The sequence below is a fragment of the Maylandia zebra genome, linkage group LG15 (assembly GCF_041146795.1).
Source record: "Maylandia zebra isolate NMK-2024a linkage group LG15, Mzebra_GT3a, whole genome shotgun sequence".
Taxonomy (NCBI): Eukaryota; Metazoa; Chordata; class Actinopteri; order Cichliformes; family Cichlidae; genus Maylandia; species Maylandia zebra.
Genome location: NC_135181.1, coordinates 17,835,624 through 17,906,089, shown reverse-complemented (window position 1 = coordinate 17,906,089; position 70,466 = coordinate 17,835,624). Strand labels below are relative to the sequence as shown.

Here is a 70,466-nt window from a genome sequence, read left to right as displayed (position 1 = left end):
AACAACAAGATTAATACAAGCACACACACACACACTGGGACACACAAGCTGTGTGCAGACTACTCGGCACCATGGGTAATTTTACGGTTTTACACGGATGAATATATTCAGTCTTTTCTGCCTCTCATTTGCTGTAGGTGAAAAATGGATTGCAGAATGGAGAAAATGACAACATATTTCCTATACACTGGAATTTAAACACACACTCACAAACACACACACACACACACACACACACACACACACACACACACACACACACACACACACACACACACACACACACACACAGTTGTTGTGTGGCTCAGCACCTAAAATGACCCGTATAAGATAAGCAGGGGAATTTAACTACATCTGAAAAGTGATAGAAGTGGAAAGGTGTTGTGTGCTATGTGTATTTATACTGCATAATGCAGTTATTATCTGAACTTTATGCTCATAGTCTTCAGATAATAAACAGGGCATGTAAACGGTACTATCGTCCAAGCAGCGAAACACAAAACAACATGACCCCCACCTGTCTCTGTAGCCCGACTAAGTATTTCATTCGTTTGCATGCTCTCCTCATGTTTGCGTGGATCTGGTACTCTGGGTAATTCGGCTTCCTCCCACAGCCCAAAGACATAGGAACTAGGAAGTGAAGTTTCCAAATTACCCAGCAAGCATTTCTACATTGAGCAACAGCCAGTTGACCGTCTGTTCCCGACATTTAGTCTTGGCTAAAAAAAGAGTTATTAACTGAAAGTCATGCCAGCATTAAAAATGCAGCCTCGATGTCTGCTGGATGTCCTCAGTGGAAAGTTTCTGTTCGAAAATTCAATCAAAATGAAACGAACAAAGCATTCTAGCTTCTGAGAAGAGTAACAAACTCATGAGAAACACTCTGGCTTTAGGTGCATTTCTTAGCTCGACAGTGTGAAGACACAGTTAGCACAATAAATATTACCACGCAGTAAATGAGACACAATACCATCAGATACACTGTGGATATTTGCAATTTGAACACAGGTGTTGTTTATATCTATCAAACAGACATCTAGGTTATGAATATCTATATTCAATTTCTTTATCACAATAATCTAATTGATATTTTTTTGCTTTTGTTAGAAATTCTCTGACATGTCCATCTATAGTTCAGTGTTATACCACAGCCAGTTTTGATCTGAGAAATAGTAACACTGTTTCCATCTGTTATATGTGGATTTATGGATCCAGGTTCACACTCACTCCAGATGTATTGTCTGGGACTGTAGCCCTCGTCTGTTTGTGAAATTACTTAGAAAACAACAGTGACCTTCCTGCTCAGCACCAAACAGCAGACACAAGTAGCGACTAGCTGGTGAATAATTGGACCAGTTAGTAGCAAAAGAGTCACCAAAAAAAAAAAAAAAAGACATATGGAAATTTCTAAAATTCTTTTAGGAATAAAAACCAAATAAAGGCACTTTGAAAACTAGCTGAAAAATTGTGATAATAATTCTTACCTTCATAATCACCCATTAAGAGACCTAGCCTCCTTGTAGCAGATTCGTGGAAGCACAAGATTAATGGAATTTATGGCAACATAATGGTGATGATGTATGTATGTATGGAATGACATATGTAAGACCATATGTGTTTTAAAAAGTAAAGTCATTTTTAAATTTATTATATTTTAATAATATTCAGTTATATTATTATGGTTGCTGGGTGAATGAATGGATTCCAACGGTAAAAAAAAAAAGGAGGGGGAAAGAAAAAATAGAGGGGTACCCAAAGGAAGGTGGAGAAAAGGGGGTAGCAGGTTAAGAGGGCAGGCCTGTTATGGTCTGTTTTAAGATGGGAGGGGTGATGCGATTCCTCTATTTGGAAATGGAGGTGGATGTTGTACTTGGAAAATAAAAGAGGAGGTTCTGATAGAGGCTGGATGTTTGGGGTGGTTGAATCATACGTGCAGTGAAAAGGCTGCACAATGGTATTATTATTTTTGTAACCAACAGTGACTTGGACATTGCTTTGCATGAGATGCGTTACTGATAAAATCCCCCAGTACGAACTTAAAATGACACATTACATCTACATCCAGGAAAAAAGAAGAGAAAAACACGATGATGTAAAATCAGGAAGCACCGAGAGGAAAACTGCACTCAAAATAAAGATGAAATAAATGAAACAAGTAATTTAAAAAAGGTCGAGGGAAGAGGATTTTCTTTCCATTTTAAGTCTTCTGTATTTCATCTGCTTGAGCTGACGCCCTTCATCACAGAATGAAACCTTTCTTCCCTGTCTGCTGCTTGTTCAGGTGAAAGTTCTCACTATTCCTGGCACCCAGGATTAAAGGCTTTCCACTGGAGAGCAGCCATTATCGTGGACCAGACACTGACCTCTGGCTGTTACTGCTGAGGAGTTTCACAAGTGAACACTCAACTCTTTGATTTAGTTTATATGAATGTTTAGATGTGCAATATGACTCTCAGTTTTACTATCAAATCAAAGGTGGAAAATTAATTAGACCATGAGTTGCCTCCATATTTTTTGTGTCTGTGGTTTTGAATTGATACTTATGGAAGGATTTGAACTGTAACCTGTTGTTCATATTTGTTAACTGCGTGCATGAATACAGGGGAGAGCTTAACTAGCAGTTCATAAATAAATGACTACTACTCTTTTTTCTCAGGACTCGCGTAACTAACAGTAGGTCAGTCACCCTGAGGACAAAATCCAATGGAATAACACCACCAGATGAAAAGGTCTTCACAAACCTTCTTTCTATGATCTTGAACCGTCCATGAAGTTACACAGATGAATCCTTTCCGTCAGCTTAAGTATCAAAAGTGATTTCTGAGTGGACTTTACAGAAAAAGGGGGATTCCCAACAAAGAGGAAAGCGCAATTGCATAACCCCGGTTCAACACCTTTTTTCTAACATGCAACAGAGAAGGTGAGAAGTTTTAGTATAACAGCAGTTGGTGGTGCATGTTAACACTATGAGAATCATTCACATTAAGTTCCTTTAAAAAATAAAACTTTTACCAAAACTGCAAAAAAGTACATAGTTAAAAAAAGAAAATAGCCTTTAATAGGTGGGATAATACAATCCTTTCCCAGCAGTAAAATACTGGAAACGAGGGAGGAGCTGGCTGAATTTTGGGGCCAGTAAAAGCTAAACCATGCACACATCTACACTGACATGAATTATGGGAACTATGGGAGTTTGGCAGGAGATTGCTCAATAAATATGAAATTAAATATCGGTGACAGAGCTGGACCTGCTCTCTGCAGGGGAAATCTGTTTTAATTTGCTTCTGCCAGACCAGTCAGGCTCTCACAGTGTGACTGCCAACACTTACTGTGGCTGATTGAGACGAACCTTTCACCTCCTGCTAATTATACCCTTCCTCGCCAGTATTTTACTCCTCTACACTCCATCTCTTCCACACATGCAAGGACATCGCCATCAAATTGAGAAGTTTGGTAGATCTCCTATTATTCTGATGTGATTTACATGCTAAAATTGAATTATTATTGAAGGAAAATCCCAAAATTAAAGAATGGTTTATACAGCAGACACACCTTTTGGGCACAGATCAGTCTAAATGCATGTGATTTTATCATTTATTACCTAAAGTGGTAAATAGTTCCCTCAACAGGAAGGTTAACCAAATCTCAGGAAGCTAAATGTGAGTCAGAGACTATGTATGTGTATAGGATAATATGGAACACACTGTTAATGCTGTGAGACAGCCTTAAAGGGACATGTGATGACATATGATGTGATGCGTGTCGTTTTATGTCATGTTCCTGTAAAAATGAAACGAGTCTTTGAAAAGCCTTCCACCACCTTTACCCCAGTAGTTTCTCAGTATTTCTTGTAATTGCATCTAATTTACTTTATGCTGTCGTACAAGTTCTACTGAAATCTGAACATCTTGGAACTTTGAGGTGAATTATTTGTGTATAGCTAAGGCAGCAAAAGACGGTGATGGGTTATTTGACCTGAATTTGACCCATGATGACAGCCTTCCATGCTTTCTTCATAGCCAGAGGAGAAAAGCCAGGCATCAGAAACACCTCAATAATATAGTGTTGTCTTTTAAAAACTAGAGCCAACCAAAATGTGGAACAATATATCAATATGTGGCACAAGGGCCGAGGGAAAGAAATGCTGCCCTAGAAGGTGGTTGAAACCACACCAATTTAAAAGGAGGGTTGATATTACTTGCAACGCAAAGTAATATCTAGCAGCCTGTCAGAAAAAACCGAGATACAGAAAAACAGGAAGTGATAAATCCAAATTTGAGCATTTTTGGTTCAAGTCACTGCAAGTATGTACAAAGGAGGTCAGGTGAAAGGTACAACAGTGTTTATGGCCATCTGTAAAACACGGTGGAGGCTCTGTAATGGTTTACAGCCACATTTCAGTCAGTTGTGGATCTTGTTAAAACTGATGAAATTATGAATGCAGAAAAATACATGAAGATTTTCATGCACCAAGCAATGCCATCTGGAAAGCATCTGATTGACTTCACTTTCAAAGAAATGTGGGGTGTGTTATTTCTGTGTTACCTTACAGCCAGTCCAGGTTGAATCTTGCGACTGCGTTAAGCAGTTTGTTTGTTTTTTCCAAATAACTGATAATACTTGTTTCATGTACAGGGCACAAGTGGTACAAAAAATGGATATATAAGTATACATATCAGTTTGGGTAAGAGGTTTGTTAGCAAACATTAATAAACTGTACTGATCCACTGCACAGACACACAATGTTTAAGCATAAACCTTTGGATGTTTTTGAAAAGCATAGCAGACACAACTTGGTTAGCTAACTGTGTGTGTGTGTTTTAACTCACCCACTAGAGGTATGAAGGGTGAAACTATCCAAAAAAGAACAATTAGTAATGTTGTAAAAAAATAGCATTTTAACGTGACTCTGGTGGGCGGCCACTACAGGAACTGAAGTTTGAGTTTGCGTAGTGTATACTTTGAAAAATTAAATCATAATAAAGAGTAAAATAAGGCTCTTTGTCACCATATCTCCACAAGCCTTGTATGTAAATTAAATATTTACACACCAAGTATTTCTTTTTGAGACTGTTTGACACCGTAACATTATTTATTACACCATATTTGCTGCCACCACCATATTTGACAGTGGGCATGGTGTGTTCAGAGTGATGTGCAGTGTTAAGTTTTCCGCCACACATAGCGTTTTGCATTTTGGCCAAAAAGTTCCATTTTAGTCTCATCTGACCAGAGCACCTTCTTCCACATGTTTGCTGTGTCCCCCACATGGCTTGTGGCAAACTGCAAACGGGACATTTGCAGGGAATCACCATGTCACCATGGGCCTCTTGGCTGCATTTCTGATCAGCACTCTCCTTGTTCAGCCTGTGAGTTTAGGTGGATGGCCTTGTCTCGGTAGGTTTACAGTTGAGCCATACTTCTTCCATTTCTGAAAGATCACTTGAACAGTGCTCCGTGGGATGTTCAAGGCTTGGGAAACCTTTTTGTAGCCTAAGCCTGCTTTAAATTTCTCATTAACTTTATCCCTGACCTGTCTGGTGTCTAAATCCAATCGAGAATCTGTGGCAAGAAGGAATTCCAACAAAAATTGATTCATGTTTGTGGCTGTAATGTGAAAAAATGTGGAAAAGTTCAAGGGGGCCGAATACTTTTGCAAGCCACTGTATTCTCTATGGAGCATAAGTGAGCCTAGAGACAGCTCCCTCCTCAGTCACAGACTACAAAGCAGACTGCAGACTTGGCCTTTAATGACCACTACAACAGGAATGCCCCACTCTTATTTTATGACATATTTTACAAGAATATCACAACAAAGGCTTTTTCTTTGTGCAGACTAATTTATTCAGCACAGCAAGAAAGCAGAACAGCAGAACATAAACACTGTCTTGTTATTTGGAAGAATTGAGAAACACATAATTAAAAAAACCCAAACAGATTAACTGAAGTAACAATCTTTCCTTTCTCTGTAAAGTTTACAGAAAGACTACCTGCTCCATCTAGTGTTGAAAGAACAAATTTTAAAAAAAATGGCTGGAGTGAAGTCTCAAATTTTACTCACTGAATTTCTCCCTTGCAGTTTAATTTTATTTATTTTTATTATTAATAACTAGAAAAGCAACATCTATTTTTATTATTTTGATAAATATTAACATATGCAGAAAATACATTAGATTCCATTCCATATGAACAAGGTGTAACAATATATCAATGAAAATATATTTACAAAGTTCTACTTCAATACCTGCAGAGCCTTACACAGTGCTAATTCTAAATAGTACCGTGTTATCATAAAACCAGTCCCAGCATAGTTGTTCTTCCAGTAAGTGCTTACTCAGCAATAGTCTGAGCTGAGTCACCCACCAGCTGGATGCTCAGAGGGGACAGCGCTGTAATCATACTTCTACTACACCTATGAGCATGTAGTACAATTGATACTTAAGGTGTGTTAAAAATTAACTGTTAAAAGTTAATTTTACTGTCAATGCTAAATATTTATTTTTGGTGATGAGCTTTTTGTACAAGTTTTTTAATTGAATGCTGAGTTCATTTTGTAGTGTGCAGATAACACATTCTTTAACAAAATTCTCTTCAAACCATTTCATCTTAATTACAATACTGTAACAGTGTAACAACATAAAAATGCTGCTCAATAGCATCGGAGCACGGCCTTCATCGGAGCAATTCTCATTCTTCTTGTCGTAAAAGATATTCCGCCTGAAAAAACAATTAAAAAAAATTCAACTGCCGTATCAGCTCACTGATGTTCAACAAAGGTAATTCTGTTGGAAAGGGTTTTTTTTAAATACCAAAAAGTCAACAGGGTCCTCCGGTTTAATCTCGCTGCACTTTACCATGGCCTCAGTGAGCGAGGGCATCACATACTTCATCAGGTAGTTTCGCAGGGGAAGAGCTTGAACTTCCAGCTGCTCACTCTCTTGTCTCTTCACCTCTGATAAATTTTTCTGCTAATGATTAAATCATTTAACCTGCAGTTAGTATTTAAGAGTCATTTGCTCCTCTGCATCTTCTGGTATGAAACACTCACAGTGTTACTTACCCAGTCCTCATACTGAGCAGCCATCTCAGCCAGTACAGCCTCATTCCTGAGTTTCCTCTCAGCAGCCTCTGCGGACCGTTTCTGCCTCCTCTCTTCCTCTTTTTTCTGGTCCTGCTCCTCCTGCTCCTCTGGACTCAAGCCATAATTCTTAGGAGGGCCCACCACCCGTGTGATCATCTTCATGATGTCTGTGTATTCTGGATCATCTGTCCTGACCTCTGGAGAAGAAGAAATCACACAAACAGAGCCACTGTAAACAGGAAAGACCTTTTTTTCGTGGGTAACTGACTGCTAATAATGGTTGCAGTTTACTTTCTACCTTTCTGTACATGTATAGGGTTACACATTGAATCTACATAATATTATACATCTGGCCCCTGACGCTGAAAAGAGCAAAAGACTAATAGAAACAGACAATATGGAGACAGTCGGACACTCTCACATCCACCAAACATGTTCTGAAATGTTTGACAGCTTCACTGTTCTGTTCATGGTTTATCATTTATGGGCTCTTCAGTACTCTTTGCCACTTGTTTGTGATCAGTTTATCAGAGTGCAGTGTTGTGGTGGCTTTGCAGACAGTACCGATATGTAATGGGTGAATCTCAATCTGATCAAAGTAGTCACACACTGTTTCCTCAGCTCCACTGAGCTGTCTGTGTTTTGTCAGGCGAGGTACAAATTCATCCTGGGTGTAGCGCATTTTTTCTGCCACGTTTTCTGGAAGTCCTTGTACTCTTCTTGTCAGGAAGTCATCTGATGCATCAAGGGCAAAAACATACTCTGCAACACATGTTGGAAACAGAAGTAAGTCCATTCTGATAAGTCAGCAAAGGCTTAGACAAAGACATAACAAAGACATAAACAACCTGGAGCGATGGCCTGTTTGTAGGCTGGTGCTTTGGACATCAATGCCAAATCCTCTTTCCCAGCATCCTCATCCACATTCACATCTGAGCAACAGAAACAAGCGCTATACTTTATGAGACAAAGACTTTAAAAGATTATACAGTGACTCAAATAATTGATGAAACCTACCAGAGAAAATCATCTTCGCTTGCTCATAAGTCTTAGGGAAACCATCAAGAACAAAGCCTTGGTTCTTACATGGCTTTGAGTTTAGTTTTTCTTCCACAATTTCAAAAAGGAGACGGTCAACCAGTCGACCTGATGGAACAAAACACTAGTTTGAATAAACCACAGAAATCTGAACACAGACACACAGAATCTGAGAGTTTGGGTAAATTGAAGCCTTTCGAAACAGAGACCCCGACAAATTGTGATTTACAATGCTGTCCATCCTTCCACAAAAGCGTGTTGTTTTAGAGACTTTTCAAGTAAGTTTCAAGTAAAAGAAAAAAAAACCTAGACTGAAAAAGACTTCAAAGAAAGATTTTTAAATAAATCAAACGTGTTTTGCAGTTTTCAGCCTCACAAGATTATATTATTTAGGGTTATAATTCTGTTACCAACCTTGATTTTCTTTCATGCTTTTGTGAATATTCCCCAGTTGTGTCTGTGCAGCAGTCATTATCTCTTGACTGATATTTTCAGGGTTAGGTCCATTTACTATCTCCTTCTGCAGCATACAAAAGAAACATAAGAGATTTTCTTTATTTTTAAATGTCACTGGTACCACATAACAAGTCTCAAAGTACACCTGCATTAGTACATCGACTGCCTTCACAGAAAGACTTCCACAGGAGGGCAGCACATTTTTCTGTAGCTACAGGACAGCAGTGAGAGGAAAATCAACTGTCTGGTATGTATGTGCAGTTCTGCTTCCACTGACCAGTTGTGCAATCTTCTCTTCGAGGACCTCTTTGAGCTTGATTTGATGCAACCGGTAATGATGGCAGAGCTTTCCTGCAAGGGTGGTTTTCCCCACAGCTGGAGGTCCAAGCAGCAAGATTCGAATGGGCTAAACAAGAACAATTTTTTAAAAAGTCGATGATTCAGAAAAGTTTTTGTTTTTCAGAAATGATCAGCTGTCATGAAAGAACAAGCGAGAGATACAGAAACAAACACTGGATGCATTGTAGCTCAATTTTCAGTTTTCCTGCCACCAAGTGGGACACCTACATTTTGTAGGATACATACATTTTTACCTACATTTTCATACTCATTTTCTGTCTATGATTTACACACACAGTCGTATTTAACACTTGTGATTACGGCAGTGGAATGAAGAGCTAACGTTGTTGTCACACATTCCAGATAACAGTTGGGACAACTTTCGGTCTTCAATAGGTTTTTCAAAATCTCTTCAAATTGAACACATGGACTGGCATGAATCCCAAGATGAATCGATGAGCTCTTCATAATTAGTTGCTTAATTGATTATTCAGAGCAATGCAGTGTCCTCATCTGCAGCTGCAGTGCCTACCATCTGATAAATTTTTTGCAGAATGACCAGATGGTATTTTTTTAAAATTCTCCACAAATCAGAACGTATGAATTACAATATAATACTATAGTAATATAATGATGTGTAATATACAAATATACTGGGAAAAAAGTGAGAAAAGTATTTTCTTTTCTATTTCAGGTTTTCTCAAAATTTATGATGACTTAAGCAAATGATGTAGCACATCCTAAAAGATGCACTAATTTGCATAAATGGATTGATGAAATTTAATTTGACAGACTTGGAACACTCACAAGCAGCTGCCAGGCGTCTTTGTATTCCTGCACAATGTTATCCATGTTTTCAACCATCCCAGCTTCGGACGTCCAGCTTAGGTTGAAAAAGTCATTTATGATAAAGGTCTCCAGGCGGAGGTTGATGCCGAGGCACTCCAGTTCCTCTAGCTGAAATAAAAAGGTGTTAAATTACCAACAGTGTGTTTGATAATAAATATTTTTCAGCAAACATCTAAATAGCACAGATGTTTACTACAAGCCAAACAAACAGCAGATAGTTTATTTGATCCATATTTACAGAAACTGGAGTTGTAACAGCAAACAGCTCGGAAAGAAAATACATTTTAAATCTCTCAACAACAGAAATTGAACGCAAACTTTTGAGTCTTTTCCTTGTGTCACAAGCTGTTATTGCAACACTTTCAGGGACTAAAGAAAACATTTACATTTGCAAGTGACAGTAATAGCAGTACTAAGCTTGGGTGAGTAGTCTGCTTAAAATACTTATATGTAGAGCTCTAGATCTTTGCATTATAGGCAGAAAAAAAATCGAAATCATCTTAAAATGAAATAAAATAAATCACATAGTTTACAGTACCTTAAACGCCTTCATGACAATCGCTTCCTGTGGTGGTAATTTCTGAATTTCTTCTGGTCCAAGCGCATGACTTATCATCTAAAGACATAAAGGTAAGAAAGAGATTGTTTTGTGTGTTTTTTCTCCTTCTTTGCCAAACGTGACTTCTGACAAAGGATCTCAGTTGGATTTTCATCACCTCAAAAGAGTATTCTTCCTATAAATACACTCACTGGACACTTTATGGGGCGCTCCTTACTAGTTATTAGATACCGTTTTACCTTCAAAGCTGCCTTAATTCTTCATGGCATAGATTCATCAAGGTGCTGGAAAAATTCCTCAGAAATTTTGACATGACATCATCACACAGTAGCTGGATCTCAAAATCCACCACCACATCTCAAAGGTGCTCTATTGGATTCTGATCGGGTGAATGGCAAGGCCATTTGAGTACACTGAAATGATGTCATCTGTCTGTCATCTTCAAGAAAAGTGTGAGATGATTTGAGCTTTGTGGCATGGTGTGTTATTTGCTGTTGCTATATATATTTTGGTGAGCCCATGTGAGTAGTTTTCCCTATAATGATGCTCGGTTTGAACTGCAGCAAGTCGGTTTGACCATGTCTACATGGCTATGTGCACTCAGTCGCTGCCATGTGAATGCTAACATTCACATTAACAAGCAACTGAATTACTATAACTAATAAGGTGGCCAGTGAGTGTAGTTTTCAATCTACTGTTTTTCTTCATAATGAAAAGTCTAGCTGTTCTAGTTGAAATTAGAATCACAAAATCACCTGTACAATATCCTCTAAAGTGTTCCTGGAATTATCAATGGCAACAATGTACTTTGGTCTTGGTCTGAGTTGAATGATGTTCTGGATCACTCTGCAAGACAAATATATATTTAGTCCAGGTCTGTGCCATTTATCTCCAAGTATATATAGCATATGTGCAGAAGTACAGTTAAATAAACTCACCCTCCAAGGTCAGATACATGAATCGTGGGAATGTAATTTGTGCCATGTCCAAATATGGGAACTTTTGGAAACTCCATCAGCCAAGAAACCTTTTAGAAATATCAAATACATATTATTCAAGCAGTATAGACAAAGACATGCAGTGTAAAAATGTGTTAATGTGTTAATATTACCTTGAAAAAGTAATGAAAGAGGTCCTCCCCCTTTCCATACTGAAGGCCACTAGCTACAACATAACCGGCAAGTTTGGACTTTTTCTGTAAGATTGAAAAATCAGAGCACTTTTAGTTAGTTTTAGATATATTTATTTTCCTGGGATCCTTATGAAATCTTGGGATGAATTGCTCCTGTTGTTGTGAAACATATTTTGGAGGATTCTGTGATTTTCAGCATCATAATCTTACCCCTTTAGCCAGGTTTAGCACAAGTTTTTCCAAACTGTGGTGTTTTCTGAATGCAGGGTGAGGCCTTCTTCTTATGAACTGTTCCTCTGATACCAGAACATCAGTTTCATCCTGAAGAGTAAGATTACACTCTCAGTCATGGAAATCTGACAAGTTCACACACTGTTTAGCTTTTCTCCAGACTCACTGGGTTTTGAGGTTTAGTCATGGCCCACGTCATTACAGTGGAGACTAAGATGAACAATTTCTGAGACGTGAAGCTCAGCATCTCATTATGAAGGGCTGTTTGTAAAAGAAGAACGGGCAGGGATGACAAACAACATTAGCATGTTATTGGAACAATGCAGTCTCTTTTAAATGTTGTCTCATGAAGATAGATAGCGATACATTTAAAATGAGCACATGAGGTACAATCTTGCAAACAGTGCCCTTTAAAGGTACCCGGCCTTTAAAAATCTTTGTCTATGATTTAAAAAATCGAATCCTTCACTGGTCTTGTAGAAGTCTTACAGTCATACCTGTAAGAACCCACGTTGCTTCTTCAACCTGTTGCTGTGTGGCACTTTCTGAGATGTTGTACACCACCACATCACACTCCAGCAGGTGCTGGAGGAGCTCATCACTGCTTGGTGACTGCAAAAGGAAATTGTATACCCTATTAAACGTTCAATTGTTCTTGCTGTGTCCATAAATATATTTAAATTAAAGTTGCTTAGTCTAAAAATAATTGGTTTTAAAAATACGGCATTTAAAATTATTTGTCCTTATCAGAATCTTAACGTATGATGTTCTATAAACACACTGCCCGGAGCAAAAAAATGTCACATACTCATATTATTCATAGGACCACCGTTAGCTTTGATGACGACACGCATTTGCAGGAGTATCGATTGGATAACTTTATGCAATGCCATGACATTTTTTTATACAGAGTTGCACTTATTTTTCACTAAATCTCAGTGGGGTTAAGGTCTGGACTCTGTGGTGGCCAATCCATGTGTGAAATTAATGTCTCCCAGAGCCACTCCTTTATGCCTTAAGCCCAATGAACCCTGGCGTGTATCTTGCATGTATACCTGTTTCATCAGGGAAGAAAAGCACCCATTGATGGAAAAACCTCCTCATTCAGTATATTCACATACTCAGCTGACCCAAATGTTTTGGCATATAATGTTGCTAATGGTGTTGGGTGCCATCTCCAACAACGATGAGGCGGCCTACATGGATGAAGTGAAGAATCTGGCATCGTGGTGCCAGGACAACCACCTCCAGCTGAACGTCAGCAAGACCAAGGAGCTGGTGGTGGACTTCAGAAGGGGTCAGCACAGAGACTACAAGCCCATTATCATCAATGGAGCTCCAGTGGAGAGGGTGCAGTCCTTCAAGTATCTTGGTGTCCACATCTCCTCAGACCTGACATGGGCTGCCCACATTCAGGTCCAGACCAAAAAGGCTAGGCAGCGCCTGTATCACCTACGACAACTGAAGAAGTTCAGGGTCTCTCCAAAGATCCTCAGGATTTTCTATACAGGCGCTGTGGAGAGCATCCTCACACAGAACATGACATCGTGGTTCGGGAACAGCTGTGTGAAGGACCAAAAAGCTCTCCAGAGAGTGATCCGTACAGCAGAACGCTGCTGCAGGATTGCTCTCCCCCCGCTTCAGGACACCTACACCAGGAGATGCCAGACTAGAGCAGCGCAGATACTGAAGGACCCGTCCCATCCTGGCAACAAACTGTTCCAACTTCTGCAATCTGGTAGAAGGTTCCGCATCTTCCGGGCAAGGACAGAGAGACTCAAGAGGAGCTTCTATCCCCAAGCCATCCGTGCCCTAAACACACACACCCGCCCGCTCACATCATCTATAACTGACTGAGACAGGACTCTCTTCCAGACACTAAACCAAGGCACAATGTACATTTCAATTCCTTTAATTTTAAATATGTTTATATTGTCTATCCTGTAAAATAGTCAGATGTCTATTCATATTAATGTACAGAATTCACGTGCTTGCTGCTACTACTGCACATTCACCCAGTGTATATACTATATGTATGTATATATATATATATATATATATAATGTTCTTCCTCTACCCCCCCCCCCCCCCCCCCCAATTTTTGCACACGTCGAGGAGCGTGTCAGGCTACATTTCACTGTGTGTTATACTTGTATAACTATGCATGTGACAAATAATAAAGAACCTAGTACCTAGAACCTAGTACCTAACCTAACCTAACCAACTGGAGCAACCCCAGATCATGACAATGTCCCACAGTCTTTCGCATTTAGCACCTCGCTCACCTCATATTTCTCCCGTAGAAAATCCCACTTTTCACCTTTAGAGGAAGGAGACACCGTACCGACGACATGGAAAGCAGGTTCACCTTCATGGGAGGCTAATGCCTCTGCTTCTTCCTCATCCTCAGAGGTCACCACGCATGAGGCTAAAAACTGTTCAGACAAGTCAATAATATTAAAATGGACTAATGTGACTGGTTAGGCAGGAACAATAAAAACTCTCTTTTCCCTATATTTACCTTTGCGATGTGCTTGGAGGAATATCTGTCAACATCGTTGATAAAAATTCGCTTAGTTTGTTGCTTGTTGTCCCCCATTTTAAAAACTAACGCCTTGAGTGATTTAAAAAGCTATATTTATTACCAGACTGTAAGTTTTACAACAGGAAATGAGAAATACGAGAAAGACAGAGAAACTTCCACCTTGCACCTAGTCTTCTTAAATGTTGCTAGGGACTCGCTACTGTTGCTATGGCTGAGCCAATGAAGCTCGCTAGCTAGCTCTCGAGCGCTTCCATGGCAAGGTGTATGGAGGGCCAGGAGTGACAAAATTAATTAATTAAATACGCCATTAAATAATTAATTAAATGTGTCAATGGTTAATTAATTAATTAAATAAAATTTGAAATAATTTATTAAGTGTTTTAAATGAAATGAATAGGCATTTAATTAATTATTGACACGATGAATTAACTATTTAATGGTGTTTCTAATTAAATCATTTTGTCACTCATGGCTCTCCAAAGTGAGTAGCCCCCATTTTAAAACAACTTTTAAACATTATTAACATGTTTCATTTCCCCCTCATTTAACCCCTTCCTCTCTTCTGCCCTCTTTCCCCATTTAACATTATCTGCTTCTACTATGCCCTCTCATTGCCTCCTTGCTTTCGTTTGCTGCTTTCTTTCCACCCACTATTAGATCTCTGCCTTCCTCTTTCCTCTTCTTTCCCTCTCTTCCTTTCCAGCCCAATTCTTCACCTTTTAGATAGAAGCATGAAGAAAAAGGGTGAGGCTGTACCTCTCTGGACTGCTAACAGGGTTGGGCTGTGAGTTTTTTTTCCCATTAAAGTGACAGTTAGCTACATGCAGAACAATTAGCTGGAATATTTCAAAGAGAGAATAAGATCCATCAGCGTGAACTATCGCATGTCCGGCATGAACTGCCCGAAACCGGAAGTGACGTCATTTTGCGGAAATGTAGTTTTTTACCATCGTGGCCATATGAGCCTATATTTGTGTTTTTAAAAGTTATGTTTGACTTTATGACTTTCTGTGTCGTTTCTGGGATGCTGAGGACTCATATTGCACTGCTGGAAATATTTTATTTTGATGCATATGCTGTTATTTTGCAAATTTGCACTATAATATATTTTTTCGTTTTTCCTGCAGTATATGAAAATTGGTGTATCTCAAAAATAAAACTATGAAGACACTTAAAATAAATTTCCTTTGGTGGGAAACTAGTTTGTGCAACTTTTTTGTATTTACAGTTTTGAGGGATAAGCCTCTTAAATTTCTCTAACTAGAAATATATGTTAAAAAAACAAAAACGATTTTCAATTTTTTTGTAGTTTATTGCACTTTTTTGCAATTTATGTAATTACTATGCACTTAATGCAGACATATTATTAAAATTTGGGCTATAATGGTTGTATTGATGTATAGCAACTTGAAATGCTCCAAAAAATGGCTCCACAGCATGTAAAAATATACTATAAGCTCTGGCGGACTTGGTTCTATGGTAGGTCTTAAAGGGTTAAAGAGACAGCGCTGTGCAAATGCATATTTGGTAAGTTTGACCTTTTATTGTTGTTTTATGAGCCTAAAGTGAACAATAAAGCGATCAATTGATGTGCTGGGTGCGTTTAACATTTCCTTTGTCCAGTCTTTGCTAGATTTCTTTGTCTTTCTTAATAACAAGATTTTTATGTCCTGTTACTCTGGAGATGGAGTCGTAGGTCTTCGGCTTCTTTTGTCCTCTTGTTGTACAGTTTGTACATCCCGAGGAACCCATGTTTTCTTTTTTTGAAAGGATACACGGCACACCATGCTAAGACATATCAAATGTTCTGCTAATAGCTCTTTCAAAATCAAAGTGATGTGGCAGTTTGCTGATTTCCGCCTGGTGACTAGGGATGGGTATCGAAAACCGGTTCTCAACAAGAACCGGTTCCCACTGTTTCAATTCCTTGGAATTGTTTGCCATTTTTGCAAACGATTCCCTTATCGATTCCAGTCGCCCCGAATGACGTCACCACGTTGCGGAGCGTCATTTACTCGGCAGGAAACACGGCGCCAGCGGCTCAAATGCTCAAAAGTTTGGTCATACTTTACGAGAACGGATGACAACAGGGCAACTTGCAATACTTGCAAAGTAGATATTTCATTTAAGGGAGGAAACACTACGAATATGCAAAAGCATTTGCTCACAAAACACACGATAACCTTAAATGAATGTCGTGTTTTTAATTCCGCTCCGGACTCATGAATCTCAACCCAGCAGCAGCGGTAACGTTTGCACGTCCTCTCCCGTTAATGTGGCAGGTAAATAATCAACAACAGTGCATATTATGTTAGCTGCCTTATTACAAAACCTGCCATTACTGTGCATTTAGGTGACCGTGATGAGACAGACAGAGTCTGGCTGGCTCAGATGCTGGCAGTTCTCGCTGCAGTCTACCGGTAGCGTCTCCTTTCAGGCCAGGATAGACGAATGTCACCGAGCAGTGACTGAGTTTGTGGTCAAAGGCTTGCACCCATTTGCCACAGCAGATGCCCCCGATTTCACTTTGGTAAGTGAATGTGTTTAATTGTAGGCAGGGACATTTCTGGATATTCTTGTGTAATTGCTACAGAATAATTTATGTTACACTTTGTTATTGCTACAGAAGAATATTTATTTTATTATTTTACATTTACATTTTTTTTCCTGGGGACCCTGTGACACCCCATTGAAGAGCCGTAGGCTGTGGATCTCTTAAGATCTCACTGTTGGGTTTGTAAGGCCATGTTACTCCTAAATTTCTATCTTGTTCAAAGAGAAGATATAAAACAAAGTTCTAAGCTAATCGACTTTAGTGTTCTCCTTTTTTAAAAATAAGAATCGATAAGAGAATCGATAAAGAATCGAATCGTTAAACAGAATCGAAAATGGAATCGGAATCGTTAAAATCTTATCAATACCCATCCCTACTGGTGACTTTCATGTTTATCAGCCCAGTAGTTTACAGACTTTCTCCCAGCTGAAGACAATTAACAAGAGGTTATTCATGTGCTCTAATTCCCCTTTTCCCTTTTTGTTATTTGTATTTGTTTTTTGTGTTTATTTTTGTCCTAGATGGCCTGACGCAGCAGGTAGGGGTGAACTCTATGTCTGAGTTTGTCTTTGCTCAAGCTGTCCAGAAATGGCTCAGATGCGCTCCATATCGTATGGGTGGTGCAGGGCGCCCAACATCCATCCCCATCCCGGAGTAAATAACAAAAAGTGATGTGAAACAAAGAAATGTAAAAAGGAAACTTTGTCGTTTAATAAAGTATTTTGCAAATGATACATGTCTATTGGCCTTTTTTTGTTGTTTGTTTTGTTGTTTGTTTTGTTGTTGTTTCTGATGCTTTATATTTTCGGGATATTACTATTGACATGATACATTGTAACATAATTTTTAACATATAAAGGGTGTCCAATTTGTACAATTATCTGGTGGTTTAAGTATTGATGGAAACTTGCAGTAGTTTAGTATTGATTAAAATAGCTATAGATTGTATATATTTGTAACTGTAGGTTTCCAGTCATGATTTTACTGTTGTTTCAATAGAAACCAACTGTGCGAAAGAGGTGGAAAATCAACGTCATAGTTCAACAGTGTTTAAATATCAGAATCTAACATTGTTTCAATATTAACAGTGTGTCATAATTATATGTTAAATCAATGTCAGCGTTCAACATTGGTTTCATATCAAAACCTGACGTTTCAGTATTAATAAGGGTGCAAGAGTGACGTTAGGTCAACATCAGATTTCAACGTTGATTCAATAGAATCACCTGATATTGACTAAACATTGTTTCAGTGTCTCCTTGCTCTCTGGGAACACACATTTAAAAAACTGTTTTTACATAATCTCAGACCTACTCAGGTTTAGAAGATATAAAAAACTATTTGAAAGCAATCTAACCTAAATTCAGCAGATTTTTTATAGCTTAACCTTACGGTCCTCAAATGCTGAAGAAATGAACTTTTACTCAAATTGCTAATGTGTAGCACTACATTTTTAGAAAATGTAGAGCAGTCTTTTTTTTTTTCTGAAAGGTATATTGTAAATGGTCAAATGATAAACAAACCCCTGTGTACCTAACAGGCTGTGCAGAAGCAGTTGTTGCTAACAGCTGCTTAAGTGTGTGCATGTGGACGTGGGGGGCTGCAAAGGAGGCAGCTGTCAAGACAGACATACTGTGTGCTTCCTACATTCCCTTATAAGGACGAATGTCCCTCAAAACCATGACCCATTTAAGACCATTCTCTTTTTTCCTGATTAAGACCTGGCGATAAAGATAGGACTGCCAAAAAGTGCTTCTTTGACTTGAAGGGAGCTGTTGACAAAACACAGAAGCAGTTTCACCCAAAGGCTGGTGTGATCTTTCTGCTTCATATGTTTTTGCTCAGAACAACAAGCCAGATTATGGTGAGCACACACTAACGCCATATTGAAACAGGTATATTTGAGCATTTCTGTTGTAACACTTTTACACTTTACTGCAGTAATTCTAGTTATTTTTTTATTCTTCACAAATAAAACACACAGTCTATAAAGTCTCAAATAAATAGCTCCAAAATAAATGCAGAGCCATATATAAAACTGCTTTATTTAACTCAGTTGCAGTTAAATATGATTTTTAACTACCACATATATCTATTTAATATGTAGAAAGTCCATCTTTGCCAACAACATGAGTGCACGTAAAAGCAGGAATTCATGTTTTCTTGTCCAACTATATGATCTGAATGCTTTTTTCAATTCTAAGTCCTTTTGCAGATCATCAGAGGGCAAATGACTCCTGAAGCACTGCGGTCATGCACTATGATTGCTGCTGCTATAAAAATGTAAATATAGAAAATAGAAGAACACAGTGTTCAGATATGACCTGACATAATCTATGCACAGTCTATCCAACATCAACACAGGGCGGTCGTGCCTGATTTTCTTGTTGGAGTCCCCATAGACACTGAGATCACCAGTGATATATCAAGCTCTTTACAAGACCCCAGATCCTTTTCAAATCTGTCTTGATTACAAAAATGATTCTGCTCATGGTAGGTGAGAAAAGATTCCTTCCAACGTTACGCAGCAAATTTGATAAACTGGACAATTTAAGAAAGTTGCGATATCCAGTGAAAAAACAAATTTTTGGACGTTGAATTGTATAAACAGACCGTGAGAGTCAAAAAAATGTGAGTAGAAAAAAACAACAAGTAGGTTAGTAGTGCCTTTGCCTTGCACATGGCTACAAATGGAATATTTCAAAGTCTTGATGTTGCGGGGGGTATTTACATTCTTTCTGCACTCGCTGTTGCCTGTTCTGGCTTCAACATGGGGGTAGTGTGAGTTGACGAATAAGGAGTGTGAGCTACGCTGTGTGTGTGGCGACGTGCAGACTCTGGCACCTGCTGCTCTGTATTTCCCTAAAAGGACACTCTGGAGCCAATCAGAACAGAGAACGGATACTCGTCACTCTTGCATTTGCCATCCCAGGAGTCTGTTGTCTGGTGGAGGTTTTGGAACTGCCTTTAGCTCCCTCCATTTACCCCCTTACATGATTGCCTCTCAGCTATCTGGAATTTTATGGCCCCCACTCTTTACAAACGACGTTGGCAAACTCTCCCAGGCAGGTCCACCGTAGACGACTCCTTAACCAGACTGCTCAGGCAAGATCTCGTATTACTGTCACACCATCTAATCATCCACATCCCCAGGACCCTGTTTGAGCTTAGTCATATTAACACATCCCTCGGGATCTGAATGGCAGCTCCACAAACTATGAATGGGAGAAATGTGTTGCTATGCATAAATCTCCATTACAAACTATTTACTGATGGTTTTGCAGCTGATTGTTTTTCCCTGATGGGAGTACGACAAGCTCAGCTTTTATATTTATAAAGAATCCACAAAAATAATTTGACAGCTAAAATACAACTAAATTCACTATTTTCATGTACAAATAATATTGGTTTTAATAATACTCCCATGCATATAACATTAAAATCCTTAATCATATAGAAGATCCACATTCACTGTCATTTATCACATTTAACCTTCATGTACCTTTTAAATACTTCATAATGTAATCATCTATCTTTAATAAATTTTCCACTTGCTGCTTTCCCCCCCCCCCTTACTTCTATCTATGGCATTCAATGTCCAGGACAGCATCTCTATAGATTGGTGGTATTTCCTGACACAGGATCCACTTTAATGGACTATTTTGCTGAGCAACACTTAATTTGGGCTTGTGTGAACCCTTGAGCCCGCCCACCGTCCCCCAGCTCCAGGACGCAGAGGCATATTTAAGGAACCCCTTGCACCCTTGCCCCTTTGTCCCAGTGGAAACTCCAGTCTTGTGGTTACAACTTGGTGAGTCCTTTTGCTGGATCATTGCTGTGTTTCAGATGCTGCTTTTTGGAGGATAGGTGTCAGTGAGGATGACCAGATAGTGCTGCTGTATATTACAGCCAGTACATGGATATACTGTATTCATTACAGCTAGAAGTTGTTTCTTGCCTAAGCAGATGTTTTATTGTTTTGTTGAAGAGTGGTAAAAGGATAAGTTGTGTGTGCTGAATAGTTTAAGGGCTGCTGCGGTATATAAGGGCAAGTCAGTTGCCATCAAGACTTAGGGTGGAGGATATATGTGATGCTTGACTCGGAGAAACAGGCAAACAACACTAGCTCAGGTTAGACTCAACATAAGGAAAATTATCAGTTCATTATTTTTTCTTAAAAAGGCTTCCTCACTGATGCTTTACTGTTTTTACTGTTTTTAGCACAAGTTAAAGAGCATTCTGAAAAAGGTCATTTCCCACATTTCTAGGTTATATTTAAATGTCGGGCTGTGTAGTATGGAAAGCAACAGATAAAGATTTTTTACAGATTTTTATGTAACTGTTATGTTACTTGAACTAAACTGATAATTAGACTAATTTACTGAACATAATAATTGGTAAAATATACCTTTATATTCAAGTTTTATGTTTCTCAAAATCAAGTTTTTGTAACTTGGTCATATTCACAGTTACAGACAGCAGTCTCTAAGGTTTACAGGGTTGTGGCCTACTATAGGACATATTAGACAGAATAGGACAGCGGTAAGACTCTTCAAAGAGGGGATGCTGGCACTTGGGATGCAGGCTCAGGCCTGAGAGCCTGGAAGACTCCAAGCACATGGTCTCCATCCAAACAGAGGAGACTACTATGTGGCGACAGCTGAGAGGAGAGCCAGGCCTCCACTGCCACTTGTCAAAAGTCACACTGCCTCAGCTGTTAACTGGCTCTGGCTTAACGATGAGATACTAAGAAGGGGTTGTGGGGGCAGAGGGGGCTTTACAAGAGTCCAGAGGCTGAAAATAGACCCATGAGTGTGTGGTGGTGGTCCTGTTTTGGCTTTTCAAGCAGCTATAAGGCTCAGAGAGATTAGACTACTCAAAAGTGTCTTCATACTGAACATAGCGCTACATTATTTCATAGAATTGCACAACTTTGTTTCTTCATGTGAACTTCTGCTTCTTTAAATGGAAATAATATGCATTTAAACATTTCTGTAAATATACCATAAAATTCTGATTAATTTCTATTTTTTGTGTTATATAGAAAGCCAGCCCGGTACAGACCAAACATGTGTGACGACGACGAGACCACTGCCTTGGTGTGCGACAACGGTTCTGGCCTGGTCAAGGCTGGGTTTGCCGGTGATGATGCTCCCCGTGCTGTCTTCCCATCCATTGTTGGACGTCCTCGTCACCAGGTTGGAATACGGGAAAGGCCCCAAGTTTCTGGGAGATTACATATTTGTTGCCCTGTCACAAGATGTCTGTTTTTAAGTCTTGAGCTTGAGTTTGTTTGTTTTATTCATTCTCAGGGTGTGATGGTAGGTATGGGTCAGAAGGACAGCTACGTGGGAGACGAGGCCCAGAGCAAGAGGGGTATCCTGACTCTGAAGTACCCAATCGAGCATGGCATCATCACCAACTGGGACGACATGGAGAAGGTGCGAAAGATATAAAGATGTGGGAAAACTGAAATGTTATTTTTGTCAACAAATAACATCATTCTTTCCTGGATTCACAGATCTGGCACCACACCTTCTACAACGAGCTCCGTGTGGCCCCAGAGGAGCATCCCACCCTGCTGACAGAGGCTCCCCTCAATCCCAAAGCCAACAGAGAAAAGATGACCCAGATCATGTTTGAGACCTTCAACGTCCCAGCCATGTATGTGGCCATTCAGGCTGTGCTGTCCCTCTATGCCTCCGGCCGTACCACTGGTGAGCCCTCTTCTGTGCAATGTCGCATGTAAGTTAAACCATATCAATCTGTGCATATTTTCTTCTAACAAACTACTGCCTTCACTGGACAGGTATTGTGCTGGACTCCGGTGATGGTGTGACCCACAATGTGCCCATCTATGAAGGTTATGCTCTGCCCCACGCCATCATGCGTCTGGATCTGGCTGGTCGAGACCTGACTGACTACCTGATGAAGATCCTGACTGAGCGTGGTTACTCCTTTGTCACCACTGGTAAGAAAATTACCAACTTTAACCAAAAACAATCCCACAGAATTTTAATGAAAAATGTAAAGTGTAAACAGTGATCTATTTCAACATTTTTAGCCTTTTAATCACATGAGCTTACCTACAGTTTCCAAATTCCTGAACAGGCAATATGCATATACTGTGACCGTGCTTTGTCAAACGGAATTCTGAACGTTCTAGATATAAACAGACTTTTCCTGGTTGACTGAACTGTGATATTTCCTCCATTTAGCTGAGCGTGAGATTGTGCGTGACATCAAGGAGAAACTGTGTTACGTGGCTCTGGACTTTGAGAATGAGATGGCCACAGCCGCATCGTCCTCCTCCCTGGAGAAGAGCTATGAACTCCCTGACGGTCAGGTCATCACCATCGGAAACGAGCGTTTCCGTTGCCCGGAGACCTTGTTCCAGCCTTCTTTTATTGGTCAGTCGATCCACCGCACATTCACAGAAAGGCACAAAATATATTTTGGTTTCATACCAATACCAGCAATAGTAGTATCTACTTAGGTGTATTGTTCTCATGGGACCTAATGTCCCATAAGAACAATAAAGCCATATATAGGCTGTGTATAAATATAATTCATAATACACTATACTGGAGTTCTGAGTTCAGTATAGCCTCCCCTAATAGCCCTTTATATCTATAACGCTATTAATTCATAGACACTTACGAATCTTACTAAAATGATGTGTAAATGATAACTAGTAGCATTTTATCTCCTGAGTTTCTTCTTGTTTTATTGTCTACATCTTAAATGTATTGCAACGACCACCACTGTTAGCTGCATGAATACTTACCTCTTTACAACTTTTCCCCAGGTATGGAGTCTGCTGGCATTCATGAGACGGCCTACAACAGCATCATGAAGTGTGACATTGATATCCGTAAGGACCTGTATGCCAACAACGTGCTCTCTGGTGGTACCACCATGTACCCTGGTATTGCTGATCGTATGCAGAAAGAAATCACTGCCCTGGCTCCCAGCACAATGAAGATCAAAGTGAGTCCAAGGAGTGCAAAGTTATTAAAATGTATTTTGTCAAAGAAGAAATAAGCAAGCCTTTTGTTCAAATTTTGGCATGGTGTAAAATGTTCTAATATGTACTTCATTCCTGATTTTCCTATCCACTCCTTCCAGATCATTGCTCCCCCTGAGAGGAAATACTCCGTCTGGATCGGTGGCTCCATCCTGGCCTCTCTGTCCACCTTCCAGCAGATGTGGATCAGCAAGCAGGAGTACGATGAGGCTGGCCCCTCCATCGTCCACAGGAAGTGCTTCTAAATCTTCAGACATCACCAAAAATCTCAAAACCAACCACACCAGCTTTGCTTCTATTTCTGTATTTCTACTGTTCCTTTTGCTGTATATACATGTACTGTTGTAATAAATATAGTTCCTTTTATCAGTAATCCAGAGAGTTGGAGTCATGCTTTTTCCCCAAAGAACATCAAATATAATTCTGAAAAACAAATACAATACTTCAGATGAATAAATAGTGTGTTTGAAAAAGATGGCAACACAAATATACAGTATACTCTAAAAAAAGTGCACTTTTAGCAAAAGAGTGGTTACATAAACCATTTTAATGAAGACTAAATAAACTTTTAATTATTTTAACAAACTGCCCTTTTCAAGGCATTTTCAGTTTTCTATAGCTCAAAAGTTAAACTGCTTAAATAAACAATGATGGTCAACTACTATAGTTAAAGGGTTGAAAACTTCAGCAACACTATTCTGTGACTGCTTTCTTTCCTTATAGACCCTGCAGTTAATAAAATGATAAACTGATGCATTTATTATTATCAATTAGTATCTAAATAACGCCAGTCTTACACACATTATAGCAAGCTGGTTTTGATCAGTCTGTGGTTTACACAGAGTTTTATACATTTTGGTATGCAAGATAGAATAGTTGAAACACTGCTTTACCTTTATTGCTATCAGAAAAAACAAAAATAAATTAAAGCTGCAAGCAGCGTTATGAGGGCCCTCGAACCCCGGCACGTCGAGCCACGCCCAACACCTACAACCAGCACGTCTGATCTGATGTCACATTGATGGAATTCATGCATTTAACCACCAGCTAACAATTCATCTCATTCAATCACGATTATAGTCGTCCCACTAGGTGGCGCTCTAGCCATTACTGACAATTGGCATAACAAACATTTCCAAGCTCGAGTCTCATCATGCCTGCGACCGGAGAGATTGGACATTGTGTTTTTGAGTGACAGCAGATTACTGCTTTTTGGCGAGTGATTGAAACTCCACGTGCCGCCATGACCACCCCGTTTCCCTGAACGTAAAAAGCTTCGCAATTTAACATCACAAAGGTCTTTAGATTCCACACAGAAGATATCGCGTCAATCTGACGAAATCCCTTGGAGGAGTTCCGAACATTCCGGAACCTTGGCGCATTCTGAACATTCTGATTCTGGAATTCCGAACATTCCGATTCCGGAATTCCGAACATTCCGGAACTATGGCGCATTCCGTAATTCCGGAACCTTAGCGCATTCCGGAATTCCGAACATTCCGGAAATATGGCGCATTCCGAACATTCTGATTCCGGAATTCCGAACATTCCGATTCCGGAATTCCAAACATTCCGAAACTAAGGCATATTCCGGAATTCCGACCATTCCGGAACCTTGGTGCATTCCGGAATTCCGAACATTCCGGAACCTTGGCGCATTCCGGAATTCCAAACATTCCGGAACCTTGGCGCATTCCGAACATTCCGAACATTCAGATTCCGGAATTCCTAACATTCCGGAACTATGGCGCATTCCGAACATTCTGATTCCGGAATTCCGAACATTCCGATTCCGGAATTCCGAACATTCCGGAACTATGGCGCATTCTGAACATTCGGGAACCTTGGCGAATTCCGGAATTCCAAACATTCCGGAACGTTGTCGCATTCCAAACATTCCGAACATTCCGATTCCGAACATTCCGGAACTATGGCGCATTCTGGAATTCCGGAACGTTGTCGCATTCCGAACATTCCGAACATTCCGATTCTGGAATTCCGAACATTCCGGAACTATGCCGCATTCCGAACATTCCGATTCCGGAATTCCTAACAATCCGGAAGATGGGAAGAGTGAATCTACAATAGGCAAGCAGCTTGGTGTGAAAAAATCAACTGTGGGAGCAATCATCAGAAAATGGAAGACATACAAGACCACTGATAATCTCCCTCGATCTGGGGCTCCACGCAAGATCTCATCCCGTGGGGTCAAAATGATCATGAGAACAGTGAGCAAAGATCCCAGAACCACACGGGGGGACCTGGTGAATGACCTGCAGAGAGCTGGGACCAAAGTAACAAAGGTCACCATCAGTAACACACTACAACGGCAGGGAATCAAATCCCGCAGTGCCAGACGTGTTCCGCTGCTGAAGCCAGTGCATGTCCAGGCCCGTCTGAAGTTTGCCAGAGAGCACATGGATGATACAGCAGAGGATTGGGAGAATGTCATGTGGTCAGATGAAACCAAAGTAGAACTTTTTGGTATAAACTCAACTCGTCGTGTTTGGAGGAAGACGAATACTGAGTTGCATCCCAAGAACACCATACCTACTGTGAAGCATGGGGGTGGAAACATCATGCTATGGGGCTGTTTTTCTGCCAAGGGGACAGGACGACTGATCCGTGTTAAGGACAGAATGAATGGGGCCATGTATCGTGAGATTTTGAGCCAAAACCTCCTTCCATCAGTGAGAACTTTGAAGATGAAACGAGGCTGGGTCTTCCAACATGACAATGATCCAAAACACACCGCCCGGGCAACAAAGGAGTGGCTCCGTAAGAAGCATTTGAAAGTCCTGGAGTGGCCTAGCCAGTCTCCAGACCTCAACCCCATAGAAAATCTGTGGCGGGAGTTGAAAGTCCGTGTTGCTCGGCGACAGCCCCAAAACATCACTGCTCTCGAGAAGATCTGCATGGAGGAATGGGCCAAAATACCAGCTACTGTGTGTGCAAACCTGGTAAAGACCTATAGTAAACGTTTGACCTCTGTTATTGCCAACAAAGGTTATGTTACAAAGTATTGAGTTGTATTTTTGTTATTGACCAAATACTTATTTTCCACCCTGATTTACGAATAAATTCTTTACAAATCCTACCATGTGGATTCATGGATTTTTTTTTCACATTCTGTCTCTCACGGTTGAAGTGTACCTCTGGTGCAAATTACTGACCTCTGTCATCATTTTAAGTGGGGGAACTTGCACAATCGGTGGCTGACTAAATACTTTTTTGCCCCACTGTATCTCCCCCCACCACTTCCCCTGCAAGTGGCAGACACCCTCAGACATCGGTGCATTGGTTCTTTGTGTCCGGGGATGGGCGTCCAGGTACACACCAGCTCACTCCTTGGTGGCTGCTTATCGGGGCCTGGAGCCTGGGGCTCGCTCGGGCCACTTCGCGCCTTGAGGCGACTTTTGTTGTGATTTGGCGCTATATAAATAAAATTGAATTGAATTGAATTGAATTGAATTGAATTGAGGGTGGGGTGCCCTCTGCCTCTCAGCCCTTGGATCGGTCCCTCTGGCGCAGCTGGCTGCCGGCGGAGCGCACGGGCACGTCACTGCAACCCCCCCTGGCTTCTGCTCCGCGGCTGCTGAGTGACCCCTCATCTGGGGCTCTCCTCAGCTCTTTCTGGGATAGTGGCGTGGCTGCCCCTCTGTTGGTCTTCCTTGGTCTCTTGTGTTCTGGGGGCCTCTGGATGTTTGGAGTTTTGATCTCCTCCATACCTGCTTCATGCCCTGGTGGACGGGGCTGTGGCTCCCCACACCCTCTAGCAGATCATTACATGAAGGAACCTTTTAAAAACAAGCGGGTCCATGCTCACAGGTGTACACACGGGTGCTCACACACACAAACTACACCCTCTGTCAGTGCGCCCCAGGGCAGCTGTGGCTACAATGTAGCTTGCCATCGCCAGTGTGTGAATGTGTGTGTGAATGGGTGAATGACCGAATGTAGTGTGAAGCGCTTTGGGGTCCTTAGGGACTAGAAAAGCGCTATACAAATGCAGGCCATTTACCATTTACCATTTTTGGCTCCTACCTCAAAGCGCACTGTGCGCTGTCGATATTACGTGCACAATAATGTTTAACATTTAGTATTTACAGTTATATTCCCATATATCATCGTGATGTTGTTTATTATGTTGCTCTCGTTTTCTTCTGCTTGTTTTCTTTTTTCTTTCTCAACAGGTGATCCAGGTGATTGATATATGTATTTTTTTTGTCTGCTTATTTAGTTGGTTTTTGTTTTTTTGCCCTTTATCCCCATCCCTCTTCTCCGCTGTTTTTCTCCCCCCTCTTCCTTTCTCCCTTTTATTTTCCTCATTCAAGTCTGTTCCGTATCTAGCAAGTGAAAATAAAAAATAAATAAAATAAACAATAAAAGGTGAATAAAAAATAGACCATTATGGCAAGGCTGGGATGGTCAATTTGGTAAAGTAAATCCGTTGGGCATCTTTCTTCGCCTTTAGACAATAATTCTGATGGCAAAAGAACCAAACGGGACAGGCAGAAAAAAATAAAAATAAAAATAAAAATAAAAAAGAAGATGAGTGGCTGACTGAATGGGTGAAAGCACTGGAACCTGAACTCATGACAAAGTTAATGGCTAAACAGCGGACTGACAGCACACACTCACTACAGATAAATGGAAGCCACCTTAGTTGGGATTGTGTATTTGAACTAGGAGGGGTACGAAAACAGAAATCGGTTGAATGCAGTCTGCTATGTACTGACATCTAGTGTTGAGATTTTGCACACTGTTACTTTAATCTTGATTAATATTCACAATAAAAATATTAATCAAACATTTTGAAGACTGTATGTGTTTCACAGTGTCTAACTGTTCTGGTACATTTAAACCTAACAATTACTACATGATGGAAACACGTCATGTTATCTCTTTTAATAAAGTTTGTGTATGTATACACAGGTCATGCTGATATTGAACAAAAAATACAAAGATCAGATGTTAATCAGATTTATTTGCTCTCTTTCCTTCTTAAACATGTTTTTAATGTTAGTTATGATTCAGAATTGGTGACTGAAGACTCCACATGCCGCCATGACGACCCCGTTTCCCTGAATGTAAAAAGCTTTGCAATTTAACATCACAAAGGTCTTTAGATGCCACGCACTGCAGATCGGTCCAATCTGATGAACTCCCTTGGAGGAGTTCATCAAAGTACAGTGCCTGAAAAGAGGGGAAAATGTCGTTAAAATTACACATTAATTTTAAAATGGCTGACTTCCTGTTGGATTTGGCATATTGCTCCAAGAGACTTTTTTGTACATCTTAATATCTTCCATAAGCTTAACAGGTTTCAGACTCATAGATAAAACACAGAGCAGGGGCTGATGCTTTGAAATTTCAAGACTTTTTAAACTTTCCAAGCCCCTCAAAAGCCACTTCATCTTTCATGGTGAACCGCGTTGCCACCAGGGTGCGCCGTTTAGTTTAAAGTCACAATTTTCGCACTGAAGCATCATGAGGGACTGATGGTGATATTCACCGCTTTTGAGGTGGCCACGATGAACCAGTGGAAATCAGTACAACAAAGTGAAAGACATGACATTTCCTGTTGCCACTCGGTGGCGTTCTGCGTATTCCTGACAATAGGCACATCAATCTGTTCAGGTCGGCCCTGACATCACGCCTGTAAAGTCTGGTACTGATCAGACTGGATTTCATTGAGTTATACTAATTTGTTTCTTCATGGCGAGACATCAAAGTTCGCCATGCTTTCGGGGTCACACCCTTCTGCGAAAACTCACAGTTTTCACTGTAACCCAAGACCAACTCCTTAAGGCTTTCCTGGAGAAATTTGAGGCTGCAGATGTCACCCATCACTATACTGTACCCCAAAGTGTAAAACATGACATTTCCTGTTCCCACTAGGTGGCGCTGTCCTTGATGTCAAATATGGCAGTTGAAATATGTTCAGGGCTGGAGCCTTATCATATGTGTGCTCTTTGGCCCAGATTGGACAATGTATGACAGAATGAGAGGCAATACGATTTTCATGGCGAGTCATCGAAATTCGCCGTGGCTCTGCAATTTAACATGGCCCAGGTGTGTAGTTGACACTGACCAAAGATGAAGCTTATACGACCAAATCCCAAGGAGGAATTTGAAAAAGTTTGAGGCATGGAAATGGCAAAATTAGTTGTCAGTAAAAATGCATTTAATCAGTTCTAGATTTGGGAGCTGGCACTCAAGTATGTTCAAACAAGTGCATTCACACTAGCATTTATTAGTATCACTGCGATCAATACTGAAAGATCTCAAACAGTATTTGGCTACAACTTTACAGTCTTCTGCACTTCTACAAATGTTTGTCGTACATGTGGGGAAATACTGCTGAAACACTGCTGATATAAAGATGTTGTGAAACTGAAACACCCACTTCCGGAAAAAAAGAATTACTGTAAAAGTGTTTCAATAGCAATCTAAAGTGACTCACGTTTTACACCACTCCTGAATGCATCACTTTCCCTTCAGCGCTCACTTCCTGTGTGGCAGGTGATACGGATTAGAATAATAAAGCCCACCTCCTTTACTCATTACTGAGTTTGCAGAGATTGTGGTACCACGGTGAAAGGCCGTTAATGTGCTTAGGTTTTTCTTTGCTTCCGGTCAAATCATGAAGCTTACAGACAGCAATGTCATTCGGTTCCACCTTCAAGTCCTTTATGGGATCTCTATCAAGAGTCTTGAGAAGAAAAGGGAGAGACTGATGATCAGCGGTTCAAAGATCTTTGGTGTTCCTCTGGAAAATTTGCCCAGGTGTTACATTCCTGAATTTGGGCTTGTACCTTGGTGAGTGGGAAAGGGAAATCATTAAATGTAACTTGGGAGGAACACTTCTAAAACTTTGCTTAATAATTTGTGTCCCAGCTTTTTGGTGGACGCTTGTTCTTTCCTTCTGGAGCGTGGTGGGACTGTGGGCCTTTTCAGAAAACCAGGCTGTCTTGCTCGTATTAAGACTCTCAGGGTAAGAGTCTCAATGTTTGTTTGTTTTAAGTCTTAGTTCCACAATATTTTCTGGAGCAATAGTGCCATCTAGTGGTTTAAGTCACTTTACTGACCTGTCACCTACACTTCTACATTTGCAGTAGTTGCCACATGTTTGTAGGGTACAAATACAGGCAAATAAAATAGTTTTACGAATCCTTCAAAAAGGATGTTTGTTGAAACTGAATGGGTGTTTCTAATGTTAATTATATCTATTAAACAGTTTAATCTGGTTATAGCTAGACAAACTACTACAACAACACTACATGCAGATATGCTTTTTTTTTTTTTTTTTGCTCTTGTTGTGTCTGGTTTAGGCCAAACTGAATCGAGGAGAGAGTTGTCTGTCCACTGCCCTCCCCTATGATGTGGCCACTCTGATCAAACAGTTTTGCAGGGAGCTGCCAGAGCCGCTGTTTCCCTCGGAGCTTCATGCAGCTATGCTCAAAGCTCAGTCTCTGCCCAACCTACAGGACAGGATGGCAGCCCTCCAGCTGCTGTCCTGTCTCCTTCCTGCAAGAAACGCCTCCTGTCTGCATTACATGTTTGACTACTTGGCAAAAGTTTCCCAGCGGTATGAAAGGATTTTTTTTTTTTTTAATTAAACGTTAGCAGAAATTAGTCGCATACACAAAGTGCCGATTTAAAGTCATTTTTGTCTAGGAAACAAGTGTTTCTGTCAAAGCTGGTTCTGCCCCAGGTTGTGTGCTTCAGATGGAAACAACATGATAGTTCAGGAGACCTGATATTGTTTTTTTTCACTGTATGTACTGCTGTCAGATGCAGCGAGAACTTGATGACCAGCTCCAACCTGGCTATAGTCTTCGCTCCATGTCTATTACCCCCGCCAAACACGACAGAGATGTCTGAAGGACGGCTTGAGCTCAGAGTTCTTGTTCTGCGCACCTTCATTGAAAATCCTCATTTATTTGGTAAAAGACCAGTTATTTGGTGTTGATAAAAAAATTTCAAGTGGCTTTATATGCAATGCTTTATATGCAATGTTTTAATCTGTATGACAATAGGTGTGATTCCCAAAACTGTAATCGATAGTATGGAATATCTGATGAACTTCCATTTTGTGAAAGATGTTGGCTCCAAAAGTAGAAGTAAAAAGCGACACAGTTTCAAAGGTAAAAAGACCACAGAAGTTACTGAGCAAATCACTCCGTTCAAATTATGTTTAACCAGTTTTTACTATTTGAATTCTCGAGCTTAAATTTCTCAAACACATGCAGGAATGCGCTCTGTAAAGACGGTGCCCTTGATTCAGGGAGGGTCGAAGCTCAGGCCACCAGAGCAGAGCCACGGGTCCACATCAGGAGACAGACCAACGCTGAGGAGAAGCCTTGGCCTGGATTCTTTCCCCAACATCCTTTTGTTCAGGACCTACATGCCTTCAGCAGGTAATTATATGGCGAAAGAATCAGACTGGAATGTGTGAGAATATTTTATTTGTGCAGTCTAATCTAAAAACCGTTTCTAGATCAAAGCTTCAGGCCTGCAGCAGCTTTGTTGGATGATGTCATTGCAGCTGAAAAAAAGTTAAACAAGATGCCACAAGATGGTCTAAAAAGGTAAACAGTAAAGGTTTATAAATTTAACTTCAGTGTTCACTCTAACATCAGTGACAAATTAGAGAGCTAAGGCTTAGAGTTGATGCTACTTGGTTTCAGCATTTGGTTTCAAGGAGCCGCTTCAAGTAAAGCAAATGTTAACTGTAGAATAAACCATGGTGCTTATCGGCTTTGGCCAAATGCGCACTGTCTGCTGTGTATTTGTTCAATGTGCCTCTGTGCTTTACATATGGATCATCATCAGGTTCACCAGAGGTGTCGATGGCTCTCCTGCAGGAAAACTAAAGCTCATGCTTTGGAGAAGACGCTCGTCACTATAATTCATGCTTGTTTCCCTAAAGTCAAGACCTCTGATCAACCAGGAGGTTGACAAGAGTGGTTTGGGGGGGAGCGGGGAGCTATGTTTTATGATTTGTTTTAGTTGTTTTTTTAACTGTATTTATGTAACAAGAGACTGAACAATGTATGTACGGCTTTCCCATACATTTTTCATTAAATAAAGATATATTTTTAGTCTCTCTCCTTTCCTAAAGTCAATTTTATTAAATTTTCTGTGTATTATAGCCGAACCCAGTTTTGAGGAGTCCCATTTCCTTTCTTTATTGTTAAAAAAGAAATTATTCTGAAATATAAGAACATGGAAAACGGAGTAGCCACTACTAAATGGGGGAAAATGCATTTGGGCTCGGATTTGTAGCGTCAGTGTAGCGCTCCCGAAGAGTAAATGGCACTTTGTCATAGCCAATGGGAAAAGTGGATTTGCTGTTTCCTGGCAACTGCATCTGAACCGTGAAACGAGACGGATGCAAGGTTGTAAAATGTACACGTATGAAGACATCAGAAATCAACTCTTCAAAACAAAACGAGACGGAAAATAAAAAAATTTCACCAAACGCTGCCCATAAACGAATAATGCGCAGAACGCTGGTGAATCAACTTGGGACAGAGTGAATTTAGACGAAAATCTGTGTTTGCCTTTTTGTTCCTCCGCGTTTGTAAAGCTTTATTTTGAAGATCCGGAAATGTGCGTTTTCTTTGTGGACGACTTGACGGAGGTGTCCCTCAGCAGGTCTCCCTCCTTAAACGCAAACAAGGTAAGGGGAAAATGCAGAAATCTGATTTTTGATCCTTCGCGATTCCTTTGTAACAACAATAAATAAAAATCTATGTAATTACATGTTTATATTGAGTTTCATTATAAGTGAAGCCGTTTTTGGTTGATGGGGAGCTATTTATAGGCTTTTCACAACGGCCTTAATGACTCTGTTTACAGAGTAAGTGGCGCATCAAAGATTTATTCATTTTACGGACCACATGATGCCTTGTTTTTGTTTGTTTTGCCCACAATGACATTCAATTCAGGCGATTTTGTCGTATTATGGATCTTTATCCACAAATAATTGCGTATATGTTTATAACAGGAAATTCATCCGTGTTTGCACACGAATAAACATCTGTGAGCTACTGTGTGTGTGTGTGTGTGTGTGTGTGTGTTTTTCTCCCTGTAGATAACGAAAATGGGCTCGGCGGTGCGGTTATCGTTACTCAGCCTCCTGCTGTGCCTACAGCTCGGCAGAGCTCCAGCCCGCAGTCCCCGTACGGCTGACCAGGTGTCTGAGGCCGACATCCAGCGCCTCCTGCACGGTGTCATGGAGCAGCTCGGAATTGCTCGGCCCAGGGTGGAGTATCCTGCACACCAGGCTACCAACATTGTTGGGCCTCAGAGCATACAGGGTATGTTATAGAGATTTATGAAGGATCTTCTAGTTTAAGAATATTGGAGGCAATATTCCCCACCACTTCATCTGTCTTAACTCTGTATTTTTTATTTTTTTCTTCAAATTTTCATCTTGTGGATAAAATCTAATAAAATCTAAACTTGAGGAAATCTTGAAATTTTCAGATAACCTGAAATATTGACTTATGGATGGGTAAAATGGGTAACAGATTTTCATATCCCCTTGAGACCAGAAAAATACTGAATGCTTAAACCCAACGGATATAAACATTAGGGCCATCATAGCTGGAAAAGTGGCAGGAGGGATCCTTGCAAAGCCTAAAATTAAAAGTTTGTTTTTATTTGCAGTTTTTCACCCTTTACAAATGAAGCCAAGTGGTTTAGTCCACACCATACTCTACAGCTAATTTATTCTATCAAAGTGGTAGCTAATGGACAAGAAGGAAGAAGTGGAGAGGGAGAGGACACGCACTCAGTGAGCTGTTAACAAAAAGAGAGACGAGTCTATGAATGGTTTAGCTATCAGTAGTTGTTTAAGGCAGTAAAGTGGTGTCAGATGTGACTCTGTGTCTATGAAATAACCCACCACAACTTAGCACAATTAAAAAACAATCTGCAAAACCATCAGTCTTTTCTTTCTGATGACATTAAAAGAACACTAACAAAAAATGGCCATAATATCATATAAGGTTAATTGTAAACTTGCTTTATGTTTATAATTGCTCACAGTTATCAGTATAATCACATTCACAGTTATTATGGTTTGCCTTGACCTCTGACCGCTGATATAGTTGAGTACTAAAAAGACTAAGAACAGTATTAGGCTGCAAGCAAGTTAAGAGGCTAATCTTGATCCTGTATGCTTCATTCTGTGTAGCAGACACTGAGCAAGATGATGCGATAAAGACTACCGTATGTTGAGAAATAAATGTTTAAAATGTGTGGAGATTTCAAACTGTGCAGACTTACAGGCACATCATAGATTTTTATTAACAATCTTATTCAGTTCAATTCAATTTTATTTATATGGTGCCAAATCACAACAACTGTTCCCTCAAGGCACTTTATTGTGTAAGGTATAGACCCTAGAATAATACAAGAGTTGATAATACAACATTATATGAACAGTTCCTTGCCTGCTATCGTGATGACAGCTCAGTTATTCATTCAAAAGCAATCAAAAATGTACGAAAGATTTGGATCATGAAAGGAAGGGGGACCACAGTTCTGTGCTGCCCCCCTGGTAAACAAAGCTATTTGGACTTGGAAGACATGTAACGCTGCATTTATGATTTTGTGGAGACTGTAGTGTCTGATTTGCCCACCAGGTGGTGCCCATGAGGGACTGCAGCATCTAGGCCCCTATGGAAACATCCCCAACATTGTGGCAGAGCTCACAGGGGACAATGTTCCCAAAGATTTCAGTGATGACCACAGCTACCCAGACCCACCAAACCCCTGTCCCCTGGGAAAGACAGGTAGGAATTCTTCCCCTGTGCAGAGTATTTTTAAAAAAACACTCATTTCTGCAGAATCAACACAGGCCTTTTATGGGGCTAATGGAAAATGTTGCTATTAATGCTGTTTTTAAGAATATGCATAGTTTTTCCATCTTCTTTTTGGCCTTTAAGGAAGTAATGACATAAATAAGTGCATTAATCGCTTTCTGATTCACTGCTAGCCTTTTCCAGAACACACATGGCTTGCCTAATGAACAGAAAAAAGTGACTCCCTCTCTGCTACCTATTTATTGCATACACAGCAGCAGATGGATGTTTGGAAAATGCTCCTGACACAGCTGAGTTCAGCAGAGAGTTTCAAAAACACCAGCACCTGTTTGACCCAGAACATGATTACCCTGCCCTGGCAAAGTGGGTGAGTACAAAACAGGACCTCAGGAATCGATTAATTTAATTATGGACTAATTACTTGGTTTATTTTGATTTATTGATTTTAATTTATTCTACTGCCCAGAGTCTCAGATTATTTGATAGCCAGAAGAAGTCCAGAACACAGAAAGATTTACCTCATAATGAAATGAAAGAGAGTAAAGCAACAAAGTAGTAATACTGCATAAATATTTTTCAGCAGGAGATCAAATAAATGTGCATTTGGAACACCAGAGTCATCATGATCAGGAGCAAATCACAACAACAGTTGCCTCAAGGTGCTTTATATTGTAAGGTCAAGACGGTACAACAATACAGAGAAACCCCTCGAGGTTTTCAAGCAATCATTAATCGATCGCAATCCACATCTCCACGGGCCAGGTTGGATGCATTAAAATCAAACTACCATAAAAACGAGAAGCTATTCATTTCTTTGTAAGGTGCAAACTTGCAAAATCAAATATTTTCCCAGTTTTAGTTTTGGTAGATACTGCAGACAGTTACGTTAAAATAACAAAGATTGGAAATAATGGAAAGCCCTCTTGATTGAATCATCACTTGGCATTTCTTTGTGCGCAGCTGGAATTCTCAGTCAGCTTTTTCCATATTGCTTCACATATTTGGGTGTTATTCACTATTAACCACATGGGCCACTTTAAGGTAAAGTACAGACTACAGATTGCCAACTGCATCATCTTACCTGCCAAACATGGCTTCTAATTAATTTGAGGTATTTGGACCATATTTGCTTTTTTACCATTTGAGGTTCATGTCAATTTTCCAAGGTCAGAAAAAGGCCATCAGTGTCAGCTGTTTGCCAAAAGAGGCTTATATAAGCCATTTTTTGCCATCGGAGATGGCAACATTGCAACAGTACTCATACTTGTGGATTCTGGGGTTCTGCTGCATTTCTAACCGCAGAAACAAAAAGTCAAGACTTCTGTTATTTGAAAGATCAGATAAAAGTTTCTTGTAATTAGCATGGATCCATTTCCCAGTTTGTCCTCTGATATGTCTGGTCTGAGGAAGTTACCCACTGAGAACACTGTTTTTATTCCCTAAAAGGAGCATTCAAACAATTTGTTGAGCGTAACAAATGAATACATGATTTTAGATCTGAAATCTGCTTTTTTATTCTTTTGTTTTCAGAACAAGGAACTTTTGTACCAAAAACTGAAGGGTGGACCAAAGAGAAGAAAACGGGTATACTATTTCTTGGTTGTCTTTTTGCTTTTCCTGTGTGGGATTGTGTCTGAGAAATCACAAAACTGAGCACTCTGCACTGAGTTTAACCCCTGGTGGGAGTTAAGCCAAGAGTCACACTTTGAATTTCTGTTGAATTTAATCAGATGCATGCAACTTATAGACATGTTTATAAGTTTGTGTACAAACAGTTTTATGCTTGTGTCCACAGAGTGTCAACCCATATTTATTGGGCCAGAGGTTGGACAATGTCGTTGCCAAAAAATCAGTTCCTCACTTCTCAGAGGAAGAGGAGGAAGACGGACCTTCTGTCCCCGCTGCCAGCAAATCCACAACCTAAACTCCTGCAATACCCACTGCAATATTACAACATACTGTCAGATAAAAGGTTTTAATAATTTAAGCATTTTGGTTAACAGTCAGTGGGTCTTTGTGTGTGTTTTGTAAATGCTTTGTTTGATTGTATTGCAAAAACATGGGATCTGTCAAGTTGTCTTTTGGTTTTAAAAAAATGTTTATTTCTTGATCTCAGAGCTTTGCAAACAGCAATTACAATGGACCTTGTTCTTTTCTTTTTTTAAAGATTGAAAAGCTATTTTTGGTTGGTAGTTTGAAATCTTGCCTTGGCAATAAAATAGGTTTTCCCTGAAACAACTCTGTCTCTTAGCAGAAATACTCACAAGTGAGATATAGGAATGAAAAAAGATCAGCCTGCCATGATATCTGTCATACTGTATTTATTAAAACACTGAAGATCTGGGCTCTTTATAGGGGGAAAAGGAGATCTCAGTTCATTTATACCAACTGTTTGCTTCTTTTCTTATTTTTAAGAGATGTAACACACTACCACATTGCCAGAGAATTAACCCTAAATCAACCCCAAAATAATAGAATATATGCTGGTAAATACTGATCTGACAGTGTACAGTATATCTATCCCTCTATCATAACAATACTTTGTATAAATATATATTGATCTGAACGAATGTTATATCAAAGTTTTTCTTGGATGTACAGAGATTGGTTTATTAATACAAATTCATTTTGTATGTGACGAATTACTTTGGTGTCTTGTGTAAGAAGTGTATTTCTATTTCCAATCAAATACTTGCCAGTAATTCTGGTAAAAGTCTTACTTTGCCATTCAAAGGATGATGGTGCAATACTTCACTATAGCATGTTCAGTATTTATTCACTGGGTTGCTTCATCTTGTCTAAATGGTTGTGTTCTGTTAAATCAAATAAACTGTTTATCTGCATCAACAAAGTTTGGAAGAGGATTTTGATTTGCATTCACAGACAGGCAGGATGGAGTGGATATGGGTTTGGGGGCGTGTTCTGGAGAAACTCAAAATTGGATATCTCCTCACTGTGTAATCCATAAAACCACAACTGAGGACGGCGGACCTCTAGAAGACACGCATGCTGACTGGATAATTGTTTTCACGCTAGGAGTTAAAAAAAACAAACAAACAAACCAAAAAAACAGGTAACTCCACTTAACAGATATTGGTTCTGAAATGTGTATAATATATATATATAACTTGTGTATAAAATTATCCACTGCTTGCTTCTATGGTGCTTTATGTGTGCGTAAAAGTTGTGCGTAAATTCCTTTCCATCGAGGACTTAACTTTTGTTCCGTTTTCCTTTCAGGTTCAACGATGCAGACACATTCAGTGCAGAGCTTTGCAGTCGTTTTGGCACTGCTACTCACCCCGCTGAATAATACGAAAGCTCAGAGCTTTCAAAGCGCGTTTCCACAGCCAAACAAACACAGCCCGAATGAATCGTCGACGTGTGTACAGCCCCCTCTTATTGGATTAATTTCTCGCGCAACGGGGCCAGTAACCTCAACATACGAAGTGCCGGAGTCCAGCCAGGAAGCGCTGCACGTCACTGAGCGTAGATACCTGCGGCTGGACTGGTGTAAGACACAGCCGCTCAAGCAGACCATAGAGGAGGAGGGCTGCCTTCGCCGCACCATCATTAACAGGTTTTGCTACGGACAGTGCAACTCCTTTTACATCCCGCGGAACAAGTACCAGGACGGAAACGCCTTTCGCTCCTGTTCGGCCTGCAAACCCAAAGCCTTCAGCACCGTCACATACACCCTCCTCTGTCCGGGACAGACGCCCAGCACTAAGAGGAAACGAGTCCAGCGCGTAAAGCTGTGCCGCTGCACTACTATCGATATGGATTAGCCACAAACTAAAACATGCTGGCCAGTAATATTGTCTTCTGTGAAAAATATAGAAGGGAGAGTCTATTTTGCTTAAAAGGCGCATAAGTTGGAATAGAAAAGTGAGGAACATGCTTGGGGGGAGAGACAGTTGACCACTAAATCTGCTAAAAGACAGTACACACTGCTAAGTGGGAGATTCATGTGTCACGTTCTGTATAAGGTGATAATTTGACCTGCAAATACAACTTTACCACACAATGACCAAACATCTGCCAATTATCAGTCGCCGCTTGCAGTTTTGTGAGTGTAAACAGACTTGGATGTGTTGGCACATGCACTTGCAGACAGGAAGTTTTAGGCCAATGCGAACCGTTGAGGTGCAGGCTGGTTTGCGGCAGTCCAGTGACAAAATTTGTCCAAACAAACAAACAAACAAAAAAAACCCAACAAGCTAATGGATGTGCAAAAATATAAGATGACTTCAGAGGTTGCATTGTTTCCACTGTGTGGGACATGGAGCTGAAGGTTTTAGAGACATACACTTTTATACATGCACTGCTAAAAGCCACTTGATTTCATGGCTGTGCATAATTTGTGTATCATTCATTGTAATGGCACTTGTAAATAAAACTGCATTCAAGCTATTGCATCACAGTTTTCTATGAGCAATGATTTTATTTGTGGAAAAATATTGTAAAAGATTTGATTTTACAGTTTAGATTTGATGCAAAAATGTATCTGTCTATACACAGTTGAAGCTGTTACTTATGTCTAAATATTGCACAGAAGATTTTTTTTAATATTTAAAACTTAAATATATGTTAGACGACAAGTTATAATATGGTTATAATATAAATCTTCCACTTAACAAATACAAGTAAATACAAGTAAATAAATAAACTACATTTTTCAAGGACCATGCATGTTTGGTACCCTTGCTCACATCCTGTTGGATCCAGCTTTGTGAGGACATAATCCGGTGGTTAGAATGATTTGGATATAAACAATTTTTTTTGGTTTCTTTAAGTTGAAGATATGCTGGCTTCTTTCTGACGCAGTCGCTCTTTCTGTTGGGAGCAAATTTAGACTGGACTGAGAAAAGAAGAAATTTCCAAAAAGATTTTCTATTAAGTCGATAAAAGCAGCAATGCTAAAAAAGTAACTTTGCAAGAGAATTCCTGAGTTGGTATGAGTTGATCTGTTTTTCACATTTAAGGCCTAATTCCACAAATGTCATCTAAGGCAAATCTTTTTGCTTCCTCAGTAAATCAACTGATTCCAGTCTTACCAGGCTGCTGGGGTTGGTCTTTCTCGTCTCCACCTTCTTCTCTCCGGTAATCCTCTTCACTGACTGCTGAGCCTCTTTTAACCTGCAAAGTGAAGCATTTAGTAAATGAAAACACTCCAGAGAACCACAATGAGGCCAAGCTATTCTATAAATATGCAGCAAAACGTAAAGTAGAGAAATAGAAATGTGCAAAATACTCTTTAAGCCAGCAGTTACAGATGCACCTATACGTTGGATAAACACTGATGCCAGCTAATATATAAACAATATCACCTTTACTGATGTCACTGAGAGATATTTGCCTTTTGTGTCAGATTAATGTTGGATTGGTTAAATGTTAAAAAAGACTAATAAAGAGCTAAAAGGATTCATAACAGTTTTCTAATATTAGATATAATTGTTATGTTTCATTCTTATGTTGCAATAATTAAGTGAAGACAAACACATTGTTTTCCCACACAGGGTATCGGTAAGGTCTTTATTAGAGGATTATATTTCTTTAGTTTTTAATTTAGTGATTCCCCTTGAGGTGGTTTTTGTGAACCTGTTTACAAAGGGTGACACACACACATACACACACACAGCTATTACTTACCTCTCTTTAGAGATATTCTTGTTCTCCCTTTTCCACCTGGTCTTGAAGTCGGCAGAAAACTCAAACCAGAGCATGAAGAAATAGCCAGCTGTCACCTCCGTCTCCCCCGTCTTAGGCATTACCCCAAAGTACAGGATCAAGTCCTCGAAACTGAAAACAAGTATTTAAAAAAATCAAGATCAAAATTTTATTTTATCTTAGTGTTTGTGTCTCCTCTCATCTAAAAACATAACCCAGGTCCTCTGCTTTGTCCTCCTCAGCACTTTGTTTCAGTAATACCTGTTATTACACTTCTATAACTTTAACAGACTTTTACCATTTAGTTGGTATGATGTTTGGCCTGTTACTACGAAAATATTTATAGACATGAAAAAAAGACAAAAAGAGATATGATAACAAAGAGTCACAACGTAGCTAAAAGAAATGGAAAACAACGGGAATAACTAAAATGGCAAAAAAAAAAAAGAGTTGCAAGATAATAAAAAGAAAAAAAGGGAGGGAAAATGGGAAAGTGATAAAAATAGACACAATATTATGAATGGATGAACTGCAAATAGCTCTAGGAGCCAAATTCAGATAGAGACCTGCATGCTGCACATGAATGAACAACTTAATTTTCCTACCTTTTTCGTACAGTCATCATCTGATAAGAAGCTTCAGCGTGCTCTTTTCGTGCTGTTAAAAAAGTGTGCCGGTAAAAAGTTTAGTTTTTGCAAGACTTTCCAAAAAAAAAAAAAAAACAGATTAATTTTAAACTTTATGGAAAGTCTGTGAATCTAATTATTCATAGTTACACAATAAGATCCTCTTGTATGATGATGACCTTGTCTAATGGAGCCAGACAACCATTTGGTCTTAAAACACCAATTATGCAGTCAATGGAGCCATTCTTGCTATTATGCCATTATGTCAAATAACAGGTAGGCTACTTGTTATCTGTGTCTGTCTCTCTGTAATGTTTTGGAAGTCTCCTTCAGACCCAGAACAATAAAAAAAAAATCAATTTTAAAAAGCTACAGAAATTACCCACTAATGAAATTTGTAAATAAAGACACACCCTCTCATAAAACCCAAATTCCAGTTCTTGTTTGAAGACTTTTTTTAAACTCTTGTGGTTTAATTCACATCTATATTTATCTAAGAGGAAGAGAATGCAGGAGGATAATTTACACAACATGGAATTCCTCAGCTCATAAGAGTTAACTTTTTTTGCAGTGAAAGAGCTCCATAGAAGGCCCAGTGCCTGTGTGTCTCAGCCATTGCCAAATCTGTCTGATCCCTATCTGAGTGTCTAGGCTGTACTCTGAATTCATTCTGTCTCCCTCACATACAAATACCAAAGACACTCCATTGGTAATTTTCAGGCTACTAAAGACACAAAGACTACATTTATAAGAGGCAAGGAAAGACATGTCTTGATTGAATGACAAATTACTTAAAAAAAAAAAAAGAATCAACAGCAAACAGAAAACAGGTACAAAGATATCTCTTTGAAGCAATGACTCTTGCTTTTCTATGAGGGCTGGGGGGACTTTTACATGTCTGTCGACAGTATGGCTATCTAATAATCTGCTCATGAGTAGGGGTTATGGGGAAATAATTGAGGATAATTAAGAATGTGAAGAAGAGCAGTCAGTTTTTTAAGTGCAAGCAGGCAATTACATGTTAATTGCAGTAGAAGCTGCACGGAGCTTGGAGGATATTCAAAACAACAAAAATCTGTCTTTCAAAAGATTTTAACGCTTTTAAAACTGAGCTCATAATGTCAAATATTCAGCGTGTATGTGACCGTACTTCTCAATCATATTTCAAAAGATGTGCGCAACATTTAATTTCCTTGCTGGAATAATCATTACAAAAAATGTCATGGGAAACAAAAACTAAGTAGACTCCATAATTCAATAGCTTGTAGCACCACCTTTAGCAACAGTAACTACAGGTCTCATTCTCTTAATGATAAAGTCATATAGAGGAATTCTGGCCCACACTTCTTTACAACACTGTTTCTGTTGATTGAGCCTTGTGGGCATTTGTTTATATGAATGTGTCTCGTTTTCTCTTGCAGCTGATGTGACTGCTGTTTGTGCTGTCTTTGCTTTCTGCCACATGCTGCACTGTGCATTGTGACCAAACATCTCCACTTTGGTCTCATCTGTCTAAAGGACATTGTTCCAGAGGTCTTGGGTTTTGCCCAACCCTGGGAAGATTATAGCATTGTGTCAACACGCCTGAATGACCCAGTCGAGGAAACTACCAGAACCTTGACTTTTATAGGGATCAATTAATCAACCATATTTTATTCGCTGTATCTGGCTGCTAAATACCCTCTTAGTTCCTGTGGAAGCACTGTGGGCGCACTCTTTTTTTAATATGACTGTATCTCATTGATGTTTTTACATAACACATTAAATGAATGGTAACTCCTCACCACTGAGCACAAAAGCCTCCATCTTGTCTTTAAATGGCTGCAGGTATTCTTCAGGAGAGTCAGAGCAAACCTTCTGTACGTCTTTCTCGCACCCTGAAAAGAACACAATGATGACAAAATTCAGGAAGCATTACACTTTCAATATTTAGACAAAATTTCAGATAAGAGCCTGGAGAAGATTGAAGCTATGAAGAACATTTCTTTCTTCTTCTCTTTGTAACAATTTACGGCTTGTTTAAAATAACCATAAGAAGAGAATAAGACAACAAACACGTTTAAAGGTGACCTTTATGCCACCATCTTTTGTCTGAAACCAGAAGATGCTCAGATGCATTCCAGATTTGTAATTTCTGCCTTAAAAAACTATCCTATATTTGTTTATTTGTTTCCAAGTTTAAATATTGGACACACTCGTCTGAATTGGCAGTATTGTAAAGCTAGTATTGGGTTTTGTCAGTTTTAATGATGTTTTTAATACTACAAAATAAGTAATTAAGACCTTTCAATAGGGTTCTCCGGGGTTCTTCATTTATGTATAATTATATGACTTCATTGACTTTTCCACCTCATTTTGTGTCATTACTGTTTTAGCTGTATGTAAGAAAATTCTCAGTGCTACAATTATTTGACATGGTCAATAATCAATAACAGAATACTTTACAAAGACATAAAATGGATTTATAGAACCAGCAGTTAAATCTGATAAAATGCCTTTTTTACCCCAACATCTACAACAACCTCGGCTATTGCTCAATTCTCCCACAGATTTAAATGAAGGATTCTTCAAGTGTCATGTCTTTTCTTTATAAGGTCTCTGTCAGACGTGCAGATTCACATAGAGAAGGACGAGCTCTGGGTTGAACTAGGTCCACCTGTACCCCAGCGTGAGGTTATCTACGCCGCTTCCTCTTCAGATATCACTAGTTGAGATTCGTCCAGAGATGGCGACTGCTCCTCTCTCTCTCCCTTTTCCCCTTCCAGTCTGCGGCTCCACGTTGCTGTGTCCAATCAGTGGATCACAGGAGCCAGTCTGTGGAGCCAGTCATAATATAGGCTGAACCAACCCCACCCCCACCCCGATGCTCGATCAACATCTTTCAGATAAGATTACAAAAGAATACTGTTTTCATTCGGGTTTGTGTAAACTGTAGAGGCACGTATCTCCCTCTCTTTGCATTGTGTGGGGAGCCTTTCTTTCTTCTGTCTGCCTTTTGGGCCTGACAGACGTTTGCTTATTTCAGACTGAAGAGAGTTATGGACCTTCATGTAAATATAGCTGACTTCAAATCTGAGACTGCAATTACACAAACTGCACTGAAACAATGATTTTGATTCATAGTGAGGGATAAATGCTTTCTTAAGGAGGTTGACAGTATTTTGTGATGATATGCTAGAATTATTCATCTCTCAAATTACACCATTACTTCTGTAGGGGGGTAGTTTATATAGGACTGGTTCAAGTGACATTTTTAACAGTGTTCTTTACTTTGGAACAAGACAAGCAAATATGAAATTTGAACATTGTCCTTGTTTTATCCTTCCTTTTTTCTTATTTATTTGAGCTAAGGTCTTAAAGTGATGGCTCCACTGCCATTGCTCACAAAACAAGACAACACTAGTAGCTACACCTACAGCTTTGTGAGTACTTTGTGCTAGATGTATTGAAGTTTTGCAAACACATGACTACTAACCACATGATTTTATCTTTTCTCCACAATTCTGGACAAGTCACTGGTGAATATAGCCACAGTCACACAGGCTACTGGTAATGAGCGGAAAATCCTTGACCGGTTGGCAAGTGGTTGCTGGAGGCTGATGGCACTAGCCTGGAAATTGTTTGCTAAAGACCCAGTAAAAAAGACCCACAGACCAGTCAGTGACCTTCTGGCAACACGTTTCACTGAGTGTGTATTTCCTGTCCGAGGCAAAAACCTTCTTTAGATAGTTTTGGTTGCTAGCAGTGTTGGGTGTAATGCGTTACTAAGTAACGCGTTACTGTAATTAAATTACTTTTCCACTGAAAAAGTAGAGTAACTAAATACTGTTCATTTTTAGGTATTTTAATTACAGTTACTTACAATGTACTTGCATTACATTGTAAAATAATTAAACTCGCTGAATATCATTATTTAATTTCAATAATTTATCTTCTAAACGTAAAAGTAAATTCTGCCGCTTTAACATCGCTGTAGTGCAGCTGTACGTCATTTCCCACCAGTTTGCTGCATAGTTGTATTCTAAAGCGGAAGATGTCGGACTCGGCTGAAGCGAGTGGCTGCTTTATGAAATGGAAATATTCCCATCTCTTCACTTTTCTGAAACAAGCAGACAAGAATATTACAGTAATATGTAAGCTATGTCCTGGGGAGAAAAAACTATCGGCCGCTGTTAATAGCAGGAGTAATCTACTGAAGCGCCTGACACGAGAGCATAGACGAACACTTCTGAGTGATTCTTGTTCATCATCCATGGATAACACCGCGGCAACTCCTGCTAAGCAGGCAAAAGGTGATTTTACTTCAGCAGCACAGAAAGCGTCTGAAGGTGAGCTTAAAAACATTATTGCAGGCTACATTGTGGAAGAGATGCTACCGCTGCGTACTGTAGAGTCTCCGTCTTTTTTAAAAAAATGTATTTATTATTTAAAGAGTTTAATTTCGATTGTTTGTCCACTCAAGGTTTATAGGGATTTTAAAAAGTATCACACCACATTAGAACATCAGCTTTTATATTGTAAAGTAAAGACCCTACAGTAATATAGAAAAAAATGCCTACAATCAAATGACCCTCTAGGAGCAGGCAATTGGCAACAGTGGGAAGGAAAAACTCCTATTTCACAGGAAGAAAACCCGAGCAGACATCTGCCGTGATTGGTTGCCCAGAGTTTGCAATTTACCTTCAAACACTCACCAGCTCTCCAAGCAGCAGTGAAACTGTGAAAAGTGGAAACCGAGAACATTTACTTTCAAAATAAAAGTGGCACATGCATTTGTTGGTGCAGCAGCCTCTTTATGACAGATTTCACAAAACAACTGCCAGCAACCTACAGCAACCAGTCCGGGAATATTCTTTTCCCCCTCACAGGCAGTGGTTGTATCATGTGAAACATCATGGATAGCTCTTGATCACTGTGTGCATGGCATATACAAGTATATAAGCACTAAGCCAAAAATAAAAAAATAAAAAAATTGTAATTTGATATAATAAACTGTGTGGAGAATATAAAAAGGTGTACCAAATTCAGCAATAACAAATCGGACAGTTTTGAGTTGTTATTAAGGAAAACCAAGAAATCACCAGAGTCGAGAAATCACTTAGGACCATGAATGCTTGTGCAAAAATATATGCATCTACCTGTAGGTGAAATAGCATGGACCAGCACAGACACAGACTGCTAGCATGGCTGAAACCATGACTGATATACAATAAAAAACAACTAAACAAAAAAAAACCCTTTTGCAACTCTGTGGCTCAATAAACTACTTTTATTGCCACTGTAACAGACACAAGAAAATTTAAGGCCCAAGAAGGATACACAATGTGTAGTTTTAAAAACCCAACTACAGATATAAATCCAAATCTGCATAGCTAGTTAGCTTTATTAATAATTTGAATGAACTTCCCAATGAATAACCCATGTAAATGCAATATAGTCTCAACATGGATGACTTAAGAGAAGTTTAACCACAACAAACAGAAAGATTTCATACCAGCCAAACAGAAAACAGAGGGAGAGTGACGAATGACAAAAGCAAAGCCTCAAACCAGGCATGAGGGCAGTTCAAACAGGCAGAACAAAAGGAACCTGCGACAGGCAAACCAGATTGCACGGTGGTTTGGGTAGACAGTGCGATAAGACAAAGCTGTGTTGAGAGGTAAAGAAAGCTATCTGTGGCACACATCTGGGGGCCACACTGGAGCCCAGGTGATACAGGTTAAGGATCCGTGCATTTCTGCAAAGATACCAGAGATACTAGGGGTCTGGAGATTACATAAGTGGGAAGCTACGGTCTCCCTGCACTGGCGACAGGGGCACAAAGCAACAACGATGGGAGATCTGATGGGCTAAGGATTAGAAGCTGGATCTGAAAGGCGCCAGGCCAGTATCAGCAGCAAGACTCCTGCTAGTCTCAGAATACATGCACATAAACACGCATTCAACAAAATGCATGCAAAATCACATGCATACGTAGGGACACAACAATGAACTCACTCATAATCATACTCATGCACAGTAAGCATTGTCCTCAGAATGACTTTTAACTGAGCGGCAGGCTGAATGGCGTCATATGCGCACACTTAGGCAGTGAAAAGAACACGCAAAAAAGGATTAGAAAGACAAGAGGAAGTCTTTTGTTCTTGAGCTTTCACTAACATGAGTTTGCTCACAGAGGAAAGCCGTTGGCCTTAAGTATAAACAGCTACTCAATGGCTGGGGCCAGTGATGGGAAACCAGGGTAGTGAAGGTGGGAGGGGGATGTCTGTGGAAAAACGATGCCAGACTGAGCCAAAGTTTGGTCTGTGGGAACCTCTGGAAAGTATCAGAAAATCACACTGACAGAGTTACACTGGCTGATTTTTTCAAACAAAAGCACACAACAAAATGACCACAAGTTGAGAATACTCCTGGTCACCCCAGTCACATGGAAGCTTGCCATCTGTCTGGAATGTGTGCAACCATCTAATAATATTAACTGAGAAAAGGGGACTGAGTCTGTTTGTTATTCTTCTTTTCAAAAACTCAGAGAACAGGAGATGGTATGGTAACGTCACGTACTTGTCAGATCTCGTCCAAGATGTCTCAGATCTCTGTCGAGGTCAACAAACTTGACCTGCGCTGCCAGGAAGATGTCCTGCGGTTCAGGAAGAGGGAACATACTCTTCTCTGTGCCTGCATTCTGGAAGGTGAAAACATTTTAGAAATGCATTACATCTGTGGATGCAGTGTGTGTGATGCTGAGTTAGGTGATTCCCAGCTGAAGGACAAGTCCAAACCTGTGTTTTATTGTCTAATATAGCCAATTTTCATAAGAATACAACACAAACACATCAATTTCTATGAAGGTAGTTCCATTTTAAGCATGCTAATCTACAATAAGGGCAGCTGTGGCTCAGGAGATAGAGGAGGTCATCCACCAGCTGGAAGGTCATGCATGCTGAAGCACCCATGGGCAAGATACTGAACCCTTAGCACTGTATGAATGTGTGTGTGGTGTGCTTTGAGTGCTCATTTAGGCTACTACATTTATTTTTTCAATTGCATATTTTTTTTAAAGTACCTTGTCCACATTGTGCAAGTAATATGACACCACGTAATCCACCAGGCTGATGCGATTGTCCTGAGAAGAAATGGAAGGACAACATGAAAGCTGGATGAACGATGAATGTAATGGACTCTTTTACCTAGAGTTTGGTCTCAAGCTACACATTCTAGTTTTGTCATTGGCAGATGCTGCTGAGGTTAAGCTTATGAGTTCAAATCTTCTTCTTTGTTCTGTTCTTTTAAGTACAATACCAAATATTCTCCCAGGAACAGATGCTTTATCTGAACACATACACAAATATGGCAACAGAGCACAACTTTTTAAAAGGTATCAGGAGTTGGGGTTTCAGTAAATGCAACAAACAAATTTCTATTACTCTTAATTTAAATTTCTTTCAGTAATAAGTATTGTTTTTCACACACCCTGATTTCACTGGCTTTTGAAGCCAAATCCTTATCACACTTATCACTGTGATAGACGATAATAACGGCACTTTATCGAATCATGTCTGACTATTCTACTTTCCCCTCCACCTATACCACTGCAGGTTCTTTATTATGATGTATTTCACACCTACTTTCCCTCATCCTCGTGTTAGATTACAATCTCAGGCCAAACACTTGGCACACTTCCTGTGCTCTGTTCTGAAAGGCAGGCAAAAGAGCCACAGTGACTCCGTAGGTATCAAGGCCTTACCCTGCTCTTTACATCTTTGAGTTTTGGAAGGATTTCCAGGCCAAAGCCGTCAGCCTGGCCTCTAATCCTGCTTCCTCCATTCATGTGGTTCCCAAGAGCCAACACCAGTCCCATCACCTTGCTGACACTGTCGCTCTCCAGCAGAGCCTAGATAATCAACAGTTTTTTTCAAGACTGGGGTTCACGCCACTCCATGTCACATTATTTACTGGCCACCTTCAATGAACGTCACGTGCTTAGCTCACCTTACAGACATGGAAGACAGTGTTGAGCTTGCGTTGAATTGAGGTGATCCCATCGATGAAGGCTGACTGGAAGATGACACAGCGAGCTCTGCCTGCGAAGTCTGGAATCTGAGATAGTTCATACAGGAACCTGGAGCACAATCACATAAACACTGAGAGTCCACAATGCAATGACATTACCCATCCCTGTTAGAACTGTCAAATCAGAAGGTCTGGTATTTGTCTATTTAGTCCACAAATACAATCAATTACTGCTGTGCTCTCTAAACATCTGCTGAGGCACTCACTGCTCAGGTTTGTCCAGCAGCTTAACATCCTCTTCTTCTGACGTCTCGTAGTGTTTCCTGATCCTCTCCAGCTCCTCCGGCAGTGCTCTCTGCCAAATTGATAGCAACTTCTAAATTAAAGGTTCATCGTTGTACACAATTGTCTCACACAATTACGTGCCTAAATGCGTACATTTTCATACAGCGCTTCAATGGTCTCCAGGTCCACCACAGAGTGATCCACTGTCAGTACAGCTAGAAGTAAAAATACACAGAGAAGGGAGAGAGATTTAAAAAAAGATGTGATTCATATATTGTCAGATCCAACTCAGAACATATATATATATATATATATATATATATATATATATATATATATATATATATATATATATATACATACATACATACATACATACATACATACATACATACATATACATACATATATATATATATATATATATATATATATATATACACACCTTCCACTAGCAGTAAAATAGAAATAACATGTCTATATGGTTAGAAACTGATCAGAAGACAGTATACTGCAAAGGAAGAAATGCTTACTAGGCTTCATTCACAATATTCCTCCTAGTATTGATCATTTATTGCTGAAACAATAGTGATCGCGCATTTTGACTTATGTCAAAGTTCAGCGGGCAAGAGTAGAGAAATTTATCATAGTACTCACATTTTAACACACTCAACCAGACAAATTCTAAAGATTGCGAAGGGAAGTGACAATGCTTTTCTAAAGTTGCTCTTCTGTATCAATGATGGATAATCAATACATATGATATCATAAACGTATCCATGGAAATACAAAAAAATAAATAAATAAAATGCATTGACAAAAATTGGCTTTCATGCTCCTCTTCCTGAAAGACAGTCTACTGTTTGCGCCAAAGATTTTTCAGTTTTGGATTAGAAATGCATATTGCCCGTCTTGCTGACATTGTGGTGAGCGTTTGGGCCACTAATCCTGCTTCAAATTCACCCCCAGCTCATATTCAGAGTGAAATACAGGGTACATTCTCTGTGACGCCGCGATTAAAGTCCAACCAAGGTTTATGTTCAGGGAGCTGTGGTTACCTGAATGTTTACTGCAGGTTCAAATTCTCAGACTGGCTGGGAAACCCAGCTAGTTTAGTGACCTACTGTAATCTATCTCTCATGTGATGGAAAAGATGATTACATGCACTTTGAGGATTTAACAGAGATGAGAATCTAAACGCTGTTCCAGAGGGTTTCCACCACAAGACGGTAAAAATTTGAAGATATATTTATTTATTTTGTTAACCTTTATTTATCTCAGAGAAAGGACTTGTGAAATTTAAAATCCCTTATGCAAGATTGTTCAAGACAGGCAGCAGCACCAATGTGTGTAAGCACCTATCCTTTATAAGCAAAATATACTTTAAATAATATGCCTGTTACATGTTTTACATTTTGACTGGTTATTGCATTTTGCCATCTTTTATATTTTACTAGAAAACTGTTTTGATTTTATTGTTATTTTACAGTTCTGCGTAAAAGTCTTGAGTCACCCTTCATTTCTTTATATTTGGCTCAGAAAATGTGAAAAATAGGTGCAGCGATTCTCTGACAAGAATTCCCATTGATAGCTGGCAGGCAATGTCACTGGTGGGACAATGCGTGGATGGCCAGTCCGGGCTCTGAGGAGGCCAATCCATGACTGATAGTGCTGTATTGTGTGCTTCTATTCAGTTATACTTTTACTGCACTGGCAGTTTGCTTGGGATCATTGTCATGCTGAACATGAAACCATTACCAATCAGATGCTTTCCAGTTGGCATTGCAAGTTCATGAGCACGACGATTCTGTTAAAAACAATGAAATTCAATTCACCTTTTTTTTTTTTTAATTGGATCATGATAGAGTCCAGTTTTGCCTGTTATCAGTGTAGAAACAAAACGTTGTTTCCTTGCAGTACAATGAAGGAGTGAAATGACCTCACCTTGCTGAATATCTTTCATCTCAAGGTGGAGGCTTGATATGAGGATGCCCACAGCCTGAGAGCGTTTACCATCCAACAGTTTAATGATCTAAAACACACACAAACATGGTTACCATGACCACCTTACCAGTAGAAACCATTAGTGAGTCCTGAATAGAGAGCCTAGCATTTCATACCAGCGTTTCCATTTTCTCTTGTTTAAATGCTTCACTTCCTTCTTATATTTTACTAATGTCACTTGGTTTGTACTTTCCTCTTGCTTTAAAATCATAGTATTAAGAGCCATGATGTGGAGGAGTCTGTAAACCATGATGCATTACCCCCCTCTAGTGGACACATGCCATTAAGTATTGCAGCCTACATTTTCTTTACCAATAGCTAAGGGATTCACAAGATGAATAAATGATAACATGATGACAGACGTTAATTTCTTACCTTCTTAGGCTTTGCTTTTTTCTCATAAGTCTCTGACAGCGGTTTCCTCTTTGTCTGTGTGGTGGTTTTAGCAAAGAGATCTTCAAACTCACTGGCATCAATTAAGTTTGGCTCTTCCAGAATATTCCATAATGTGTTGTTACTGCGGGAGAGAGCAAAACAGTCTGTTTAAAAAACGAAGAAAAAAACAACAAAAACATCAAGTTGCTGATATGAGGCCATCTAAGCAATAAAGCAGGATTCATTAATTTATTATGATTCAATATAAAAATCCAGTCAGTATTTATGAGGTCCTATTAAGAGGTGTAGTGGAATAGCTGTTTGCGCACGAGCGCGCTTCCTTTTATTTGGTGAAAACACAACACTCCTTCGAGCCGGATTCGAACCAGCGACCTAAGGATCTCCACTAGATACACCTACAGTCCTCCGCTCTACCAACTGAGCTATCGAAGGGTGATGAGTTTCAGGACGGCTCTTTCTCTCGAAAACTGCAGTTAGACAATAAAATGATGTAATCTCCGGAACATAATGATTCTGGCTGTTTGCAACTTGTGGAGTCAACCCAGGTAATTTGATCGTGTTTTACAGCAGCTACAGACAGGCTGGATGTCCCCTTGATCGTACCTCACCCACAATTCCGTTTATAACGTGGCCGGCCAATAATTTCCAGCCGTGAGGAGGAAACGGCAGTAAAACGTATCAGTTTCAGACTGCTCAGGGACTGTGCAGATCAGCTCTGTGGGCTGATTATGACATAAAACTCATGGCCTGTTCTCAGAACTGCTGTTTTGCCTGGATGGTCTTGTCTATAAAAGTTGGCCACGGAGTTTTGTGTATGGGGGTTTCTCCTGAATAGTCTTCCTACAGTGTTTTGCTTACTGCGTAAGCTCACTGAGCTACCTGCTTGTAAAGTTGCCGGGGTGGACCAGTTAGATGTGGGGCGAGTTGTCCTGGGAACTTGGGCTGCCATAAGATTTGCAGTTCTGCCATATTCTGTATATAGAGGGATTTTTGTGCCAGAACTATTGTGGGTGAAATTGGTGCCACACATTTCAGGTGGCAGGCAGCCTGTCGTAAATGTTTAAGGAGTACAGACTTTCAATATGCTCTTACACACTTCTTGAGTGGACCTACTCGTTGTCCTGGATCTGGATTCTGTTCCAGTAAAGAGGCTTCATGGGTCGGGAAGGCTCCACTGCCGGTTTCCTGGGAGGTTTATCAACTCCAAGACCCAATGCTGGAGGAGGTGGAGGGAGCGATAACCCTGGCGTGGGTGGAGGAGGTGGAGGTGGGGGTAGTGGCAGGTCATTTGATGTCTGCATGTAGTTAATAGGTGGAGACGAACATGGTGGAGGTAGTGGAGGTGGAGGAGGAGGAGGAGGAGAAGGAAAAACATCTGATTTAGCTGGTGATGCTGTCTGAGAAGGAGCTGGTGGTTGTTTTGAGCTACAAGGAGTTACAAGTGAAGAGGAGGAGGACAGTGTGCCTTCGATCTTGCCGGCGAAGCTGATGGAAGCAAGGTCCAACTTTTTGGGGGCCACCTTCTGCTGCTGAGAGCATGTACAGGTTCTCCCGGAACCTTCTTCATCCTGAGCAGTTTTGACAAATGTCTCCCGGTCGGTTTGAATGCAGACGGTGCGAAATGATTTGTGCAAAAAGTCATCTGCTGTAGACACAGCCATATCTTTAAGTTCCCCTTTACAGTGGGTCCCAACCTGGGAGAGTTTGTTCTGCAGCTCAGCAAGACTGAACTCCAGACGTGCAACATTTTCATCCTTGTCCAACCTCAGTCTGAAGAGTTCCTGATCATAGTCCTCCTGAAATAAATAATGTTGTCCAATTATTAATTAATAAATCTTAGTGATGATCATAATGATATCATTCACATTGCTAAATCTAAAGCCAGCTCTGCAAGGCTGAACTTCAGCATACATTGTTAGGGTCCTTGGGTCGTCGACCCAGTGTTTTGTGTTTTTGGTTCTTTGATTTTGTTATTTCATTATATTCTAGCTTTGCTTTATGGGTTTTAGGATTATTCTTAGTTTAGGTTCTCTGGGGTTTGGTTAGAGTTTTAGTGTTCTGGTTTTCTGTCTGTGTTCCATAGTTGCTGTCTCCCCTGTCTGCAGTATCCCCACGTCCAGTCAGTGTCTGTGTCTGCCCTGGTCCCACGTCTCTGTTCCCTTTGTTATAGTGCTTGCCTGTGAGTCTGTGTTATGTTTCCTGTTTTACTTTGAAAGTCCATGTCTCATGTTAATGTGTCTGGTTTTGCTTCCCCTTGTCTCGTTAGGCCTGATTTGCCCCAGCTGTGTCTCCCTCCTGTTGCCCATTCCCTGATTACTCCCTCTGTGTATTTAAGCCCTGTGTTTCAGTCTGTCAGTGTTGTGATCTATGCTTATCGGCGCTCACTTATGCGGTGTGGTTTTCCTGCCTGCGTTAATGTTTGTACTTTGGAAGTTTGTTACTTTGAGTTCAGCATTAAAGCTGTTTTTTTGAGTTCACGTCTGTCTCTGGAGTCTGCACTTTGGGTCCTTTTCCTGCCTGCACACAGCCGTTCCATAACATACATGAGGGATCATCAGTCTCTGAAGCAAAATTCAGAGAAACCTGTTTAGGTCATTTACCATCATCACCAAGATTTATGAGACTCCAACTAAAATTTGTTTACATATTTCACTGAAAATACAAAAATCTTATCAGTCATATGGCCTCAGATCGCAATATGTTTTTGTGATGGTTCACACATTTACAGGGTTGCTGACAAACATTGAAAGGATTTTGTAGCTACCATCATTTAATTAAAAACAAATGTGCATTTGAGTCTTTGATATATATACTCTCTCACTTTTAACAGAATAAAAGAAAACATTATTTATACATATTTTTCCAAGATGTAAAAACTGAAGTATCTTTTAAAATGTTGAAAAACAAGTGTGTATCTATGACTCAGCCCAAACTGGGACTGAACCAGGCAATGAGTGTGGTGGTAATACTGCAATGAAAGACTTTTTCTGTTTTTCTTCATGCAGTCATGGAAATTACCGTACAATCCCTCATCCTTACTGACCTTTAACTTCTCCAGCTCCTCTTTGCATTCTCTCTTCAGCTGCAGGAGAGCAGCCTGGTGCTCTGAGAAAAACAGATCCAAACATCATCAAAAAGTCTGTCTTTTTTAGAAAGCTTTATGATTTTAATGCTTTTTCTAGTAAAAGAAAAAAAAAGTTGTTAATCATCACAAGCCTAGTTTGTAAGAGTATTTTTATTCCTGTGAACATAAGTCAGACTAGTGGCTGCTTACAACCCACAAAAGATGAAAACAATGCAACCTGTTACCACATGATGGCAGCAGAGTCCCAACTGTAAACTAGTACAGGCTCGCAGATTATAGAGGCTGGCATCTGTCTAAGCAAACATTTACAGCATCTGCTGTTAGATGACTGAGATAGTAAAAGGGCAGTTAGAAAGTATATTTACTGTAGGCTTCCTCACTGTGTCTACAGGGAGTGTATGTCAAGGGATATGGGCGTGTACACATGGTTTTGTCCCTGTTCAAACAGTGTTCGATAATCTTACTGATTACTGTGAAGTGGATAACAATTAACAAAGAAATTTTATCAACTCATCCATTAAAATACAAAAGCAAGCAGGAGTAGATTATGCCTTTAAAATGCAAGTAAACTGTGATTTATAATCACAAACTATTCAGCAATTTTAGCCCCCCCCCCCCCCCCCCCCCCAAAAGACTACGGTGAGAGTACAGTGTGTGATTAAAGAACTGCTTTTACAGATGGAGTCAGACTGTAGATGTTTACACATTTGCGGGTGGAGTTCAGTTTACCTTTGCAATCGAGCTTGATATTACATCCACCACACTGTAAAGTAGCTAGACACTGCTTCTCTGTCATGCATATTCAATGTGTAGAATTTCACATAATAATAGTATTTCTATTTAGATTTTATTCTCTTTTTACTGTGAGGTGAATACCTTTCCTTAACAGTCTAACCAGCGTACGGTCACAGGAGGCTAAAGTCTGTCTATTCCATAGCAAAGAGGGGGTACGCTCACCCTGACAACCACAAACTTTTACAAAGCCCAGTGAAAAACACCAGTTATTCCAACATGCATTGTTTCTGTGGGAGGAAAGTAGAGTCCTTGAAGAAAACCCACACAGGCAGAGGAGAACATGCAAACTGCACATGGAAAGGCCCCAGCCGAACAGGAGTAGCACTATAAACCAATCCATAATATTCACTTCATTAAATCCATTTCAGAACCATTACCTTTAACTGCTGCTTCTTCTTTTGACACTAAAGTTCACATCATTCAACATGAAAAAAGAATTAATCATACTTCTATTTTTTTAAAAAGCCTTTAAACTGTTACCACATTTCCAAAATTCCCTTAAGATGTGTTTTTGTACATATTTGAATTCAAGCAAATTTTAAATGCTGTCAAAATGTGACCTGTATACACAAATTGTAAAAAAAAAAAAAGTGAGGAATCGAGTTTTATTTTTGTTCCTTCTGTTTAATTTTGTTTGACACATACTTCTGAATAACTTATTGGCAGCACGATTAATATGAAGTTATTCATAGTACATATTGATGGAGTTACTTTCTTCAGCAGCATTAGCAAACCGTATGACACTGATAAACTGAAGAATAAACTTAGAAAGTAGAACTTGGAGAGGTGTAATGTTAATGTCCTGGGTTGATTTATGTGGAGTAATGTTTTCATGCCAAGTTATGACATGCATACATTAGTCTGTACCTGCTTCTGTGTACTTCAGCCCAACTTTTTCTTCCTTAAGAGGTGGCCACACAGCTTGTAGGCGACCAGGAGTTCGTTCCTCTCCTTCACCTGGGCTCGATGTCTCTGACTATGAGTGAGAAAATTGACAGCAGATATTATTAATGACAGAATTAATAACAGAAGTTGCAGCTACATTGTAAAAATGACTGATGAATTGTGATTAAAAACACGCACAACGCTCAGAATTGCTTTGTTTTTTTATTTTTAGCCTGATTTAATCTTAAAAAGTAACAAAAATCACAGAGAGGACTAATTCCTACTTTGTCATCAGGTGGGTCCTTCTCAGGAGTCTTACTTGAGGTTCTCTCAAAAAGTGTTTTAAGTACATCTTTATCATTTCTTATCTTCTTCCTCAATGCCTCCAGGACAACTTTATCTCCTGGGTCCTTTTTTAAAGGCTTTGGTGTGAAGAAGGCCTTGAAGGCATCAAAAGCTGCCTCTGCACTGGACATGGAAGGTTTTGTAAGTTCACATGATTCTGAAACCTCTGTATTTTTATTTGTTTCTGGTTCTTTCTTCTCCTCCTCTTGGCTATCTTCACTTCCATTCACCCTTGTTTCATTCCGGTCTCCCTCAGCCTCCAACACCTCCTTCTCATCTCCTCTCTTTTCCCGACTCAGAAAATGAGAGATCTGGTCTAAGATGCTCCCTGGAACTTTGGTGTCCTTCTGCTTCTCTGTGAAATCTGCCCCTCGTCCTCCCACAGGAGATGGCTTAATGTGGGCCATGGTGTCATGCTCTGGTCCAGTGACCCCCTTCCTTAGGACCCTAAGGCCGCTGAAGAGAGCCGGGACCTGGATCTGCTTGTCTGCGGGGGAGCTCGGGGAGAAGGTGGCTCTGCTGAAGGTGGAGTCAGGTGGAGGATTATTAGTTGCAGATTTTATTGTCATCTCTGGCAAATTATCCTTTAGGCTGGGAAGATGGGGGGGTGAGTTGGGAGTCTCTGAATTTGCATCTTTTGACTCCTCCTCTTCAGCTTCATCCAAGATCTGTTCCAGCTCTTCAAGCGCGGGTCCTGTTCGAGTCACAGTTATCACTACATGTTTACTTTTCAATGGCCCAGTGTTTCCACATATCTGTGGATCAAAATTCATGTCTGAAGTGGAAGTAATTGTGTCAGAATCTTCCTGGCAGTGTTCCCTTTGAGCATTTTCATTGCTGTTTTCAGTATCCTCCGTGGCACTGATGGATACAACACAATCACCATCCGTATCCATGCAGTCAATTGAAATGTGTTGACAACTTGTCTGCAGAGATTCATTTAAGGCCCTTTCATCCAGTGGATTCTGTGATATGTGACAACCCTCTTTGCTGCAGCCATTAACTTTGTGTTCATCTGACAGGTTATTCTGGTCATGATTTGTTGCAAAGCTCTGTTTCTCGAGGCCTTTTTCAGTATTTACAGCCACGCTTTGCTGCTCGGTTACTTTATAATGACTCCTCTCCTCCTCTGTTATGTCTGAGTCATTTCCTTTTTCCCTCAAGCTTGAATTTCCCAGTGAGTTAGAGGTCTTTTCCTCTGCATGACGCAATATAACATATGACAAAAAATCACTAGAATGCTCGAGAGCATCTGTAAAGTCCACATCCCCATTTTTCTTCAGATCACCACTGATATCTTCCTGCATCATGTCTTCAGTTTCTCCCCCAGAGAGGTTCCTAAAAATTTCCAGGGTGGCTTCGGGCTGCTCCATTTACTGCAAGTCACAGGTGAAGTTATCCAGAATATAGTGAGTAGGAAGTGCTAGAGAAACTCGACTGCTCATAGTTAGACTTCCGTTTAGCATGCAGCACTTCTTTACGTGGTTCCGGTATCATGCAGCGTCAGATTATAATCAATAAACAAATGCAAGCAATGTTTGAGTTAATTAAAGTCTTATTCCTGAAAATCCAACCTGTTTTTGTGCCCCTGTTTGTCGAAAAGAAACAAGCATATCCACGCTGTGTTTTAACAGTGCCTTTTTGCCTTTCCAAAGTGCAAATTTTCCAAACCTAAAACTGGAAGTAGTTGTTAGTCACTCAGACTGACCAATGGCAAGAGAGAAATCCAGTCATGGAAAAAAAAAGGTTTCCAAGCTCAGCTCCATGGCTCTGTGTGGTGGAGTGACTCAGCTCAGCCACATTTGAAGTTAAGTTCCAGCTCCTTTTTCCCTCCGGCTCTTCTGTACCTGCTATAGTAGTTTACAGAGCAGCACCTTGGACATCATCCTGTGGATTGTCACAGAGTAATTGGAAACAGATGGTGTGTCCAGCCGTTGTTTCCGACAACACCCTGACATCCGTGAGCCGTATGGCAAAGGAAGCCACGCAGAACAGATGGAGGAGCACCACACCCAGAGCTGAAGGAGGGTAAATAGGACTGCCAGGGATCACTTGCTAAATGCTTGGCCTGTAAATCCACAGTTACAGGGAGGTCTCTCAATTCCCCTGCAGGTACACAGCAATGCTTGGCTAATCTGGGCATCCCAGCGGGTCTAACCCCACCTACACGGCACTGTTAATCAGCTCATATTGAAACTTGCATACAGGATCAATCGACAGAGAAGGTTTGTTTAAAGTTTCGGGAAACGAAAAGTGAAAATAGTGACAGTTTTCACTTGAATGTTTTAGTTAGAGTATTCTGAAACTTGATCTATAAATAAAATAGTTGCATAAATTGAATAAATAAGCAGAGAATAGTAAGTAGGTTTGAAATAACATTCAAGTTGGTGACACAGATCCAAACAAAACAAGGTAATAAGCAGGGAAAGTCACCAAATGGCCATAATTAAATCAGCAAACAAATATGCTGTTAAAATATATGTTTAAAAAAAGCAAAAACAACTAATTATCCTAAATAAAATGAAAAATTAGGTAGTAGAGTTAATGACCACTATCTTCATACTAATATCTTCACTACTATTAGTACTGGGTAGATTGCTTAACACAAAATATCAAAATAAGAGTCCAAACTTCCTCCTTTGTGTTTGAGTTATTCTTAGCTCTTGGGATCCACCCTTATTTACTTTGAATGTTATCAGAGGCAACAGGTTAGTGACAAACCTCATCTGTGATAACATCTTTACTGTATCAAATTACACTGTGTACATTTCTCTAATAGATATCGTACTCCATATGTTTGATGCATGCCTACACACCCTGCAATGAGTTCTTAATAGGGCTATACTAAAGCTTATGAATACTAATAAGGTGGTTTTTTGCATTCATTTGGTGAGGGACACTGTGGCCTTTATGTGAGTTTGTATGTTTATGAAACAGGAATGCATCCATAAAATCCTGTGAGATTAAAAATCATCTAGCTTCATGCTGAACAACTACAGTGTGTGCTGGATTATAAATCTCCAGGCTGTAATATAAATTAGGACTGTACTGACTGCTATAGTTCACTGCGTCCACAACAGAAGGAATAGATAAGATAAGATAAGATAAGATACCTTTATTAGTCCCACAAGGGGAAATTAGCTTCAATCACACAACTAAACAAAATATTTAAAGCTTAAATTAAATGATTGCATTGTAGTCCTCTAAATGTATAAAATAGAATCAGTTTCCGCTTTCAAATGGATGCACAAATCTCACTGAAAATGGTGAGCCACTTAAAATCAGCCACTTGGGTTACACACACAGTGACATTAGTGACTCTGCAGTTGGATAAGTCCCAGATAAAGGGTATAAGAAGAGCACATCAATAAACAGACTATTGGCCTGCTTGCAAGTGGCAGTGACAGCTATATATTACTGCATATTGTTGCTGAACATGTGCATTTGTTTTTCATCCCATGTAAATTACATCTTCAAAGTATTATAGCACCTTCAGTGTGAACAGTTTGGGGGCATTGGGGGGAATAGATGGAAAGTTCTTTGTGACACATGTGGTGGGAACAACATGTGTAATATGTACAATACCCCATTACAGAAGTAACCACATGCTAACTTCAGTGATATTTTCAATTCTTCATATTCTGTTCGGTAATCTTTTCTTTTAATCTTAAACAGAACACCTGTCTGTCCCAGATGATTTCCTGCCTGTTTCTCTCTGCTTTACTCTTTTCTCTTCATACTGTCAAATAAAGATTCAAAATGCCAAAACAATTAAACAAAACTTCAAATATTTTCAGCAAAGTTAGTCATGCACGCACACAGAAGGAAGGAAGTATTGAATTTATTAGTGCTTATCGTCTCTCCTACAATGCACTTACAGAGTTGCGTTAAATCCCTTCTATTATGCAACTACAGGGAACACAGAGCTCTTTGTAGCCCTGGACTGGCTCATGAGGCTGGGATTTACACAGTTGTAAAGCAAGGACAAGTTCATTGCCATAGTGATGCAGCACTGACTGATGCAGACGGGGATTTATTTCAGGAAGGTTTACAGAGAACAACGGCACTGAAATTAGATTAAGGCATCACAATAACGGCACTTAGACTCTTTGTAACTTTTCACACATGCAGAATGAAGAGTGTGTGCAGTATGTTGAAATTAAATTACGTTCTGGGAAAAACAGCTTTCGTATTCTTGCACAGTGAGCCGTTAATCGCAGCAGTTAACCGCACTCTCAATGCAACTGAATTAAAAATATTTTCCCACTGATTTATTTTTGCTCTTAAATATAGAGCACAGACTGCAAGTAATAAAGTTTTCTGAGTCTGATTCTGAGCTAGTAGAGCTCCATGCTTACATGCCTCACTCTCCTAATGCCATATACAGAACACAGCCTCTTGATCCTACAACTGACATACCAGTGCCATTAATACTTTGCAAAAGTGGCTGCTGTTTTCAACTGCTCCATCATCATCATCATCATCATCATCATCATCCACCTTTAGACTCTAAAACTCTGTGCTGTGTTGAGATGAGCTCAGAGCACATACGTTTCATTCTACTCACCCTCAAATCCTGGGGCACAGGTGTGGGTGTGTCAGTGATGTCATCATCGGGGGCAGTGATGCGCAGGAAATCAATGTGTTTGGGTCTGGATGGATCGGAAAGTGACCTGCAGATAGAGAGAGACTCCTCGATCTCCTGCTGCCAGATCTCCTCCTGCCTCTGCAGAGCTTCATCTGGAGAAAAGATACCTTGTATTAGTTTTGGAAGCAAATTAGGCTGTCTTAGTTTATTGTAGGTCTTTTAATATCACAGGTAGAGAGCTGATTTTAAACTTTGAAGCCCAACTAATTTTGCACACCACTGGCAAATGCTGCATGTTAAGCTTTAGTGTCACCATGAGGATGTAACAAAGAACTTCAGCTAAGAAATCTTACATTAACCTTTAGCATTTCATAAACAAGACAAAATTTCACTCCTGCTCTATGAGGAATTAAGCGCTGATTGATTCTTTATGCAAATGAGCAAATTCAACAACCATTAAAAGTAGTCTAGAGAGGAAGAGAAGGTTTTATGCAGCTTCATAATTTGAATTTAAATTTAAAGATGTTCCAGAGTTTCCACAACATGATGAATGCTTATCAGTATATAGCCAAGACTGCCACTCTGAACTGTTTTAATCCCACATTGGTCCATATAATAATGGTTCTCACAGACTTCAGGAAAGGTCAGGAAAGGAAAAATACCAGATTCAGTAAAAGGCAGCTGTGTGTGTGTTTACATTAATTTCCTCCCTCAAAGGTGACGATTAAGCCAGTGATTAAGGAAGTATTCAAATACTGAGCCATGACAGTGAAAAATTACAAATAAAAACCAAGATTTAAAATTTTATTAGAAAATAATCAATCAAATGTACCTAAAGTTAAAAAATGTGGGAGTGCTCAGTGCCGAAAAACACAGACATACATTGTCTGATGTATTAATGGAAAATATAATTTTACAGTTTGTACTTAGTTTAGGTGGGGCTGATTTTTTATATCAATTATTATATATAACTCTAATTATTATTATAAAATGTATTGCTGTTATTATAGTTTTATATTTTTTTATATGTTCTGTTTGCAAAAATCTCAACCTGTAAAGTGATAAAACATACAATTTAGTGGAAACGAAAGTAAAACATTAGGTAGAAAACAAAGCAAAACAGTAATGCACAGGGCAAATATCTCAACAGTGTATTTAAACACAGATCCTAAGTAAATGCATTAATGATAGCTTGACTGTAGTAAATGTGTGAGTATACTTTCAGATAAAATGCTATCAGAAACACTTGTGTCACTTTCAGAGGACACATAACCGTTCCAGAACATTAAACCGCTTATAGAAATGTGCTATCGCCCCGAGTTTGACCACACTGAACAGAAAACTGGATTTATGAAGATAACCCCCAGAAGGCTCTGAATATCTTTCTTCTCCTCTCACTAATCGCCGTCCTCCACACATTGGTTGTATTTCACAAAGCTTAGAGAATTAATCCTATTTGTTCAGCTAGCAGCCCTGCTGCCTGGTCTGAACAGAGTTTTATTGCTACAAAAATGAAGCGAGACAACAGAGTCTGTGCTGATCTGAGGGAATGCTCGACTCTGCTAAACATGCATTTATTAACAAGTATTTCCATGTACAAATGAGTTCAAGCGTTCCCTTTGTATTTCCCTAAAGAGTTAATTTAAATTATTTTATATTTAAATAAAATAATTTAAATCTACACTGTCTGTATATGGACACCGCACAGTAAAAGAGTTGTTAGTTTTTAAAAACAGGCTTGAAGCCCATTTGGCTGCACAGTTTGACTTCAAAGTGAAAAGACCAGCAGTTTCCTGCTATTAATCATTTACTGAAAAAGGATTAAAGAATTTGGAATCAGTTGAACTGATCCCAAATTCTGAAAATACTCCATCATCATACCATCTTCATCTCTCTCCCTATAAACATCAAAGACGTTTGATGGGTTTGAGTGCACACTCGGATTAAAAGTTATAAAACTATTGTTGATAATGTTTCGGTATTTAAAAATGGGTTTTTTTTCACAACATTCAAATTTTGATTTTGTGGCCAAATAATTTGTAGCTTATAAAATGTCATACAGAATTATGATCTGTGAGAGACTAGAGACCTGTTGAGTGTGTAGCCAACATTTCACTCATTGTCGGTTTGGAGAGGCTCTGGCTCAGGGGTGTCCAACTTCAGGCCTCAAGAGCCGGTGCCCTGCAGGTTTTAGATGTCACCCTGAGTCAACACACCTGAATGATTAGTTCATTACCAGACCTCTGGAGAACTTCAAGACATGTTGAGGAGGTAATCTGGCCATTTGAATCAGCTTTGCTGGATCAAGGACACAAGAACACCGGCCCTTGAGGCCTGGAGTTCCTCACCCCTGCTCTAGCTTATAAATTGCTTAAGTAGATAAAAAAAAATGTATGAATGAACAGACGGACAGATGGATGAATAGATGGATTGTTAGCTGATGTTTATTTATTAATTGTTTTATTTTGCAGGTACTGCTGATGCATTAACATGCACTTGGTTTACTAATCATCAGCAAGTGTGTCCACCTGTGTCACAGCAGATTTGGCAGGTTCCTCTCGAGCATTTAGGTGTGTTAACACAATGCCACACAGGAAACATACCAGCAATTGCTGCTATACTCAGAAGAGTTATAAGAACATTTTCAAACAGTTTGACATCAATTGTTCCATGATGAAGAAGATTATTAACAGTTGAAAAATTTTAATGACCGCTTCAAGCTTCCCAGGAGAGGACAGCAAAATCACCCTAAGATTAGAGTCATGCTCCAAGAAACTACACGTTCTTTTTCACTTGACTTTATATATTTCCTTCCTGACTAGGCTACCTTGTGTTTTGATTTTAATATTTCCCCTCCTTGTTTTCTTTCTGTTTTAAACGAGGCTACATATTTTTTTTAATTCACATTTTTTATCACTGAATACTTATTTTAAACCCGGTGGACTAGAAGGATGGCAAAGGTTTGATACTGACTCTGAACTGGTGTTCACGAGCTGTTTTATGGCACATTTCAGTCAGAACAGATCTGTGATTACAAGTGTGTCCAAATCAGGTGCTCTCCGGTACTTTGTGCCTGAATGAACACACGCGTACTCAGTTATGATGGTATGTCAGAGCAGCAAGGGGTCATTATTCACGGACTGCCACACATCCGTTAGATCTGATGTGCGTGTGTGTTTAACAACCCAGAGAAGACTACAGCAGTGGATGAGATTGCACAAAGACTTCGTTTAGAGCATTTGTATCAGTGTTTTAATCAATGTTTAAATCTGACAGTCAGGCCTCACCATGTACCACTTCTAACACCATCTGCTCTTCCTCTAATGTTCACTTCACTAATCAACTACTAATAGTTAAACTGAGCTCTTACACACACACACACACACACACACACACACACACACACACACACACACACACACTTTACTCCTGCTGAGAACCTTCTGAAGGTATTTTATTCAGCTTAGTCCACTTTATGTTTAATGACCACGAAAGATTATCTGAGAGAGAGCCCAGTGTGACGTCTATGGTATGACCTTTTTAAAATAGTTCATTACACCTTTCACTTTCTACTTGACAGGATTCATGGAAACTACAGAAAATATGCTTTTGAGGATAAACTGCGATACATCAAAGCTTTAACTCCTCTGCCCCACACCCACCTCTGGAGTTAGCAGTAAAATAGTTGGGACTGTGATTGAATATTACTGTGCCAAAGTATTAAAAACCTGGCTCGTCTCTTCATATTATACACTGCAGTAACACTATGGATAATATCTATTAACAGCCTCAAGTTATAGACTACGCTGCTTGCTTTATCTTTTGATATCTAAGTAATTCTTTATTTTTATGTCTCACGAATATCTCCATAACATCTTTGTCAGCGTAACAGTTTCCTCACCCAGCTTTCCACCATTTAATTTTCCTGGATAAAGCCCAGCTATGGTCCTGTTTACCTATCAGCTCCAGCCAGCACTCAGCTACATATAACAACTGTTCCCATTACTCATTCAATTCATAACAACACTTCCAAAGGAATGGGTAACATGAGAAGTGAAAGTCTGATTTGTGCACAGCAAGTTGGCATCCAACAGCATAGCTTCATATAGCTCTTTCAATACATTTCAGTTGTTTTTAAGGAGTTTTTATGCCACATAAAATATGTTGTACTACCAATAAAACAGTGTATTCTATGGCACAGAGTTTATGTTTTTTTTGTTTTTTTTAATCAGAGTCAAGATATAAATACCACGAAATAGTCATAATTCCACCGTCTACCATTGTTTTAATTCTAATGTGCTTCCACCAGTTATTCTGGAAATTAGAGTTTTGGGTAAGACTATCATATCACTACAATGACCTACCACTTGACAGCCTCCATCCATCTAAATTGTTGTTTTTTGTTAACATTTTTACCTGAAGAGAGCAGATAATCCTTCTCTGTAAACTGCTCCTGAGTGTCCCTGTGATCACTTTCTCTGGCACGTTCACCGTCTCGAGCCCCACAAATAATTGCGGTGTCTTCAAGTGGTTCAGTCCAAACTCTGTGTGATGTTTCTGCTTGCTGATCATCTGTGCTCAGTCTGGATATGAGCATAGGCGGCAGCATGGGGGACAGTCTTTCTAAGCTGCTTGATTTAATTGGAGAAACCTCCAGGTTTTCAGACAGAGAGGGCGTAGGAGAGATTTTTCCACCTGCTAAAAGAGGATGTGATGAGGCATTGTTTGGCACAACAGAGTTGATGAGGTAAGGAGGTGATTGTGGATTCAGAGACCCTTCTGTTGTGTGGCTCTGCTCACAAAAAGTCTCCTCGGGCTCTTTAAAGCCTTCACTCTCTGCTTTTGATCCCTCCATCCTCAGGGCCTGCTGCAGACTCCGTCTCAGAGCGTCACCCAGAGCACAAAGCTCCTCAACAAACAGAGGCTTGTCCCCACTGGACTCCCTGTTCTGGTCCTCCAGTGGGGACTGAGTACTGATTTCAGCTCTGCAACTTTTCTGCAGTGACACCTGTGTCTTCCATCCATCTGAGAGAAAGTAAGGTTCTTCTTCTCCTTTATGACATTCCTTGATCCAGTCCAAACTGGTGAGACTCACCCGGCGTATTATTCCTTCCACCTCCTCAATCTTGCCCATTACTCGCCGAGCTGCAGCTCTCTGCCCCATCACCTCAAGCCTCTGCTGAGAGGACTTTATGTCTGCCTTCTCTTCATCTTGTTTTTGGCTTGCAGTCTTGTTACTCTTTGCCTCCATACTAGTGTTGGAGAAAAACATTGAGTACATCTCATTGTCATATTCAGAAAGGTCAGTGTCCGAGTCAGTAGGAGTATATTTTTCCTCTTCAGACATATTCTGTCTGGGAGAGAGATGGACTGTTTCGCTCTTTGATCTAGATAAGCTTGCAGAAGAAGTATTAGGCAACTTTACTCTCCAGAGTGGCTTTAACTCGTGCGTTAAAGTATTTATATCATCTCTTTCTCTCCTAATAATTTTCTTCCTTCTTACTGTGGGAGTGCAAATGATAGGTCTCTCTTCTTCAAAATCCCACTCCTCAAAGGAAGAAGACCTCAACCTCTGGAGCTTCCTCAGTCTCCTTGCCTTCAGAGGTGCCCGTGGAGTCCCGGACACCATCTTGAGGTTATCCTGAAGGTCACTGGTGTAAACATGCCCTTCAGCTCTTCTTCTTCTCTTCCAAGGTATCTGGACTCTGGGGGAGTTTGATAAAGCATCCCAAGTTTCTGTGTAACTGTGACAATTTGGCTTAGGTTTGGTTCCCAGTTGGTTGCCCATGCTCATGAAAGCCTGGCAATCTGAACACAACGGTAACAATTCTGTAAGCCAGCAGCTCTCAGATGAGTCATCCAATGCTCTGAGGGTTTCTTTAAAGTCTGTGAGGCCAGATTTGTCTGCGTGGCCAAGCATTGCTGTTTCAGCTGGACCCTCCTCCCAGCGCTTAGAAAACAGTTTTTGTTGGAAGCTGGCGGGGGTTTTGGAGGGGGACGATAGACTCCTGCAAGGGGAGAGGGATGGACTCACGCAGCTCCTCTCTTTGATGGGTCTATAGAGGTGTAAGTTGCTATAAGTCCTCTGCATGGTTTTATTTAATTATCACAGACGATCAGTGACCAACCACTGGGCCTGCTACAAAAAGAAACAGAGAAACATTTATTTCAGACCATTTAAAAAAGTACTTGAACTTGTGTAGACTTACAGTTACACACTCTAACAATAAGTTAATTATGTTTTGCTCATTTTTTAAATATATTTTTTAAATGACTAATTAATGATTGCAAACCTAAAAAAAAAGGATAAAAGGATGAAAATAAATGGATAAATGTCCACTTACTCGTAGCGAACAGTAGTGTCTCTCCTTGAAGCACCAGGTCACCCCTCTGTTGCACTCAGCTGCACTTACTGTGACATTGAGGTAACTGACAACTCCACGCCCACTGATACAACAGGATCAGCCAATCACTGGTGCAAGCTGAAAATTCTGACAAATTCTATTGGCTGATCACCTAAAGATCACTACCACTAATTCCCTGATGCCTGACAGGTACTGACAGAAGCAGAAAAACTAACAGACGGCAGGCCCGGTGGGGATTTAGACTTATTGTAATCTTCTTGAATTCAAACTATACTGAAAGAAAGACAAAATAGTTATCACAGAGTTTTGCAGGAGTATATTTATGCTTTATCTCTGTACTAGGCTATCACTTTAGGGTTAAAAATTGGTGTATTGACTAAACCTTCTGAAACAGACAGCTATGCTCCACAGGACAATATATGATATGATTTAAATTGAAGTAAAATTAATAATAATGTTGTATAAAAACAAAAAGGTGTTTGATATTATAAATTAAACAAACAAACCATGAATTGCATAGTTGTTCAATATTGGTTCATGCTGTTTTACACCATTTTCACTCCAGTCCTAACATCCCATTGTTCAGTATTTATTTACGTTTCATCACCTCAGAATAAACTCAGAGAAATTCTGCTGTCAAATGTTCTGATTTATCTCAGTTTTAACTTGCATTATTTAACTCACATCTGCCCTTGCAGAAGTCCAGTGATCAGAGACTGTATTTAGGCCAACTGTTTTCCATGCCAAGCTGGACACTGGTCAGGCTAATCTGACTACTGGCCAGCTGTCTTTGATGGATCACAGAAACATTTACAGAAAGCAAACTGCTATTCATACTGCTACTAACTTTACAAAAAATAATACCTGTGACAAAGAAGATGGATGCTTATGAATCTGATTATGCAAAAATGGCATAACAGGGTGTCAAATTTAATGCGGAACAACAGTTGTTGTGAAGTGATTTTAATCTCCTATTATGTGATATTAATGTATGCACATGCAAGCCAGTGCTGCTATCTCTTCAGACCTGGCCACTGTACACTTCCCAAAACAGGAAAAAAAAAAAGAATACTCTAATGGTAAAGAGTATTCTTTACCATTAGAGTACCATATCCCTTTTATAAAGACACTGGAGCAGATAAGCAAGTCAAAGACAGTCAAACAGGCCACGAAATTACCAGACGTTAGAAGGATTGCATAATTGGAAAAAATGGGAAAATGTGTAAATAGTGTTGCAACTTGTACAAAGAGTCAGTAAAAGTGACTGAGAGTTTAGTTAAACTGTATGAAGAAAGAGCAGAATTTCCTGGATGATACTGACATTTATTCTTTTGTTGTGGCCATAATGTGAAAACAACTAAACAGATCATGCGTGATAAAATGTACCGGGACCTCACAAGATGACCACTAGATGTCAGTCATGTCTTGACATGATGTGGAGTGCGTTTTCTCATGATCAGTTTTTTTTTTTTTTCAAACCCACATGACTGACACCTGACTAATGCTGTAAATGCTTTACTTAGCATAGAGACGGATGTTAAATGCTTCGAAGTCAAATCCCAGTTAGATACCAGTTTGGTCATGCACAATATTTTGAATCACGAGCAGTAATCCTTAATTTTTATATCAAGTTATTTGATTTTATTTTATTTTTTGCATTTAATCTGCATTGCATCAAGTTATACTGTGAGTGAAATATTTCACACCCAGACAACTTTTATGCAATAAATATGTTATAATCGAATTTGATATTTCTTTCTG

General features: G+C 39.8%; 5 protein-coding genes, 1 long non-coding RNA gene and 1 other non-coding gene across 9 annotated transcripts; 4 read left to right on the top strand and 3 right to left on the bottom strand.

Moving 5' to 3' along the window:
• Positions 1-5,820: 5,820 nt before the first annotated feature.
• ak7a (adenylate kinase 7a) lies at positions 5,821-14,432 on the bottom strand. The gene is made up of 18 exons (XM_004550557.4): positions 14,207-14,432; positions 13,971-14,120; positions 12,183-12,297; positions 11,852-11,946; positions 11,665-11,775; positions 11,434-11,517; positions 11,261-11,349; positions 11,078-11,168; positions 10,302-10,379; positions 9,722-9,871; positions 8,853-8,981; positions 8,534-8,639; positions 8,099-8,227; positions 7,930-8,013; positions 7,646-7,843; positions 7,061-7,278; positions 6,810-6,968; positions 5,821-6,717 (listed from the first exon to the last, which is right to left on the bottom strand). Exons 1-18 carry the CDS (start codon positions 14,282-14,284, stop codon positions 6,688-6,690), a joined length of 2,094 nt encoding a protein of 697 aa, XP_004550614.3. The 5' UTR covers positions 14,285-14,432; the 3' UTR covers positions 5,821-6,687.
• Positions 14,433-16,039: 1,607 nt separating this feature from the next.
• LOC143412776 (uncharacterized) lies at positions 16,040-17,477 on the top strand. Its single transcript, XR_013093315.1, has 3 exons — positions 16,040-16,476; positions 16,584-16,760; positions 17,306-17,477. It is a non-coding gene; the product is annotated as an uncharacterized LOC143412776 (long non-coding RNA).
• A 3,001-nt stretch (positions 17,478-20,478) lies between these two features.
• actc1a (actin alpha cardiac muscle 1a) lies at positions 20,479-24,184 on the top strand. Its single transcript, XM_012919029.4, has 8 exons — positions 20,479-20,595; positions 21,829-21,982; positions 22,097-22,225; positions 22,306-22,501; positions 22,594-22,755; positions 23,003-23,194; positions 23,593-23,774; positions 23,913-24,184. The coding sequence occupies exons 2-8, from the start codon at positions 21,854-21,856 to the stop codon at positions 24,054-24,056; spliced, it is 1,134 nt and encodes a 377-aa protein (XP_012774483.1). The 5' UTR covers positions 20,479-20,595; positions 21,829-21,853; the 3' UTR covers positions 24,057-24,184.
• Positions 24,185-30,356: 6,172 nt separating this feature from the next.
• On the top strand, positions 30,357-38,502 carry scg5 (secretogranin V). Its single transcript, XM_076874547.1, has 14 exons — positions 30,357-30,633; positions 30,712-30,808; positions 31,146-31,402; positions 31,609-31,760; positions 31,854-31,961; positions 32,067-32,234; positions 32,315-32,405; positions 32,650-32,716; positions 33,314-33,499; positions 33,914-34,139; positions 35,472-35,621; positions 35,909-36,018; positions 37,182-37,235; positions 37,447-38,502. The coding sequence occupies exons 1-14, from the start codon at positions 30,458-30,460 to the stop codon at positions 37,573-37,575; spliced, it is 1,971 nt and encodes a 656-aa protein (XP_076730662.1). The 5' UTR covers positions 30,357-30,457; the 3' UTR covers positions 37,576-38,502.
• Positions 38,503-38,547: 45 nt separating this feature from the next.
• Positions 38,548-40,069, top strand: grem1a (gremlin 1a, DAN family BMP antagonist). Its single transcript, XM_004550685.3, has 2 exons — positions 38,548-38,724; positions 38,892-40,069. The coding sequence occupies exon 2, from the start codon at positions 38,900-38,902 to the stop codon at positions 39,437-39,439; it is 540 nt and encodes a 179-aa protein (XP_004550742.1). The 5' UTR covers positions 38,548-38,724; positions 38,892-38,899; the 3' UTR covers positions 39,440-40,069.
• fmn1 (formin 1) lies at positions 40,060-68,759 on the bottom strand. 3 transcript variants are annotated; one of them, XM_076874032.1, is made up of 20 exons: positions 68,685-68,759; positions 66,757-68,479; positions 62,320-62,492; positions 57,390-57,498; positions 56,900-56,926; positions 55,686-55,747; positions 53,756-54,438; positions 52,622-52,763; positions 52,187-52,274; positions 50,396-50,457; positions 50,224-50,312; positions 49,937-50,066; positions 49,692-49,838; positions 49,011-49,070; positions 48,509-48,629; positions 43,732-43,824; positions 41,927-41,978; positions 41,304-41,453; positions 40,709-40,790; positions 40,060-40,512 (listed from the first exon to the last, which is right to left on the bottom strand). In XM_076874032.1, exons 2-20 carry the CDS (start codon positions 68,429-68,431, stop codon positions 40,360-40,362), a joined length of 4,098 nt encoding a protein of 1,365 aa, XP_076730147.1. In that variant the 5' UTR covers positions 68,432-68,479; positions 68,685-68,759; the 3' UTR covers positions 40,060-40,359. The 3 variants fall into 3 exon arrangements, with proteins under 3 accessions (XP_076730147.1, XP_012774401.3, XP_076730148.1); XM_012918947.3 differs by having other exon boundaries at positions 40,060-40,487; XM_076874033.1 differs by lacking the exon at positions 56,900-56,926.
• trnay-gua (transfer RNA tyrosine (anticodon GUA)) lies at positions 52,987-53,074 on the bottom strand. The gene is given in 2 exon segments: positions 52,987-53,022; positions 53,038-53,074. It is a non-coding gene; the product is annotated as a tRNA-Tyr (tRNA).
• Positions 68,760-70,466: the final 1,707 nt, after the last annotated feature.

Excerpts from the sequence above, each read along its gene's own strand:
- fmn1 (XM_076874032.1), bottom strand. The coding sequence starts at position 68,431 with ATGCAGAGGACTTATAGCAACTTACACCTCTATAGACCCATCAAAGAG. Across the intron at positions 52,764-53,755 it reads ATCCAGATCCAGGACAACGA|TAACAACACATTATGGAATA; the intron begins GTAGGTCCACTC and ends TCTCTCCCGCAG. Across the intron at positions 48,630-49,010 it reads ACTTGCACAATGTGGACAAG|AATGCAGGCACAGAGAAGAG; the intron begins GTACTTTAAAAA and ends TTCACCTTCCAG.
- scg5 (XM_076874547.1), top strand. The coding sequence starts at position 30,458 with ATGAAGCTTACAGACAGCAATGTCATTCGGTTCCACCTTCAAGTCCTT. Across the intron at positions 35,622-35,908 it reads CTGTCCCCTGGGAAAGACAG|CAGATGGATGTTTGGAAAAT; the intron begins GTAGGAATTCTT and ends CATACACAGCAG. Across the intron at positions 37,236-37,446 it reads GACCAAAGAGAAGAAAACGG|AGTGTCAACCCATATTTATT; the intron begins GTATACTATTTC and ends TTGTGTCCACAG.
- actc1a (XM_012919029.4), top strand. The coding sequence starts at position 21,854 with ATGTGTGACGACGACGAGACCACTGCCTTGGTGTGCGACAACGGTTCT. Across the intron at positions 22,756-23,002 it reads TTACTCCTTTGTCACCACTG|CTGAGCGTGAGATTGTGCGT; the intron begins GTAAGAAAATTA and ends TCCTCCATTTAG. Across the intron at positions 23,195-23,592 it reads GTTCCAGCCTTCTTTTATTG|GTATGGAGTCTGCTGGCATT; the intron begins GTCAGTCGATCC and ends ACTTTTCCCCAG.
- grem1a (XM_004550685.3), top strand. The coding sequence starts at position 38,900 with ATGCAGACACATTCAGTGCAGAGCTTTGCAGTCGTTTTGGCACTGCTA.
- ak7a (XM_004550557.4), bottom strand. The coding sequence starts at position 14,284 with ATGGGGGACAACAAGCAACAAACTAAGCGAATTTTTATCAACGATGTT. Across the intron at positions 11,350-11,433 it reads TCTTTCATTACTTTTTCAAG|GTTTCTTGGCTGATGGAGTT; the intron begins GTAATATTAACA and ends TATTTCTAAAAG. Across the intron at positions 7,844-7,929 it reads CAAACAGGCCATCGCTCCAG|AGTATGTTTTTGCCCTTGAT; the intron begins GTTGTTTATGTC and ends CATGTGTTGCAG.